General features: G+C 38.4%; 2 protein-coding genes, 2 long non-coding RNA genes and 3 other non-coding genes across 8 annotated transcripts in view; 3 read left to right on the forward strand and 4 right to left on the reverse strand.

Annotated features, from left to right (window-relative positions):
- Nucleotides 1-20,071: 20,071 nt before the first annotated feature.
- Nucleotides 20,072-20,145, forward strand: trnan-guu (transfer RNA asparagine (anticodon GUU)). The gene has a single exon. It is a non-coding gene; the product is annotated as a tRNA-Asn (tRNA).
- A 1,787-nt stretch (nt 20,146-21,932) lies between these two features.
- Nucleotides 21,933-22,004, reverse strand: trnaq-uug (transfer RNA glutamine (anticodon UUG)). The gene has a single exon. It is a non-coding gene; the product is annotated as a tRNA-Gln (tRNA).
- Nucleotides 22,005-22,269: 265 nt separating this feature from the next.
- trnaq-cug (transfer RNA glutamine (anticodon CUG)) lies at nt 22,270-22,341 on the reverse strand. The gene has a single exon. It is a non-coding gene; the product is annotated as a tRNA-Gln (tRNA).
- A 798-nt stretch (nt 22,342-23,139) lies between these two features.
- Nucleotides 23,140-28,201, reverse strand: LOC134325997 (uncharacterized). The gene is made up of 2 exons (XR_010014446.1): nt 28,126-28,201; nt 23,140-23,847 (listed from the first exon to the last, which is right to left on the reverse strand). It is a non-coding gene; the product is annotated as an uncharacterized LOC134325997 (long non-coding RNA).
- A 3,412-nt stretch (nt 28,202-31,613) lies between these two features.
- LOC134325996 (uncharacterized) lies at nt 31,614-32,899 on the forward strand. Of its 2 annotated transcripts, XR_010014444.1 has the most exons (3): nt 31,614-31,718; nt 32,321-32,454; nt 32,614-32,899. It is a non-coding gene; the product is annotated as an uncharacterized LOC134325996 (long non-coding RNA). The 2 variants fall into 2 exon arrangements; XR_010014445.1 differs by lacking the exon at nt 31,614-31,718 and having other exon boundaries at nt 31,904-32,454.
- Nucleotides 32,900-35,604: 2,705 nt separating this feature from the next.
- LOC134325988 (tripartite motif-containing protein 16-like) lies at nt 35,605-43,155 on the reverse strand. The gene is made up of 6 exons (XM_063008185.1): nt 42,565-43,155; nt 42,353-42,448; nt 41,624-41,860; nt 41,280-41,436; nt 40,924-40,983; nt 35,605-37,120 (listed from the first exon to the last, which is right to left on the reverse strand). Exons 1-6 carry the CDS (start codon nt 43,153-43,155, stop codon nt 36,585-36,587), a joined length of 1,677 nt encoding a protein of 558 aa, XP_062864255.1. The 3' UTR covers nt 35,605-36,584.
- A 27,049-nt stretch (nt 43,156-70,204) lies between these two features.
- The window catches only part of LOC134325990 (zinc finger protein 664-like), a gene marked incomplete at its 3' end in the record, with an annotated part of 5,727 nt that continues 3,842 nt past the window's right edge, over nt 70,205-72,089 (forward strand). Inside the window, exons 1-2 of the mRNA XM_063008188.1 lie at nt 70,205-70,238; nt 71,034-71,149. Coding sequence (XP_062864258.1) covers nt 71,044-71,149 — 106 coding nt within the window. The remainder of the gene's footprint in view (nt 70,239-71,033; nt 71,150-72,089) is intronic.

Below are 72,089 nucleotides of genomic sequence, written 5' to 3' on the forward strand. Positions count from 1 at the left end.
ATGGCAGTTTTCCAACAGGATAACGACCCCAAACACAACCTCCAAGATGACAACTGCCTTGCTGAGGAAGCTGAAGGTAAAGGTGATGGACTAAACCCAATTGAGCACCTGTGGCGCATCCTCAAGTGGAAGGTGGAGGAGTTCAAGGTGTCTAACATCCACCAGCTCCGTGATGTCATCATGGAGGAGTGGAAGAGGATTCCAGTAGCAACCTGTGCAGCTCTGGTTGATTCCATGCCCAGGAGGGTTAAGGCAGTGCTGGATAATAATGGTGGTCACACAAAATATTGACACTTTGGGCACAATTTGGACATGTTCACTGTGGGGTGTACTCACTTATGTTGCCAACCATTTAGACATTAATGGCTGTGTGTTGAGTTATTTTCAGAAGACAGTAAATCTACACTGCTACACAAGCTGTACACTGACTACTCTAAGTTATATCCAAGTTTCATGTCTATAGTGTTGTCCCATGAAAAGATATAATGAAATATTTGCAGAAATGTGAGGGGTGTACTCACTTTTGTGATACACTGTACATGTTCTTACTGTATACTAACGCATCTAATCTCATATGCTCTTAATACTTGCATGCATAAGCACGTGTAGTTTGGTTAACACGATAAGCATGCATATGCCTTAGGCAAGCACACCTAATTTCATCATTTTAAATCATGTTGCCATTTAATTTCAATTAGAAAAACTGATAAGGAATCAGGTATGTTTCTGCTTAGTCGATGTTTAAACCTGCAGCCACACTAGCCATTTATGGATAAGACTGGAGAACCATCTTACAATATATAAGCGTTAAAGAATGCCACTAGCATTCAATGAGAGAACAACTTTGTCTTAGAAACGACCAAATACGTTGAACTTAAAGGGAAATATTTAGACATTAGCTATAGGTGGCATGAAATGGAGTCCAGTGATTACCAATACTGGCATTTAAAATCCATATCCATGTATATTTTGAAGTTCTCACTTTTTATACCAACACTGAACTAACAAATCATCTCATTAGGAGTTATAGCTCAAGCACGAAACACTAATTGTGCGCGTGGATGAGTTAGAATCTTCGTGGCGAATTTAAAAGATTAGCGCGAGCGAACCAGTTAACGGACACTCAACGGTTTTGTAAGCTATAGCCTGAGACGCCGCTCTTCTACCCGTCAAAGCCATCGATTTATTGTAGCATATAGTTGCTTTTTGTATATAGTAACTCTTCTTCAATACATCTTCCCTGAGTATAAGTTACACTCCTGTTTGCATACAAAGTATTTACCCCATTTACAAAGTAAGTAGCACTAGCTAGCTAACTTGGCTAGCATTACGACTTTAGCTTGAAGCTAAAAAACTAGCTATAGCGTTAGCCGGAAATAGTTTTGGTATTTGTTAGTTAGAAGTGTCAATTCTGAATACAATTCTATTAACTTAACACTACTAGCGAAGGTTACATCAGTGGCGTAATTACGGGCTAAACGACTTTTGCTAGCTAGCACTAGTATCCTCACTAACTGGCCTTCCAGCGAGCTAGCTAACCTAGTCTCATTTTAGCTTTAGCTAACGCTAAGAAACATGCCTTTAGAAAAACACGAAATGTTAGTATTACCTCTCCACGGACTTTTAAGCAGTGAAAATTTCAACATACTACGTGAAATCCCTCCGTTTCTCATCAGCCACAGCTAAACCACTCACCTTTAGTTCTTTGGGTTGTTTTTTTTTTTTTTTTTGGAAGTCACGCCTCTCCACGTGAAGCATGTGATACATGCTTCAGCCAGTTAAATAAATAGTAAGAGGGTACCCTACATCCGCAAAGGGCCGGTGTGGCTGCAGGTTTTCATAAAGCAGCCTGGGCACATATACTTGTGTAATCAGTTGGCCTCAGTCTTTAAACAGTTAACCTGATGTGCTCTGGCTTGTCTGGAAAGAAATCCAGCAGTTAACTGGCCAGTTGTGGATAAGTCTGGACAACGCTGAATAAAAATACACAGGTTCTTTCAAACATCAAGAAACTATATATTAAAGAAGCATGGTACATTTAGTCGTTCAATGGATAGTTAACATTATCTCCCATTTATTATTAAATACATGTGTAAAAATGATCAAACCTACATTTAAATATATTTACCTTCACTAAATTTGAGCAGTCGAAAAAGTGCACAAAATCAGGAACTTTGCAAACATTTCAACACACCACAGGGTCAGTGTTCCCAGATAGTGATTCAGATCAATCCAGGATTACTTTTTTCCTTATGGAAAACTGTCAAAGGGTTCTCTGAGTGATGCCACAGAAGATCCACGTTTGTTACCATAAAATACAAAGTTTGCACAAGGGACGTGGGAGTGTGAAGAACCTTAAATAAAAAAAATAAAAAAACACAACCTTTTCCAAATTAAGATTCTTTAAGACACACTCACACATCCCTTCTACAAACATAGTATTTTATGGAACCAAAAGTAGTTCTTCTGTGGCATGACTCAGAGAACCCTTTGACAAAACAATGATTTTTTTCAAGGGTTCTTTAGTTAAGGAAGTAGTTCTACTTAGAACTATGATTTCTATATGGAACCATTTCATGCTTAAAAGGTTCTTTGCATAGTGAAATGGTTCTTTAGATTGATGGAGATTGTGTTGTGCATGGTTCTATATAGCACCAAAAGGGTTCTTCTATTGTTACAAGCTTGACATTGTAACACTACAAGCACCCTCTTGGTGCTAAGAAGAAACAAGTACAACGGATTCTCCATTCTATATAGGTCCTTAATGCTCATGGTCATTCACTTTACTAAAGAACCCTTGAAGAACCTTTTTTTTAAGTGTGTACACATATCAAAGTATTATTTACCATATTAACCTTTTTTTATACAATTACTCACAGTTGTCTTCTTACACTCAGGTTCACTAACAAGACAGGTGGGCAAAAGACAAAGATATGTAATGAACAAGCAATAGATCATTTAATAACTTTAATAACATACATTGAATGTGACAATGTTTCTGTTTTGTATCTTTTGTCTAACTGTAGAAAATGTCTTGCAGAAAACCATCATACTGGACACTTAGGCGAAAAGCAAAAGCATGGGTTGATCGAGACTTAGAGTCAATTCAGGCACAAGGGGGGGAGGGGGTGCAGAGCATTGATTCAGAAATGGAAAACAATGCTCTACTTGAAGACGAAGACCACGATGATGATGATTTGGAGTTCATGGATTGCCAATCTGCTGTGTGTAATAATGACCTCAGTTGCATTACTAATGATGTATTTTTTGACTGTGAGGACTTTGATTCTGGATCAGAGTCAGAACTGGAGTTTAATTCTTTGCGTGATGAACTAGCAAAATGGGCAATTCAACACCACATCACGCACAGTGCAATAAATGCACTGCTAGATGTCCTTGGCAAGTATCACTCAATCTTGCCAAAAGATGCCAGGACACTCTTGAGTACAGCAAGACCAAATGATCTTATAATTCAGGATAAAGCCGGTGGTCAGTACTACTACTTTGGTGTGCTCCAATCAATTACACACATTCTGCAAAAAAACAAGGGTTTAGTGACCAATACAAAACACCTGAAACTTCAAGTCAATATTGATGGGCTACCACTTTTCAAAAGCTCACCAACACAGCTGTGGCCCATCCTTGGCACTGTTATTAACTTGCCACATCATGAGCCAGTGACAATTGGGCTGTTTTGTGGTAAAAGAAAGCCTAATTAATTCTTGATGACTTTGCATTAGAGATAGCCAAGCTTGCTGAGGGGTTTGACTTTGAGGGAGTAAGGTTAACTTTGCAGCTTTCTTCAATGGTCTGTGATGCCCCAGCCCGTGCTTTTATTAAGTGTATAAAAGGTCACACACAGGGTACACTCTAAAAAGTAATTCAGATGGCCTTTAGCCAATACTTAAATATATGCACTGCTGTATGATAAAAAATCAAGTTACATTATATTACACAATTTTTTACTTGCAGTTGTTATTTTATTCAGTTCTGATAACGCACAAATTATAAGTGTTGTTTCAACACACTATAATGAATCACCTGAACTTAAGATATTTGGTTAAACAATAAAGAACAAAATTTAGCTTCTAGCAACTTAAAATACATACACTGTACGACTTAATTTTCTCAGTAGTTTGAATTCGCCCCGCCCACACGGACAGAAACGGTCTGTGTTCTCAAGGCGCGCTTTCTTCATTGTGGAGTGAGTTTTTTACAAGCAAGGTGAGCGTTCTAACCGTTACAAACATTTTTAAACCTATATATCTAGAGATTTCACTTTTGTGATTTGAATAATTTGCCCGCTTTGCAGGTGAAGGTCGGTAGGCACAGACTACAAGAGCGAGAGAGCGGGGAAGAGAGAGTTTGAGTGCTATGCAAATTAGCTAGCTAGCTGGCCAGCTTTTCTTCAGCCTGGCATAGACCAACACACCATTTGGTGTTATAAACTGAGTAAAACTTGACTTTTTCATGGATTAAAATATTTCCATTTACATAAAAATTCGCTGGTGAGCTATTAAAAACGTATTTTTTGTCTAGTCTATTTTGTGTTGTTTGTGTAGCAAAAGTAGCCAACAACTATGCTAAGGTTAGCTAGCTAATTATTACGTGTTTGCGTTCTAGAATAAACTAAACAATAAACATTACTCATTTGTTTAATGCATATCATTTTTCAAATACTGATATGTGGAATTTGTTTTTTATAGTCATAGTTTTTATTGTTGTCCACTAATGAGATTTGTTAAAAGTAGATGTGTTCTGTAATAAATGATTTTTGGTAATAATTCATGTTTCCATGTTCTTGTATCATTGTTTAAATTGTTTTACATTCAGCAGATTCAGTGCAATGCTAACAAACATTCAAATTAATGTTTAGAGATATTAGGCTACAGGATGTTGGATCAACGTAATTCTACGAGCAGTTGGCATAACTCAAAAAGACTAATGCAAAATGTTGCCTTAATTTTTTTTGTTTTATTTAATATTAACAACTTTTAAGTTAAATGAATATTAAATAAAACATTGGGTCAACAAAAAAAATCAAGGCAACATTTTGCATTAGTCTTTTTGAGTTATGCCAACTGCTCGTAGAGTTACGTTAATCCAACACAATATTATAGGTTTGGTGGATTAGCTTTCCATAATTCAGTAAAAAGCATTTTTAAATAACATTAACTTAAAAATATCTGTTCATGTTGACAGTTATTAAGTTTGTGTAATTTAAAATATTTTGTTGGATCAGCATAATTCTACGAGCAATTGGCATAACTCAAAAAGACTAATGCAAAACGTTGCCTTAATTTTTTTTTGCTAACACAATGTTTTATTTTTTAGAGTGTACCATGGGTGTGAGAAATGCACACAGGAAGGCGTTTACATAGCTTGCAAAAAGACTGTCAGAGGTACAATGGAGAGATAGCCCAGAGAAAAAGACATGTTTATTAAGACAAAGCATCTCCCCAATACAAAAAGCTGGTAACACCACTGTTCACTGTCAAGCTTGACCAGGCCAACAGTTATATTTACCTTGAGGGAAAAGTTGCAAAGGTTAAAAATATCATCTCGTGCAGGAATGAGGTATTTGTGGCATACAGCAGATTTGAGCAGCATGAATCATTCTTTGATTATCCACTGTCATCATCTACCTTTGGCATATATTTGGTTCATGGGCTCACAAGAACGATACATTTCTGCAAAGCTGATCAAATAGAGGGAAAAGCCTTCCTAATTCCATATAAACACAAATGTGTGTCAATTCCACTCTTGCATGCAAAAACTCAGTAAATGTGTACTACCTTTCATAATGTTTGGAATCACTAGCAAGATTTTTTTTATATCCAAAACTAACTACAATGTGGATTTAAATATAGCAAACTACATATCAAACTGTCTATTCAATTAATTCAATATTTTTTATTTTATTTTTTAAATGATAAATCAAATACTGCAATTCTGTTTACCATTTTTGTTTACCCTGAAATGTAAGCATCACATTTGATAAGTGGAGAATTGTGTGTGTAATGTAAAACTAGAAGTTTCAGATAATTAGGAAGCTACAAATGTAGCACAATATCCAAAATGTAGATTTATCCAGAGTAATGACCGTGTGTATACACACACACACACACACACACACACACCTACATTTTGGATATTGTGCTACATTAGTAGCTTCCTAATTATCTGAAACTTCTAGTTTTGCATTACATAATATTAAAATGATATATTTATAACTGTGATCCCAAACGGTGAATGTTAGTGTGTGAAAAATGTTAATTTATTAATGCATCTATCTAAAGCTCACTTTTAAAAATAACAAAAGTATTAGTACCTTTCTGTCAGAAAAAACGTGTCATTTTGGGGGGGTTGGGCATGGTGCAGCTCCTGCAATGTACCTCATAGTAGAGTTTGTTGGGGAGGAGCAAACCGGACCAGTGGCAAAATCTTGGTATAAGGATGGCTTCTCCTGGTGGCCTCCCTACAAAGACGAAAACCGACTCTTGAAAAGTGTCAGGAAATCAGAGGTCCCACAGCCTGATAAAGGGTGGAGCAAGCACAGCGTGCGAATACTTTATGAATCAGGTGATAATAAAAGTTTGGTGACCACACACTGTATGGAAAAATATATTATTGTAACCATAATATACCTGATCTAAGCTACTCTTTTCTTTTTTTGCCCTCCTCACAGAGTCGTTTGACAACATTGTTGCCAACAGGAAACAGTCATGCTACACATCAGATCTTAACTCAGTTAAGAAACTCCAGCACAGAAACTCTGGGAAAGAGAGTCAGGAAGTGAGCTGTGCATACTGTGCTATAAATATTGTAAAACAATTCTGCAGTGTGTACTCCCTATTGCTAATTTATTACTGTACTCTTGTAGAAAGAAAATATACTCTTCCTCTGAACAAGAAGAAGAAGAAGAACCACAACCTGCCAAAGTAAAAAAAACTTGCAAATGCACCAAGGCCCCCAGCCCCACCACAAAGACAGAAACATGGTTCATAAAATAACGGTTAGTGCATTTAATTTTACAATTGTGTGGATCCTACCACACAGACTACACACATTTTTGTTGTTGAAGCAACCACAGTGCATGTCATCTACTAACAATCTCATACCATAGCTATACCTTTAATCATTTTTTTTTTGCATTCTTAGCACTAACCAGCACCTTTCAGCCTGGAAGAGCAGAGCAGGAGTGGTGTAACAATCTGTCAGATAGTCAAGGTATATAATGTCTGAAACATTTAGAATGGTGGATTTAAAAGGAACACTTCAGTATTTTTAACCTAATGACTGAAGTTATCAACAGCATGCATTTTCCCCTGTTACCTTTGAGCAGTTTTCGGAATCCTGGTCCTAGAGTACCTCTGCACTGCACACAACATTGGGCTTTGAACAAAGATGAGTTACAGAGGGTTCAATTTTACAGAGACAGGAATGTTAAAAAAAAAAAAAGAAGAAAAAAAGAAGAAAAAAAAAAGACTCACCAGGCAAGGGAAAAGTTATGTAAAACTCCCCTGGACTTCACCCTTTGGGAAGAGTAGTTTGAATGTCTAATTAAAAATGTAAGCAAATGTAAGCTCTTGAAAAAGTACAAATATTACAAATACTGTACTAACATTCTTGTACTAAAGTAAAAGTCTTCCAAAAACAATAAAGTATAGTAAAGTACAATTACTTTATTTATTAGTGTGTAGTTTAGTCGAGTAGTTTAGACCAACACTTTCACAACTGCAACTCAACCCTTCAGCCAGAACTGTTTATTCTACAATCAGCTGAAAAGCAATGTGATGATGGCAGTAGAAATCTCCCTCATCATCAGGACCAGTTCAGAATGTTTATGTATATGGAAGCAGATCAGTAGCAAAAATCTAATGAAAATATAATATGTAAAATGTATTCTTACACTATACTGCCAAAAGTATTCGCTCATCTCCCTTTCGCACGCATATGAACTTGAGTGACGTCCTATTCTTAATCCATAGGGTTTAATATGATGTGGGCCCACCCTTTGCAGCTATAACAGCTTCAACTCTTCTGGGAAAGCTTTCCACAAGGTTTAGGAGTGTGTTTATGGGAATTTTTGATCATTCTTCCAGAAGCGCATTTGTGAGGCCAGACACTGATGTTGGACGAGAAGGCCTGGCTCACAGTCTCCGCTCTAATTCATCCCAAAGGTGTTCTGTCAGGTTGAGGTCAGGACTCTGTGCAGGCCAGTCAAGTTCTTCCACACCAAACTCACTCATCTACAGTGCCTTGCAAAAGTATTCAGCCCCCTTGAACTTTTCAACCTTTTGCCACATTTCAGGCTTCAAACATAACGATATGAAATTGTAATTTTTTGTGAAGAATCAACAACAAGTGGGACACAATCGTGAAGTGGAACGAAATTTATTGGATATTTTAAACTTTTTTTAGAAATAAAAAACTGAAAAGTGGGGCGTGCAATATTATTCAGCCCCCTTGCGTTAATACTTTGTTGCGCCACCTTTTGCTGCGATTACAGCTGCAAGTCGCTTGGGGTATGTCTCTATCAGTTTTGCACATCGAGAGACAGAAATTTTTGCCCATTCTTCCTTGCAAAACAGCTCGAGCTCAGTGAGGTTGGATGGAGAGCGTTTGTGAACAGCAGTTTTCAGCTCTTTCCACAGATTCTCGATGGGATTCAGGTCTGGACTTTGACTTGGCCATTCTAACACCTGGATACGTTTATTTGTGAACCATTCCATTGTAGATTTTGCTTTATGTTTTGGATCATTGTCTTGTTGGAAGATAAATCTCCGTCCCAGTCTCAGGTCTTTTGCAGACTGCAACAGGTTTTCTTCCAGAATGGTCCTGTATTTGGCTCCATCCATCTTCCCATCAATTTTAACCATCTTCCCTGTCCCTGCTGAAGAAAAGCAGGCCCAAACCATGATGCTGCCACCACCATGTTTGACAGTGGGGATGGTGTGTTCAGGGTGATGAGCTGTGTTGCTTTTACGCCAAACATAACGTTTTGCATTGTGGCCAAAAAGTTCGATTTTGGTTTCATCTGACCAGAGCACCTTCTTCCACATGTTTGGTGTGTCTCCCAGGTGACTTTTTATAGATATCTTTGAGAAATGGCTTTCTTCTTGCCACTCTTCCATAAAGGCCAGATTTGTGCAGTGTACGACTGATTGTGTCCTATGGACAGAGTCTCCCACCTCAGCTGTAGATCTCTGCAGTTCATTCAGAGTGATCATGGGCCTCTTGGCTGCATCTCTGATCAGTCTTCTCCTTGTTTGAGCTGAAAGTTTAGAGGGACGGCCGGGTCTTGGTAGATTTGCAGTGGTCTGATACTCCTTCCATTTCAATATGATCGCTTGCACAGTGCTCCTTGAGATGTTTAAAGCTCGGGAAATCTTTTTGTATCCAAATCCGGCTTTAAACTTCTCCACAACAGTATCTCGGACCTGCCTGGTGTGTTCCTTGGTCTTCATGATGCTCTCTGCGCTTTAAACAGAACTCTGAGACTGTCACAGAGCAGGTGCATTTATACGGAGACTTGATTACACACAGGTGGATTCTATTTATCACCATCAGTCATTTAGGTCAACATTGGATCATTCAGAGATCCTCACTGAACTTCTGGAGTGAGTTTGCTGCACTGAAAGTAAAGGGGCTGAATAATATTGCATGCCCCACTTTTTAGTTTTTTATTTCTAAAAAAAGTTTCAAATATCCAGTAAATTTCGTTCCACTTCACGATTGTGTCCCACTTGTTGTTGATTCTTCACAAAAAATTACAATTTCATATCGTTATGTTTGAAGCCTGAAATGTGGCAAAAGGTTGAAAAGTTCAAGGGGGCTGAATACTTTTGCAAGGCACTGTATGTCTTTATGGACCTTGCTTTGTGCACTGGTGCGTAGTCATGTTGGAACAGGAAGAGGCCATCCCCAAACTGTTCCTGCAAAGTTGGGAGCATGAAATTGGCCAAAATCTCTTGGTTTGCTGAAGCATTAAGAGTTTATTTTACTGGAACCAAGGAGCCGAGCCCAACTCCTGAAAAACAACCCCACACCATAATCCCCCCTCCACCAAACCTTACACTCGGCACAATGCAGACAGACGAGTACCGTTCTCCTGGCAACCGCCAAACCCAAACTCATCCATCGGATTGCCAGACGGAGAAGCGTGATTCGTCACTCCAGAGAACACGTCTCCACTGCTCTAGAGTCCAGTGGAGGTGTGCTTTACACCACTGCATCCGACGCTTTGCATTGCACTTGGTGATGTAAGGTTTGGATGCATCTGCTCGGCCATGGAAACCAATTCCATGAAGCTCTACACACTGTTCTTGAGCTAATCTGAAGGCCACATGAAGTTTGGAGGTCTATAGCGCTTGACTCTGCAGAAAGTTGGTGACCTCTGCGCACTATGCGCCCCAGCATCTGCTGACCCTGTCATTTTACAAGGCCTACCACTTCGTGGCTGAGTTGCTGTCGTTCCCAATCGCTTCCACTTTGTTATAATACCACTGACAGTTGACTGTGGAATATTTAGCAGCGAGGAAATTTCACGACAGGACTTGTTGCACAGGTGGCATCCTATAATGGTACCATGCTGGAGTTCACTGAGCTCCTGAGAGCGATCCATTCTTTCACAAATGTTTGTAGAAGCAGTCTGCATGCCTAGGTGCTTGGTTTTATACACCTGTGGCCATGGAAGGGATTGGAACACCTGAATTCAATGATTTGCGTGGGTGAGTGAATACTTTTGGCAATATAGTGTATGTTTTAATTTAAATTTCCCACTCAATGTTGGTCTCCAAATGATAATTCAAATTCAGTTTTAACATTTAAATTTGCCATTTGATGCACTATTGACATTTCATTTACACAAATGATTAATTAAATTCAATTGATAATTAAATTAACAATTTAATTATAAATGCATTTTAATTACAACGCATTTCCAGAACTGCATATTCATGCCTTAAGATTACACAATAATGACGTCAAAATGATAATTCACCTTATATGCATTTGCACTCTCTAATAATGTTTTTATACGTTTCTATTATCATAGACAACACCAAGCTAGAAAGATGACAAAATTTAAATATTAAAAGGAAATAGCACCTCTCCTTTTTGCAATTACATATTTTAGCCTACTACACTCATTCTGTGACAAAATGTCTTTGAAAACGTGTTGCCAAGTTATTTGGTTTATCAGTCTGGTTGACAAAACAAGGCTGAGCTACGAGGAGCAATTATGAAAATTCACGTCCAATTCACCAGCTTATTTTTCTAATTTTCCGTTCCTCTTTAAACGATACAGCAGTTACGTTCTGGTGCCTAAATGAAAGGTAAGAATAAAAAATAAGAATAAGAAACTAATTTCAGCTTGGTTTCGTCACACAGATTCTAGTTGAATAATTGGAAGAGGAGGAGAATTCCACTTGAACAATAGTGTTATGAACACAACACAAAAAGATTGAAGTGTTGTGGAGCACCGTATAACCATCCAAAGAAGCCACATCCACAGTCTTCCAAAGAGGAGGAGCTGCGTCTGTGGTTGAAGTTGCTAAATTTAAAACATCCACCCAAACATCCACACGTCTGCTCTTACCATTTTGTGGTGGGGAAACCAAGACCACGTCCTTACCCAGAGTAATTATGTTATTATGCTTGCGAGGCTCTTAGCAAGAATCTCTCTTAGGCTAACATCTTACCAGATAGCTTCACAAACACCTGACGTGTCCTTTTCACTGGAGCTTCATAACCAAGTTTCACCATCCACAAAATAATAACAATAGACGTGTGGACGTTTGGGTGGATGTTAAATTTAAATGTAAATTCAGCTCCTTAACCCATAGATGCAGGTCCTCTTCTTCTTTAGATATGGTGCCCTACAACACTTTATTATTTGTGTGTTGTGTTGGAAATCTGTTGGAATGTTGGGTTAGCATAGCTAGCTACTTTATGATCAGTGTCCACAGCAGAAGCCTACTTCAGACTGCATTCACTTTGAACACGATACGACCGTAAACCATCTGATATGAAATGACCGGAAATTCTAACGCAAAGGCGGAAGAAACAAACTCTTTGTGGCGTGGGCGTGGCGGAATAAGGAAGACAGCCTATGGTCAGCTAACACGGACTATTAAATCAGAAATATCTGCCACACATTCCATAAAACATAATACTGATATGCTTCCATAGACTGTGTAAAGTCCTGTTTGCAGTCAAATGCCTCTCATGGTTCTTCCATTTTGGGTCTTGAACTTGGATATCAACTCCTGTTATGAGTCCAGTTGAGGGTCTTTTTTGATTTTATCAAGTCTGATATTTAGTTATCATCCTTATCTAACCTGTTTGATTTGGTTATTTTATTGGACTGAAAAATTGGTCTGTATAGAATCAAATAGACACTTTATATAAGTTTACCATCCCATTACTTCATAATCCTACAGTAAAATACTTAAACGCTTAAAAAATATGATGAATTCATATGATAGTTTGATTTGCTTATTTTATGGAGTTTTAAATTTTTCCATTTGCATCATTTTCTCATTTCTTTAAATCATCAAGGTAAAAACAGTAGATGTGGTATTATGAGTAAGTAGGACAGTTATTTAAATATAGTGGATTTAACTGAAAGCAGGTTTCTTTATTTTTAATACCAAAGAAGGTCTGAATTTCAAACATGTAGATTGTTCTACATTTAGACTAGAATAATTCACCTACCATACTGCGCTCCATGTGTCTCCTACATGCAGTAATACCACAGTAATACTCAGTATGAGCAGAAAGACGCGACAAACTTACACTTTTACATTTAGTTCTTATTGCTATATTCTGAATTGTGTTTGTTTGTAAACTGTGAATTAGTTCTTAATCTGGGGGGTATTCCAGAAAGCGGGTTAAGTGATTAAACCGGGTAAATTAACTCAGAATTAATGAAAACTCGAGGTTTTCCGTTCCAGAAACCGAGATTAAAGAGAACCTGTGTCAGTTACTATAGCAATTTACGCTCTGAAGCTAACCTGCTCGCTGGCAGGTTAACTTTAACCTAACCCGGGGTTACTCACACTTTCCTCATGTAAACCTGCCATGTTCTTTACTCGAGGATCCAGTGGATACAGACGATACAGTATTCGAAGAGATCTTAATCAGGAACGAGTCATTAAACTCAGATTAGTCATTTCAGGATGGATTTATTCGCAAACCTTTCCGTTTTTATCAGTCAGTCAATTCGGGGAGAGTGGGGACGGTTGCCACAAGGGGCAGCTGCAACATTATTAATCACAATAATCACACTATTAATAAAAAGGCTTGATACAACATTAATTATAACATTATGGATGGAATGTTATGGATTAATATAGAACACCTTTAACACACACACACACAGTTTAGTAAGCTAAAATAATTTGTGGTTCAAACTGATTGTAGTAATTAACCCCAAACATGATTGTTACTTAAAACAGGGCCTCTATATATATATATATATATATATATATATATATAAAACCCTATCTGTACAAAAAAGGTATTTGCAAAATTATGTAAAAGAATGATTTTACTACATATCAATGAATGTTGCAACTGCCCTGTTATGGGTCTATTCAAGTATTATTTTTTACACATATTATCATATGTATATATGTTACAGCTGTGTGTGGGTGGGTAACTGACAGATGTGGATTTTATTTTATTAAAATGTTGTCTTTTATTATTTGAACAGCAGACAGAATATCCCTCCACATACAGGTAGTGACCATTATCTTAAAAAATTAACAAATGTCAAATAAAACAATGTAACATTTAATACATGTTCTGCAACCTACTGTTATGGAGATGCTTTCATTAAGATCTTATGTGATGCTCCCCACATTACAAATATTGAAGCCAAATAGTCAGGCTCTGTGCATGATCACTGAAAATAAAACAATGCAACAAGTTAATATCCTTGTCCTTATTCTTTAGTGAGAACATTCATATTTATACACCCTTAGCACCGACACCCATCTTAAATTCAAGCAACTGAATTTCTAGCCTTGTCTGTTTTATATGCTCCACCTTGCCACCTCTTTATATGCTCACACTTTGCAGTTTGTTTCTCTAGATGGACCTTGTATAGTCCATCTTATTTACACCCAACTTAAAAAAAGAGACAAAAATAGCATGTTATGATCAAGGACGGATTAAGGATAGTCTGGGCCCCTGGGCAAAGAGTTGCAACAACACCCACCCCCCCACCCCGCGCGCCCCCCCCCTCCAAAAACATAAATAAATTAATACATTAAACAACCTGTCAATAACTAACCCTAACACAAGAATCTATTTTATATAAGTTTCTTTCTACTCTTCTTTCTTGCAAAGTCATCCACTAATTCATCAAAATTAAGCTGTCTGACCAAATCTGATTCAATGGCCAGAAATGACAGTGAGTTCAGGCGGTTTTGGCGCATCATAATCTTGAGTTCATTCTTAATACGAGCCAGTTTGGAGAATGAACGCTCCCCTTCACAATTTGTGATAGGCACAGTCAAAAAACGTCTAAGTGCTATGTAGACATTTGGAAAGGTTGACTGTAAATTCAAATTGATCATGGTTTTGAGCATTTTACTAGGACATTTTTCTTTTTCTGTTATGAATGATTTGTATTGTATCAATTCATCTGCCAGGCTCATGTTCAGATCTGAAGGATATGCTGCAGCGAGTGAGTTAGCCTTTAAAGTGAGCTCACTGTTGGACATATTGTCAGGCATGAAAAGAACATCAAATAGCTCAGTTAAGTGTGTGTATGCATTCAAACGGTGGTTGAGACAGGACACAAGTTTGTCAATGACAACATTGAAAGTTTCGATCCGAAACTTGTCCTTTCCGTTAAATGCTACACCTGGCTCTGCACTATCATCAGACATAATTTTGCGCTTCTTTGTACGCTGGAGGTCATGCCTGTACTCTTGGGAGACAGCAGTGGTGACATTTAAAGCTGCCCCTTCAAACACCTCAAAGTTATCTCTCTGTGCTGCCACAAAGTCTCATAAAGACAAGAGAAGTTGTGTAGCTGTACATATGTCAATATCATGCTTCTGCAGCTGCAGGCTTGTGGCTTGGAACCTCTGTAGTATTGTGTCCCAGAAGTATCTCCAACGTGTCCAATTTGTCACAGAGTGCAGAGGCTTCACTTCGAGTTACACATTTCTCCTCCATATCTTTAGACATATCATTCAATGCCTCTCTCAGTTGTGCATAATATTTCCAAAGAGCCTTAGTTGACTCAGCTCGTGCGCTCCATCGAGTACCTGACAGTGATTTCAGTGTGAGTTTGATATCAGTATCACGGAAAACCTTTCCCCACCTGTGTGTAGATGATGCACAAAATGTGTACATTGCCTGTACAAAGTCAAAAAAACGTCCAGCTTCTGGGCTACTGTCAACAGCATTGACACCAACTAAATTCAGTGAATGTGCTGCACAGGGGACATAACAAATCAAAGGGTTTCTTTGTTTAAGATGAGCTTGGACTCCATTGTACTTTCCTGACATGTTACTTGCATTATCATATGACTGGCCCCTACAGTTGGATAAGTCTAGGCCCAGATTCTCCACCATAGCAACGACACACTCTGCCAAACTGTCCCCACTATGGTTTTCAATAGGCTCAAAAGCTAGAAAACGCTCAACTACATGTCCGTCATTATTAACAAACCTGAAAATAAAAGTAAGTTGGTCCACATGAGGAAGGTCTGGAGTGGAGTCAACTATAACAGAGAAGTATTTTGATTCTTTGATCTCATTAACAATTGCCTGCTTTGTTCTCTGTCCCATCAAATGGATAAATTCTTCACACACTGTCGATGATAAGTAGGACACAGAACCTTTTCCCTTACCTCCAAACCTTTGGAGGTGCTCAGCTAGGAATGGGTCAAATTTGGCTAAGAGTTCTATGATGCCCAAAAAATTACCATTGTGGGCTGATCCTAATAGCTCATCATCTCCCCTGAAAGCAAGTCCCCTCTCCCCCAAAAACTGGATGACTGCAACAACTCTTTTCAAAACTTCCCGCCAGTATTGTCTTTCTGCATCAATTTGTTTGACAATATCAGAATCAATTGTTGCTGTGCCTCTGGAGCGATTATATAATGCTAGCATGCAAGCCCTATGCTCCACACTCCCCTCATGCTCACCAATCCGCTCTGAATGTTTCCAGTCAGAAAATCCATGAACAAAAGTATTGTGCTTACTGGAAAACAGTTTGCAAGCAAAACAATACACACAGCCAGTTGAAGGAGAGTAAAGTAGCCACTGCCTAGTCACAGTTTGCCCGTTGGGTAGAGAGCAACTGAGTAGAGCATTTGTAAAGCTCCTACTGGTACCCCCAATGCCTCTATCCCTGACTGAGGCTGGGTACTTAGCACTTCTGTTTTGAAATGCAGCTTCTCCTCTACTAACAAGAATCGACTTGGCTTGGTCGGTAATGGTACTGGGCCATAAAGCAGGGTCGTTGACCGTTTCACACCAGGAGTTGGGGTCCTTGCCCTCCTCATTTGAAAAAACGACACTCACACGATGCAGCTGGCTGGTCTGATTGTGGGTCTGACACACCTGCAACTTTCCTTTCATGGTCTTTCTGCTGCTGGTCTGTGGTAGCCTGGCAGGGCTGGCATTCCTGCTCTGCACCTGACTGGGTCTGCAAAGGTACATAGTCACTGAGAGGTGACACTAAGCCAGTGGTGATCACATCTTCATTGCTAGAACTCTGATCACTGCTAACATTAGCAATACTTGTCTCAATCATATCCAGCGGTTTCTCAAAGAAGTTTGAGATCAAAGGAACGCTTTTCAGGAAATCTGCCTGATTTGCTTCCTTAATCTTTTTTGCTTTTCTTTTTGAGGCACCACTTTTTTGTTTGGGATCCATGTTATTAATGGCAAGTGTTTCTTAAGATGCAAATATAGAAGCTTGTCTTGCAAATTCCTATTCCTATCCAATACTTACTATGTTGTTTCTATGTTGTATGTTCAGGAAAAAAATACAATCACAAAATTGTAGAACCAGGCTGACCTATAACTATTTAGCTATAAATTGTTGTTATTGTAAATGTATTGTATGTATGTACTAATATTATAAAGCTTACACTTCTACTATTATCAATAATGTAATATGCAAATAACAATAAGCTTTTAAAAAAGCTGTGAGTTGCTAGTTAGCAACGTTACACTAGCCTTGAAAAAGGCTGTGAACCTTTCAAAGTTTAATATATTATATATAGTAATATAATATTATATCATGTAATATAATATAATATAATATATAAGCCTTTGAAAAGACTATGAAAAGAATGTAACAGAATATATGCAATATAGTATAGTATAATATAATATAAAAATATTTATATATATTATAAAATAATATAATGCAGTATAAAGGGCAATGAGCCTTTAAAAAGGCTGTTGGTTGCTGATCTGGTAATAGCAAGGTAAAAGTTGTAGTAAAAGCACAGAGCAAGTTCGCAAGCTGAACTGTCTGAATGTGAGGAGTTTTGATACTGGCAGGGGGTTTTATATAGATCTTGCATATTCACTTGGAAGTTCTCGCAACACCTGATTGGCTCAGCCCCCGTGGGAATTTAGGGCAATGTAAAAAAATTTCACCACTGAGTGAGAGAGTGGGGGAGGGGCAGCCACTATCTACTACAAAAAATGCTGTTTTGTGTGTGTGTGTGTGTGAGAGAGAGAGAGAGAGGCATGAAGAGGGAGACAGGGGGAAGGTTTTGAGTATATTAAAAATGCTGTGTTAATGATATTAAATCAAGTTTAATTATTGTCGAGACCCCTTCACACTGCCTTGAAACATGTCAAGTCATGTCAAACTGTCATTGAATAGTCATTGAATAACAAGCTGAATAAAATATGTTTTCCAATAAATAATCCTCAAACTAAATATCAGGGTTACACGCATACGCAGCCACAGCTACTACAACAAAACCACTTGCTGTTTCTTCATCTGTCACCAAACCAAAATTGTGCTACTCAGTAAAATTAGCTTGCAGTTCTGTTGTATGAAAAGGCACTTTTCCTTTCATGCATTCCTTTAGAGCTAGAGTGACCACTGGTCTCTTTACTGTTGTTTATTAAAGGGGAAACATGAAACTAGTCAAATGGCTTGTTGTTTTCACATAAGTGAAATCACACCCTTGGCCAAATTCACTCAATTTAATCGGTGTCAAAGATAGCATTCATCAGACAAATTGCTTGTCTTAAATTTAAATAATTGCAAAATTGCTAAATTAATTTGTGTCTCTGCGCTTAAGAGAAATTGAACATAATAATTTTGAAACAATACAAATTCAGAAACATTAAGTAAGGGCCTGAATCGCATATTTGCAACAAAACGTCTGTTATGAAATATGGTAGCTTGCCTGGCAATTTGTAGGTCCCTAGAAAGTCAAGGAGCCATGGTAAACGACTTCTACCATGCCCCCCTCTTTCCTAGGACCCCTAATAGCTAGAAGTCGAAGTCAGAGCAGTGCCACAACGCCTCATCCATTTTCATAAGGGGCCCAAAAGCATGGCTAGGGCCCCCAAAAGCATGGCTAGGGCCCAAAAGCATGGCTAGGGGCCCCAAAAGCATGGCTAGGGCCCCCAAGAGGCCCTGGGGTCAAAGTCCCTAATAGTCAGAGGATCCTTAAAATGGAGGGCCCTCTGAAATAAAAACATATTGTATCATAAATGTTGATAGGCATCGCAAAATGTTTTGGGCCAGGGCCCCCCCGGGGCCCCCTGACCTCAAGGGCCCCTGGGCACTGGCCCGGTCAGTAATCCAGCCATGGTTATGATCGAACATAGCTTAATGTGTTCTAAATATTTCAGATATTTGGTAAGACATTTTTACTCTTCTAAGCTGAGCTTTGGAGGTGGATGGTCCCTCATTTGATTCGGAACTGCCCATCACATTCTGTTAGAGGACAGTCACACACATTATAATTGTAGATCAAATGAAATGCCATGCTCTATGTTCAACATGTACTGTTCCTCTGTAGGCCTCCCAGTATCATCCCACTCTGAGGCAGCGGAGATGGTTTCTTTATCGTCCTTCAACAGTGTTTTTTTTTTTTTTTTTTTTTTTGTATTAAAGAACATTATTTATACTCATTAGAATCTAGGGACATTTAGGTCACTAACAATTGCAGGAGGTTCAAAACCACACCACCAATCACTGGAGAGATGGCAATAAAAAGTGTTCAGACTGCACCAATGCAGTTCTTAATATTCCACAGTTTATGCACTACAGACTAATGATTTACATGTAATGAACATGGACAGTTTTTGTATTTCATTTTTATCTGCTGCCATGTGCATCTGATTCCACTTGGATTACACCTAGATTAAGTAAATGAAAGAAAAAAACGTTTAAAATCGAGACAAATATTACAACTGACATATTAAACAATTTTACATATCCTTCTGCTAAATGTTGAATTATGGTTAAGTTTTTTTTATTAATTTAAACTCAAACATTAACTCTGTAAGCATTTTTTTTTTTGCCATTTGCGACTTCTTTTTTACGGACGCTGCTGTATTACTTTTACGTCTAAAACATTTTCATGATCTGAATACGCAAACATTAAAATAAACAGTTTTATTCGTGTAAAATATTACGGACAACTTTTTCTTTCATTCACATCCATGATGAATCCATTTATCGCCACTCCATTGAGAATACCTGTGTATAGGTAACCGTGAACGCGCTTCTGCTGGGTTTAATCTACTCAGAGTTGAGTAATCTAAACCTGAACCGCTTTTCTGGAACCGAAAACTCCGGCTATGACATGGCGAAATAAGTCAACTTGGAGTTCAGGTTTAAGTTTGAAGTTTGTTAAACTCGCTTTCTGGAATACCCCCCAGGTCCTATTGACCTGGGCTTCAAACGTTGTCTCTGACAAGTGTGAGATCTTTTTAATGCCCCTCTCATTCAAGTCAGAAACATGCCATTATTTCAATTTGCCAAACTTAATTGCCCTTCTGTAAACCTTAGCAAGTCATGTGACTCGTGTGTACCATCCAATGAAACATCTGTGCGCGTGTCTCTGTGGTGCAATCGGTTAGCGCGTTCGGCTGTTAACCGAAAGGTTGGTGGTTCGAGCCCACCCAGGGACGAGTGTCTTTTATTGCACAACCTGCCTGTTGATGAAACGGATATGAGACACAACAACAATGTGTAGCTCCACAGAACAGTGGAAATAAGTTACTGAGAAACATCCAGTAAACAACAGTCCTACAAGCACAAATATCCACCTGATAAGTCACCAGAGACCGACTGTACAAAGTGGAAGAACGTCCTTTTGGTTTCAGTAGATGTTAAATGAAGATATTCACCCAACGTGGGGCTCGAACCCACGACCCTGAGATTAAGAGTCTCATGCTCTGCCGACTGAGCTAGCCGGGCTTAAGCAGCAGGTCAGAACAGACAGCTCATCGATCAGACCATCAGAGAGATGTAGCTTTAATTCACTAACATCACGACCAGATTAAGAACTAATTCACAGTTTACAAACAAACACAATTCAGAATAAGCAACAGAAACAGACACAGACTTACTGTCGCTGTATTATATTGTATTATAGTGTTAAATTGTGACCTATTTTAATGAGATTATGCTTTAATGCTGTATTTTCTTAAATGTATTTAATCCAGCACAATGGTTAAACTGCACAACCCAACAAGTTAAAATAACCCATCATGTGTTCTGTCCAATATTTACACAGTGCTGGTTGCCAAATAACACATTTTCACCTGCATTTGGCCTTTTCTTTCCTGTATACCAAAAACAGTCGCCATTGCAGGTCTACAACACATTACAAAAACACTTGGGACACTTTATTTTTGCTTTCTTTATCTTGCCGGTGTCATGTTGTATTGAAACTAAAATAAATAAATAAAAACTTAAAATTAAAAAGCAAGTGTTTAGGTTCATTCATCATCTTAACACATATTACAAACTAATCAAGCTCGTCAAATTTCAGACATTGTTCACGTAAACAAAAATCTCAAGTGGAAGCACAAGGTGATTCATTTATTGATAGACGGTGCTGTTTATGGTTTTACACTTAAAAACATGAACAGTTAAAAAATAACAACAAACACAACAACAACAATTTAATAATAATGTCACAAATCTGTACACAAGCAACAAGCTGTAATTTATCTAGCACCACTAGATGGGAACGATCTCTGTTCAACATTTTGAACTTCACTTTAAAAGTCAGTTCCGTGTGTTTTACTGTAGTAAGAATAGCTCCACATGTTTTGTATGTAGTGTTTATGGTATTTAAGCTGGATGGATAGATGGAAGTTAACATGTAATCTAAGGTGACTCTTGAGTTTATTCGCTGCTGTTGGCTTATAAAGTTTTATTGAACAAACTGGCTCGTATTTTGGCACTGATATACCTTCCTGAATGGTGATCTGCTTGGTTGACACAACTAGCACAAGTAATCGTGGTCTACACCCCACAAGCGCTCTGTTGTACTTGCACATGCACTGAACGCTACCATCCTGAAACTGCTAAAGTTTCTAAACCTTGAAACTCACACCGGCTCCCAAATGAAACTTGTCATTTGCTGAGTAAATAAAGACAAAAAGAAAAATACACACACACACAACTTCAGACTTTACTTTTACATCTCAGATTTTTTAAACTTACATGATTGATATAATTCTGAGGTAATTTGAGGTAAGTTTTAGGCAGTAAATAAAAGTAATTTTAGTTAAACATTACCACCCAAGTATTAAAAAACAAACTGTTCCACTGTTGGAAAATTGAACTGAGTTAAGTTTAGGACCCAGTTGGCCATTTTGGTGTTACAATTCGGCATAGAGCAGTCACAGGTGGAACACTATTCCCTACTCAGCATTGATAACAGTGTTTTTACCTAAATAAAACCAGGTTCCACCAAGATTTGAACTCCGATCACTGGATTCAAAGTCCAGAGTGCTAACCATTACACCATGGAACCAAATAGATGGCGCTGTAAACAATGATTTGTGATTATAGTTTGGGATGGAGCAGTCACATGTGGAACACTATAACACTACTAGTGCTATTATGATATTCAAGCTGGATGAATGGATGGAAATTAACATGTAACTAAAGGTGACTCTAAACTAGCACAAGCAATTGTGATGCTCTGTTGTACTGCACATGCGCTGAATGCCACCATCCTGAAACTGCTAATGTTTCTCAATCTTGGACCTCACACCGGACCCCAAATAAAAGCAATAAGGTCCCACCGAGATTTGAACTCGGATCGCTGGATTCAGAGTCCAGAGTGCTAACCATTACACCATGGAACCATGACACCACCAGAACTAAAGATAATGATTAGCCATTTGCTAAGTAAATAAAGCAAAAATACACAGCTTCAGACTTTACTTTTACATCTCAAGTTATTTAAACTTACATGATTGATATAATTGACTGAAATCAATTGAAAAAACTGAGGTAATTTAGAAGTTTTAAACACTAAATAAAAGTAATTTTAGTTAAACATTTCCACCCAAGTATCAAAATCACAACAAAACGTTCCACTGTTGGAAAATTGCATTAAGTTCAGGACACAGTTGGCCCGTCCCTCCATGTCGCTCTGAAGCAGATGATTTGATGTTTGTGCACCTGTTCAGGAGATCACAAGTCACTAATGATCACACAGAAGTCACTTGATTTTAATACTGTTTGTTTTTGAAATGAGATCCAACAAGCTCATGGGCTCATGGTAAGGTGTCCAAATAATTTTTGCCACATAGTGTATCATTACTATTGCTAAGGAGTTAATATGTGTGTCTACATCACGTCACGTATCTATACGTGTCTAACATACGTATCAATTCTATTAATATTCATAAGCATGCACACACACACACACACACACACACACATACTGGTAATTATGGTATATGAGGACACCTGACTCAGTACCTACTTTATGGGGACACCACTTTCCACATATGCTATCAATGTGCAAGTAACTCCCAAAAATGTATTTAAACCTGCTAAAGATACATCCAAATTAGAATCACCTTTTTATTTTAAAATCATGGAAATATCATATACCTGACATTTTACAGCCTTAGAGAGACATGACCTGAAGAGTGTTTAAAAGGACACGCATGGTTTATCAGCACACACCACATACACAAACACAAACATGAGCAGATACTGTCTTAAGAGGACAATCAAAGGCATAAAAGGACACATAATCTGCCTGTCTTTTCAATCTAATGTAACCAATATTTTAAAGACAGCTTTGTTTTTGCCAATCTGTCATCAATATATAAATATACAGTGCCATCAGAAAGTATTCACACCCCTTCACTTTTCCCACATTTTGTTACGTTACAGACATATTCGAAATCCGATTTGAGTTTAGTTTTCTTTTTAAAAAATCTACACGAAATAACCCATAATGACAAAGAGAAAACATGTTTTCAGACATTTTTGTAAATCTTTTAAAAATGTAAACATTTAAACATAATAGGTACATAAGTATTCACACCCTTTGATATGGAACTCAAAACCATCAAAAGGGATTTTTGTGAGGAGACTATTGGAAGTAGTTTTCAACAGCAACAACTATCTTAAAAACAGTATCTAAGACACTTTTTAAACAAAAAAATTTGCCCTTCTAAAATGGGAAATTCTGCTTTCTTGCATTTCTCGCACTCCAATTTTGAAGCCAAACGACCCTTTGTGGTTTGAAAACGACCGATATTTGAAATGCCTCATTACAGCAAGGACCTCCTTTGTTGTCCATGGCCTCCGAACTACTTTCCTTGTTGTCACTGTAGTATCAGGTACACCATCTACCAATGAAAAAGCCAAAAAGTCAAACAGAATATAGAATCCACAGACACCTGTAACACCCATTTCTTGTATTAAAAGCTGGTTCAATACTTGAACCAAATAACATTATTCTATAGCTTTAGTTATTCCATAACTAAAATAAACTGTTAGCTACTGTGTAGACAAGTTCAAAAATATGGCAAATAACATCCTGGTCATCAGGTTAAAAATTCGCCAATCACACTAGAGAAACAGTAAAATCCACTTTCAAAATCACCAAAACTAATGTTTTCAGTTGTTCTTAAGTGCTGATGAACATGCCCTTATACCTTTTACAGTCTCCAATTAAGAACCCCTAAAAAAACCCTGCTAGGTCTATGAAAAATCAAATATAAATCATGCATAATAAAGTGGCATGTGGATAACAAATAATGGTGATAAATCATGTGGATGTATGTATCTATATTGTAGGTGTTACAAGTACTGTAATGATCACTGTATTAGTACAAAAGTCAACACAGTATCCTGAAATACAAAATCAGCAAACCTTATGAAGCAGCTTTAAGTCAGGTATACAAAAACACACAAATGCCTTGGTCGAGCACAGAATACGACACAACGCTCAACCTATCTAATTAGGAACAGATTTTAAAAAATCTAATATTTATTTACTGGGATGTCTAACTCCAGATGGTCATGACACAAGACACTTTGAGAAGCAAATGCAATAATCATTTGATCCATCCCCTTATTTATGAAGAGCAAAAAAGTACAAAATAAAATGTACACAGAACATCGACACTGTTGTAAAAAAATATAAATTAGAAGTAATCCTAAATAAAACCAAGTAACGATCACTGACTATCTACAAATACACTGAACAATCCCACATCCAGCTCTTACAAACCCAATCATGTCCTCACAAACCAGCCATCAGTCACGTTCACTCATACACAAACTACTTGGCTGATTCAGACAACTACACAACACAATTATACACAATGCTGAGCTTCAGAGTGTATTTGTAGATAAAGTTAGTGATCGTTACTTCTAATTGATATTTCTGCAACAGTCATGTTGGTGTACTCTACAACAATTGTGTTATCTCCTTCTAACTAGATAAACAATGACCCTGCGTTTGCTTCAAGTAACGCAACAATTCAAGACCATCTTGAATCAGACACCCCGATAAATAAATATTTCACTCATTGCAGTCTATTCATAATTAGATCAGCTCAACATTGTGGCAGTTATGAGGGATGTGTGTTTGTATACCTGACTTGAGACTGCTTTATAAGAACACAGTTTGGTTTGTGAGGACTTGGTACAAAAGTCAGCACAGTTTCCTGAAGCACAGAAACAGTGATCATTACAGTACTTGTAACACTTTGAGGAGTGATTTAGATGTCATTTCATATTTGTATTCATTATGTTTAAATTGTGCTCTGTACGATCTATGTACAGTCAGTAGGCTAAGTAGTTTGTGTATGAGTAGACGTGACACATGGCTGGTTTGTGAGGACATGATTGGGTTTGTAAGGACTGAACACGACTTTGTTTATAGTGTATTTGTAGATAAAGTTAGTGACCATTAACGTTTTGCATGGTTTCATTAAGGATTACTTCCTACTGGTCTATAAGAGCAGGGATTGGTTTATAAGGGTTACCACAACATAACTATTTTCTGTAGTTGTCTGAATCAGCCAAGTAGTTGTGTATGAGTGGACGTGACTCATGTCATGTTCTCACAAACCAGCCATTTGTCATGTGTACTCATACACAAACTACTTATAAAGCAGTCTTAAGTCAGGTATACAAACACATATCCCTCATAACTGCCCAAGTCAAGTACAGAATAGGACCACACACAATGTTGAGCTGATCTAATTATGAATAGACTGCAATGGGTGAAATATTTATTTACCAGGATGTCTGATTCAAGATGGTCTTGAATTGTTACGTTACTTGAAGCAAACACAAGGTCATCGTTTATCTAGTGAGAAAAAGGAGATAACACAATTGTTGTAGAGTACACCAACATGACTGTTGCAGAAATATCAGCTAGAAGTAATCCTAAATAAAACCAAGTAACGATCACCGACTATCTACAAATACACTCAATCCCACATCCAGCTCTTACAAACCCAATCATGTCCTCACAAACCAGCCATCAGTCACGTTCACTCATACACAAACTACTTGGCTGATTCAGACAACTACACAACACAATTATTATTAAGTTAAATAACTTTTAGCTCATTAGGTGAGCTGCTAGATGTCTCTGTTGCACTAAGAGTTACATGTAAATGCGGATTAAAGAGCTTTTCAGAGAACAATGTTACAAGAGGCTTTTCTAATGGCATCTACAGAGATAAACAACAAAACATATTTGTTGAATACGTAAAAGAGTTAAATTTACATTAACCCTAACATGCATTATTTAAACCTACAGTCAGTATTTATTGATAAACCAAGGCATATAATTATGTATTTGCTCTGTCTGAGTGAAATATGGAATTTAAAATCAAATCCTCCATGTTCTTGAAATGGATGTTTGTCTATTTGTAGAGCACACCACAACTGATTTATACCCAGTTCTTAAATACTGACAAAATGTAATTATACCTCTTCAGGTTCCCCATTAACCCCTTATAAACCAATCCCTGCTCTTACAAACCAGTAGGAAGTAATCCTTAATGAAACCATGCAAAACGTTAATGGTCACTAACTTGATCTACAAATACACTATAAACAAAGTCGTGTTCAGTCCTTACAAACCCAATCATGTCCTCACAAACCAGCCATGTGTCACGTCTACTCATACACAAACTACTTAGCCTACTGACTGTACATAGATCGTACAGAGCACAATTTAAACATAATGAATACAAATATGAAATGACATCTAAATCACTCCTCAAAGTGTTACAAGTACTGTAATGATCACTGTTTCTGTGCTTCAGGAAACTGTGCTGACTTTTGTACCAAGTCCTCACAAACCAAACTGTGTTCTTATAAAGCAGTCTCAAGTCAGGTATACAAACACACATCCCTCATAACTGCCACAATGTTGAGCTGATCTAATTATGAATAGACTGCAATGAGTGAAATATTTATTTATCGGGATGTCTGATTCAAGATGGTCTTGAATTGTTACGTTTCTTGAAGGATCCATCATCATCAGTGGCATCAATGCTGTTGAAAACAAAAGAATTAGTAGTAGTTAAAAAAAAAAATTTAATCAATTAATTTTTCCAACCTTAAAACTACAAATGATCTAACCTTCACACTTTCTGTGAAAGCAAGAAACAGAACTTTTATAAACCTACATTGAAAAAAATCTGAGTGCTCACCAAACAATTTCTCTATTGTGTTTGAAATCTTGTTCCCCAAAAGAGTTAGCATCTTTTCCTGTGATTAGCCGTCCTTTGTACTGTAAAATAAAACTTCCTTTCTCGATATTTACTTTTGCAAATATGCTACGACCTGAAAGAGGTCAGCAAAAAATAAATAAAATTAAAATTAGGTGACATTTCCTCAAGCAGATATTCTGACAATACTACTCTTACCTCATTCTGTTGTTAGTTACTTGACTTTTGCATAAAAAGCTAACCATCTTTATCTTAATTCCTAAATCCTTTTAAGAACCCTTTTGAAATCAACTGGCCAAATATAATTTAAAGAGAAAGGTTTTGTACTGTTATTTACTACTTGTTTAATAGGATTTTAATGTCATGTTTTACACTTGGGTTACATTCATGACAGAAACAGTAGTTACTCATTACACAAGATTCATCAGTTCAAAAGTTATATATAGTACAGTTCACAATATTTATATATATATGTATATTGTCTCTAATTCCCCTCATTTGCATGTCTTTGGACTGTGGGAGGAAATCCAAGCGGACACGGGGAGAACATGCAAACTCCACACAGTAATAAGATAATATATAAAATTATATATATAATGTATGTAATATGTATGTATTTTTCCTTAAAAAGGGGCTATTCTAAGAAAGAAAGTTGTTTTCTAACGTCTCACCTGCCATGTTATGTGAATTACACATATAGTGTCTGGCCCTTTAAGAATGTTAAGTGCACTATAGGGGCATATGGAGCGAGTGTGTAGGGAAGAGATCTGAAATGGCACAGTGTCCGCCTGTGTTTCTGTTCTGTTAATCAGCGCTCTGCTTCATGTACTTTTAAGAAACGCAAATCACCACATTTCAAACTAATTAATGTGTATTATTTTTACAAATAGGTGTTTTTAGAGGATATATTGAAGATAAAATACATACCAGGTGAAGGAATATGAGGAGATTCACCTCCTGAGAAACTCCTCTGGAGCTCCGCTGTATGTGTGTAGGCTCCTCCGGGCGCGCGGCTGTGTGTATATTTTGGCGGGAGTGTGTATCCAGCTGACGCTCTAACTCACGATTTTGTCGATACACAAGCGCTTACACAAAACCGGTCTGAGGTTTACCGGGACCGTTCTTAAATAAACCAGTAACCATGGAACCGTTTATCATTTATAATATCTAACTACTGTAGTAGTTGTGTCTCTGAACTACCTACAGATCCAGTCTACTTTTATAAAGTGAAAATCATTATAGGCTTAAAAAAAACAGGATTAAACATGCAGGATTTACAGGGACACCAAAAGTGTCCTTATAAACCCAGAGTCCCCATAATGCTGGTATGTATTCAGGAATATTGTCCCCATAAGTCATACATACCAACACACACACACACACACATGCTTCCACATTCACATGTTTTTGCTGTATGTGTTATGTAGAAAATATTTAGGTGATTTGATGTATTTTTTGACATTTTATTATTATTTAAGTGAAGCTTTTTACAAGTTTAGAGGTTTTGTGTTTTGCTTCACTGTATGTATGGTGCATCATTAAACTGTTATACATTATTTATTCTATTTTGTATTAGATGAGATGGTTTGTCTCTGTATTGACCTGCGATTTATTTTTAAATGACAGCTAACGATAGTGATCCGACTCTTTTAAGTATTTTGTATAACATATAAAAAGTTGACTTCATCAAAAAGAATCGACTCCTTCAGCTTCCAACTGCTCATTGCTGAGTACGATCAACTTAGTGAATCGACTCTTTCGAGTTTATTTTTGTCGTTTGCCTTAAATAACCGGATTAAAGAATCGACTCGTTTGATTCATTTGAACGCGCAGACTCACTCGCTCATCCGCTGTGAGCTTCTCAAACTGAACTGCGTCTTTCTGCACATGAGTAAGAAATCTATGTAGAAACCTCCAATAACATGAACCTGAAGGTATGAACTTACATTGTAGAAAAGAAAAACAAGCCAGTAGCAGCAGTGTGCACATTAAACCATTTACAGAAGGGTCATTAAGTTTGGCTAATAGAAATAATGGCATGTTTCTGACTAGAATGAGAGGGGCAGTAAAAAGATCTCACACTTGTCAGAGACAACGTTTGAAGCCCAGGTCAATAGAACCTGCTAGTTAGAGAAGGATCACTTGTTTGTTAGTTTAAGTCCAAAAGTGGGTGTGGCCCATACGGGGATCGAACCCACGACCTTGGCGTTATTAGCACCACGCTCTAACCAACTGAGCTAACCGGTCAGTTCTCCTGCAAGTTCTTTAGATCTTTGTACATAATTCTACACTAACCCTATTCAAGCAGCTGAAACGGACTTTCATAATACACATCTAAGAGGTTTTGTGGGTTCTTATATGTATGAACTATCTAAACTATATTTCTTGAAGTTCTTGACTGAGCTTAATGCCGCCAACCAGTGACTGGAGCAGATACGACTCAGGTCCTGCACACAGTAAGTAGTGCTGATACACAGTACCAGCCTGCACACCAGAGGGGCTCAAAAAGTTTTCACTCATTAAATCATGTTTGTGAACTTCGTGGAATGAATGTAGGATTTGTATGTGTACATTCTGGGTTTTAGGAAGTTGAGCTACTGTTAATATTTTTCCCCAGTTGAACTAAAAACCTGAATTGATGTTTTAACTGTTCATTAAGACTTCACTAAGAGTTATTACCATCAAGCAAATGTAAAGCATATTTCTATATGAAGAGCATCTGTTTCCAGATTATATACACTGAGGTTTAAAGCATAATGGAAAGGGTTAAGTAATTGTGTAGTAGTTTAAAAGTGACAGTAAGTCTGTGTCTGTTGCTTATTTAGAATTTTGTTTGTTTATTAGGATTTTAACATCATGTTTTACACTTTGGTTACATTCATGACAGGATCGGTAGTTACTCACTACACAAGGTTTATCAGTTCACAAGTTTATATCAAGCACGGTCTTGGACAATTTAGTATCTTCAATTCACCTCACTTGCATGTCTTTGGACTGTGGGAGGAAACCGGAGCACCCGGAGTAAACCCACACAGACACCGGGAGAACATGCAAACTCCACACAGAAAGGACCCGGACCACCCCACCTGGGGTTCGAACCCAGGGCCTTCTTGCTGTGAGGCGACAGTGCTACCCACTAAGCCACCTTGTTTGTTTGTAAACTGTGAATTAGTTCTTAATCTGGTCGTGATGTTAGTGAATTAAACTGCTTAAGCCCGGCTAGCTCAGTCAGTAGAGTCTTAATCTCAGGGTCGTGGGTTCGAGCCCTGCGTTGGGCAATTATCTTCATTTACCATCTACAGAAACCAAAAGGACGTTCTTCCTCTTTGGACAACCGTTCTCTGGTGACTTATCAGGTGGATATTTGTGCTTGTAGGACTGTTGTTTACTGAATGTTTGCAGTTACTTATTTCCACTATTCTGTGGAACTACACATTGTTGTTGTGTCTCATATCCGTTTGATCAACAGGCATGGTTGTGCAATAAAAGACACTCGTCCCTGGGTGGGCTCGAACCACCTACCTTTCGGTTAACAGCCGAACGCACTAACCGATTGCGCCACAGAAACATATGAGAGGCCGTGTAGGCCATAATTCTAAGTTGAATTCTCTCACACACACCATCATACTCTCTCACACACACCATCATACTCTCACACACACACCATCATACTCTCTCACACACACCATCATACTCTCACACACACACCATCATACTCTCATACATGGTTTACTATACTCTTTCACATATACTACTATACCCTCTTACAACTATAATCACACTTTCTTTTATTTACTATTATACTCATACACACAGCACTATTCTCTCTTGCACATATAACTATAGCTACTTAAACATGCATTATGTGCTTTCATGATAATCTGTGTAAAAGAAAATATTAGTATATGTATGTAAGTTTGGTAGTCTGTGTAAGGGACGTTAACACTGTATGTAAAACAAAGATCTACTGTATGTGTAAGAGAATATTATTATATGTAAGCGTAATAAATAGTGTATGTGAATGCAAATAATCATGTTTATGGAACAGAATGATAGTGAATGTAAGACAGAATGATAGTGCATGTGAATAAGAATAGTTGTATGTGTGAGAGAGTTTGATGGTGTGTGTGTGAGAGTATGATAGTGTGTGTGAGAGAGTTTGATTGATACGGAAACGAGTTTGATTGAAACGGAAGTAATATTAAATTCTCAGTACCTGATTGGTGGAAGACGCGGGATTTCACAGACATGTCCCGCCTTCCTCATTATTACTGATAGGAGAGGATAGTGGACCGAGAGAGAATCAATGGAGCATCGGCCTGTTAACATTTTAAACTTTTCCACCGCTGCCACATCCATGTCAGAAATGTGGATTTAAACCCGACAGCCCGACAGGAGTCTAAACGCAGCCGCGGAGGAAGAAATGCGGTGAAGCTTTATATCCGAACCATCAGCCGAGTGCTGCGAGCTCCATATCAGCCTCAACCACAGAGAGCAGAGGCTCCAGAGTCAGGGGACAGGTGAGTTCACTACATATCATTCACCTCTTCATTTAGCTTCTGATAGAGTCGGGTTTAGATTGGGATATTTAATAAATATTCGTCTTTGTAAGGGACCGTCTGCAAATTACACGTTTTAAACGTTCTAGTAATGCCAAACTAAGTAAGTGAGTTCTCATAAAGCACATTTATAAGAAACTTTGTTTTGGAAGCTTTCTTAAAGAACAATAAATAAAATTACTTTATCGTTTTAATGGCTATAGTTGCTCCACATTAATGTGTCACTACATTCGAGTCGAATTACATGGAACTTTTGGACTCTTCCCTATGTAGGTCTTAATAAGTAAAATAAAATATAGATTCATTTTGTATACACAATCATAAACAAGCTGCTGCACATGGAAAGCTACAGACTTACAGTCTAACATTTCAAAATCTGTCTCAGTGCTCATTCTAACTTAGTCACTTGTACTATTAAAGTTTGTTATCTTTCTTTTATTACAGAAAATGTAATTCATTATAGATTGAGACCAAGCTCTCTTGAGTAACTGTTCTCTAAATATTTGATTGGGTGAATTGCTATAGACTGGTTTTGAAACTAAATTCAATTTTTGTGATTTCAGTATTGAACTTTTGATGGCATGAGGAAACAAACTGGTTTCACCAAAGTTGCACGAGGGCCAGAAACTAAATGGCTTCATGATTGACAATACATTTACATCAAAGGCAGTGTACATTAGACAATGACACATTTACGGTAAGTTATTTAAAAATAATGTAAGCAGTATGTTTATATTGCATATTATTAATAATAATAAGTAATTTGTAGCATTTAGATTTCATGGTTTGGCAATAGGCTAACCCCCAACATTTTCTAAATGCATTGTGTGTGTGTGTTTGTTTTGTTTGTTTTTAGTTTGTCACCACAGATTTAGAGGACAGTGGTGTGGAGGTTGACACGACAACAGCATCTAGTGACCACAGAAGTACCACACCAGTCATTGTATGACTACAAGGACTAAGGATACCTTAATCCACCTGAGTGACAGATTATTTGCTGTTGAGACTGTTCTGAAATATTTGGTTTCTGCATGCAACAATAAATAAGAAACATTTGTTTGCTTGGGACAAGATCTTTGTTAACCAGTATAATAGTGATTTCCTGACCTGTCCATAACTTGATAATAAATATCTAAATATTATATGGGGTGTCCTGGTTTTTTTTTTTTTTTTTTTTTTTTACATTACTGCATTGTTTCATTTATCAGAAATACATTATGACGTTTTAATTACTATCACAAATAACTCTAATAACCATAGCTAATTTGGAATTTGAACATTGTAAATTCTTTGGCCAGTTGCACACCCGTGATGGAAGGCATGTCCATTTGGGTCCAGCACCTGCAGCGCATGCCGGCGCTGTTTTCTGATGTTGCAAGACTGTTGTCCTCCTAGCACGTACCTTTCATCTGCATTTGGGGTGATTTGAAGAATCTTATTAACAATGTCAGCCAAAGTCGCAGACATTGCTGTATGCTCTCTCTCTCACACACACACACACGTCAGTTAACCAATTTGAAGTTGCTATTTGTGCCTGTATAATTTCCTCCTGATGATTCCAAAGCATACAGCTATTCTTTAGCAACGAATTTCAAGAGACAAACCGAAGGTAATTTGTTTATGTAGGATGACCAGTTCTGATTGTTGGAGGTAATCTTGGAGAAAATATATCCCTATGTCTAATTTCTACTGATCTTGAGTTTTCCTATAAATTTTTTAGGGAACAAAAACATGCATAATGTGCCTCCAGTGCACCCAAACTTCATTGACTGTCACCTCCTTCTAACTGCGGGCTAATTAAAAGAAAGTAAAAAGTTGTCAGTGTTTATCCATTAAGCTCACAAAATAATATTTCCAGAATCATGCTGGTATGTCCCATGCTGTCAGTTTTCCTTTCAATGTTCTAAATGCATCTCATTGTGATGGACAAAAATAGTCAAACATGTCCTCCTCATTACCATTTATTTCCACAAACCAAAGTGACCTTGTAAAAAAGGTAGAAAGTAGAAATATCATGGCTAGTTCAACAAAGCTCAACAAAAGTGTAGTCATTGTTAAAAGGTCTGCTGCCAGATTTAAATGTTTTTTGTAGACCAATTTATGTGCAGGCTCTGTTCTTACAGCTGTAAGCCAATCTGACTTCCTGTCCTCCTTCCTGGCCTCCTTTTAACACCTTGATGGTGTGTGAGAGAGTATGATGGTGTGTGTGAGAGAGTATGATGGTGTGTGTGAGAGAGTATGATGGTGTGTGTGAGAGAGTATGATGGTGTGTGTGAGAGAGTATGATAGTGTGTGTGAGAGAGTATGATGGTGTGTGTGAGAGAGTATGATGGTGTGTGTGAGAGAGTATGATAGTGTGTGTGAGAGAGTATGATGGTGTGTGTGAGAGAGTATGATAGTGTGTGAGAGAGTATGATGGTGTGTGTGAGAGAGTATGATGGTGTGTGTGAGAGAGTATGATAGTGTGTGTGAGAGAGTATGATGGTGTGTGTGAGAGAGTATGATAGTGTGTGTGAGAAAGTATGATGGTGTGTGTGAGAGAGTATGATAGTGTGTGTGAGAGAGTATGATGGTGTGTGAGAGAGTATGATGGTGTGTGTGAGAGAGTATGATGGTGTGTGTGAGAGAGTATGATGGTGTGTGTGAGAGAGTATGATAGTGTGTGTGAGAGAGTATGATAGTGTGTGTGAGAGAATTCATCTCAGAATTATGGCCTACACGGCCTCTCATAGAAACACGTGTTTTATTGGACGGTACACATGGGTCACACGACTTGCTAACGTTTAAGTCAGGCTAATAAACAGTATAATACTCAGTGTTGCCAACTTAGCTATATTTAGCGAGTTTTCAGACCCTCTAGTGACTTTTTCTGGTGTTATTGGAGACTTTTGGAGACTCGGACGTGAAAGCTTATATCGTTCTGCAGTTACTGTCCTCACTGTTCTGCTGATTTATTTTACCCAATACCATCGATTTGTCCTACCGAGCATGTGCACATCTGTTTTTGACTTGTTGAGTGGAACGCCTGTAATTCTGTACATTTGCCTGATTTATTTCTGCTAGTGGTTAGTAATGTGTGGTTTTATTTGTAATTATTTTAAAAGTGTAAAGTTTAAGTGTATGTAATGCCGTTATTATGTGACTTATTTTGTATTCTATTTCAGAACTATGCAAGGTGCTCAAATTAGCTATACGTGATTACATACAGTTGAATAACAGTTGTTTATCTAATGCTATGTGTTAACGTTTTATTTAACCATGTTTATACATGCGCTCAGTGATACATCTAGCAAAGCCAATCATTTTTAAATAACCATCTGCGACCTTAACATTACGACAACACAAAATGTATTCGGTTATTTTTCAGTTTTGTGCTTTCTTAGCAGTTTAGCTGGTACGGTAAAGGTCGTGTCTAATAAATTTCATTACTGAGTGAATATGTTGAGCATTTATTACGTTATCTTGTACTTAGCTGTTTGTGTACGTAAAACTATGTTGTTGCTTTTCCCTTGTCAGTTCAGTTCTAATTATTTGTTCCTTATGCCATGTTTTTGTAGCTATCGATAAGATCTGTGTGATCTATAGTTTTCTCACTGGAATCTTATCCAACAGGGTCTGATAAATCATGGAGGCAAAACCTTAGAAGATATTCCTCATAGAGGGTTAGAACATTATTTACTACTAAATGTTTTGTATACTGGCTAATAAAAAAATCCTTGTGATGGTCACAGGATCTCATATTACCACATCATACAGATTTTACTGATTCTACTGAATTTTATTCTCGATCAAGCCAAAATGAGCATTTATAGCAGCAGGAAAAACAAGATTGAAAAACAACCTGGACATGATGCAGTAGCTTTATTTTATGCTCTGGTTAAGTGTAAAATATTGATACATTTTTTATAAACTGATGCATGACATTAAATAATGTAAAAACATGGTGTTGTAGAAAAGCATTATGTACTTTAATCTAGAATAATTTGTACTTTACTTTTTAATGTTACTGTTATATTTGTTTCCTGTACAAAAGTAATTTGTATATTTGCACATTGTAATAAAATGTAATTTTAAACATCAAATCTCTCTCTCTATACAGGCTCATCGTGGAGGCAAACTGCTGGATAAGTGGACGGGTCTAAACTGCTGTAGGCTGAATGAGCAGAGATAAACTGATGAAGGCTGAACGAACGTACCACAATACAAATAACTATTTCAGTGAATTAATCAAATCCCCTCTGAAACCATCCACACATATCGAAGTTCTGCTGTATTATTCCTCACCATGTGCTGGTTTCACTTTTAAACTTGTGTTTTACAGCTCAGGAGAAATCAGGTGAGAATCAGCTTCTCCAGGAGACTCTAAAACACCTCATGTGGCTTAATGTACTAAACAGCCTAGAAACACCAAACGTCTTTCAGTTATTACTGCTCATAAGCGCTCGCTACTGCTGAAATGACCAACCTGTGGTTCAAAAGGAAAATGATCATTTTTATCATAAGATTTTTCTTATAATAGACTTGAGAAGAAAGAAGTTTAAGGTGAAAATGATCACATTTACCATTTTGTAATGTACACACATTTTTTCTTTTATGTTTTTAAATATTCAATTTGTCTTTTATTTAATTTAGTTTTAATATCTGAATCCATTTAGATGATATTCAATAAAAGAAGAAATCAGGAAAGGGGGTAAATACTTTTTCACAGCACTGAATAAATGCTGGTTAATAAATTGAAAAAGAAAATCTTCATAAATGTATCACTGCCTCACAGATTCTACAATCACTCAAACAGTTTAATGTTACACTTTCATGTAAATTTTACATTTAATTTGTTAAATCTGACAGTTTCACTTCTGATCCATAATAAAGATAAAACCCCGGGTAGAGGAGCTGAGTGAACATGGTCTGAACTCTGTGGAGGAGCTTCATTGTATCAGAGACGCTGTAGAAGGACAGAGTTCCTGCTTCATAATCCACATACACTCCTATTCTAGAGGAACTCGGCATTATGGGAATTTTAGTCTCTTTCTTATTGTGCCTCAATAAAAATTTGGATGGATAACACTCTAATCTCCAGGACTGATCGTTATATCCAAACACACACTCAACACCATCTCCCTTCCTGCTGATGCTTTTATATGACACTGCTATATAAACCCCATTATTCCCACTCCACTCAACCTCCCAGTAACAGCGTCCACTCACACTCTCTCTACACACAACCTGAGACCAAATATCAAATCTATCTGGATGATCAGGATACAACTGTTCTGTTCTACTGCAGGTCACCACTTCGTTCTCCTCAGACAGACAGAGGTATTTATTTACTGTGTTTGGATCCAGTGTGAACCGACAAACATCTGGAGAGGAAACACAAAATAAACCAATTAACATAGAAGAGAGAGAGAGAGAGAGAGTGTGTACAGTGTGTGTGTGTGTACGTTTGAGAGTGTGACTAGACAAACACACACAAATGCTACACAAACACATACATTCAAATCCTACACATACACACAGATACTACACAATCACACAAAAACACACAAACACACAGACAATACACAATCACACACATGCAAATCCTACACATACACACAAACACTACACAATCACACAAATACACACATACAAACCCTACACAAACACACATACAAACCCTACACACACATACACACAGACACTACACAATAACACACACATACAAACCCTGCACATAAACACAGACACTACACAATAAAACACACACACATACAAACCCTACACATACACACAGACACTACACAATCACACACACAGACACTACACAAACACACACATACAAACCCTACACATACACACACACTACACAATTACACACACATTCAAACACTCACATACAGACAATACACAATCACACAAATACTACACAATCACACAAACGCACATGAACAAACACACATACAGACATTACTCAATCACACAAACATACAAACACACACATACAGACAGACACTACACAATCACACAAACACATACAGACTTTACACATACACACAGACACAACACAATCACACAAACACACACATACAAACCCTACACATACACTCAAACACTACACAATCCCACAAACACACATACAAACCCAACACATACACACAGGCACTACACAATTACACTAACACACACATACAAACCTTACACATACACACAGACACTACACAATCACACAAACACGCAAATACACACATACACAGACAAAACACAATCACACAAATACTAAACAATCACACAAACATACACACATATAAACACACATACAGAAACTGCACATTCAAACAAACATACAACCACACAAACACATACAGACTTTACACATACACACAAACACTACACAATCAAACACACATACACAAAGACACTACACAAACACACACATACACAGACACTACACAATCACACACACACACACAAACAAACCCTACACATACAGACACTACACAATTACACAAACACACACACATACACACAAACACTACACAATCACACAAACACACACATACAAACCTTACACACAGACACAACACAATCACACAGACACTACACAATCACACAGACACTACACAGTCACACAAACACACACATTTAAACCCAAAACATACACATAGGCACTACACAATCACTACACAAAAATACACACATACAAACCCAACACATACACATAGGCACTACACAATCACTACACAAAAATACACACATACAAACCCTACACATACACATAGCCACTACACAATCACACAAACACAAACATACAAAACAATACACATACATACAGACACTACACAATCACAGACACCCAGGCACTACACAATCACACAAAAGCTACACACATACAAACCCTACACATACAGACACTACATAATCATACAAACCGTACACATACACAAATCATACACACAGACACTACACAATCACACAAACACACACATACAAACCCTACACATACACTACACAAACACACACATACAAACTCTACACACACACAGACACTACACAATCACACAAACACACACATACAAACACTACACAATCACACAACCACACACACATACAAACCCTACACATACACAAACAGACACATACAAACCATACACACAGACACTACATATTTACACAAACACACACATAAATCCTACACATACACACAGACACTACACAATCACACAAACACACACATACAAACACTACACAATCACACAACCACACACACATACAAACCCTACACATACACAAACAGACACATACAAACCATACACACAGACACTACATATTTACACAAACACACACATAAATCCTACACATACACACAGACACTACACAATCACAACCACACACACATACAAACCCTACACATACACAAACAGACACATACAAACCATACACACAGACACTACACACTTACACAAACACACACATATAAATCCTACACATACACACAGACACTACACAATCACACAAACACACACATTTAAACCCAACACATACACTCAGGCGTTACACAATCACACAGAAACTACACACATTTAAACCCAACACATACACATAGGCACTACACAAAAATACACACATACAAACCATACACATACATACAGACACTTCACAATCACACACACACACACACAGACACTAAACAATCACACAAACACACGTTTGAACCCAACACATACACACAGGCATTACACAATCACTACACAATCACACAGAAACTACACACATTTAAACCCAACACATATACACAGGCACTACACAATCACACAAAAGCTACACACATACAAACCCTACACACACAGACACTACACAATCACACAAAAGCTACACACAAATGCAAACCCTACACATACAGAATCTACACAATCACACAAAAATACACATACAAACCACACACAGACACTACACAATCAAACACACACACACACATCGTACACATACAAACATACACTACACAAACACACACATACAAACACACACAGACACTACACAATCAAACACACACATACAAACCATACACATACAAACATACACAACACAAACATACACATGCAAACTCTACAGACACTAAACAATCACACAAACATACAAACCATACACATACAGACAGACACTACACAATCACACACACACACACACACACACACACATACCCTACCCATACACACAGGCACTACACAATTACACAAACTCAAACAAACCCTACACATACACACAGACACTACACAATCACACAAACACACACATAAAAACCCTACACATACACACAGACACTACACAATCACACAAATACATTACACAAACACATTCACACAGACACTACATTCACTGAGACTCTGGATCTCTCCTGGAAGAAAATCTCTTGGATCAGAAATATACAGACAGAAGTTTAAATGATTGTTTTACTTGTTTTAACTTCATGACCCCTATTTCAAGTTCTTAGTGATTTTAAATAACTATTGAAGATAAGTACATGGAACAGTGGTCTTTAGCAAGGACTCAAAATGTTCCTAATCCGAGGGTTCTGAATGATTCACCACTGTCCAAACAAATTCCAAAATAAACCAAAAAGTAATTTAGATCTGATTTAATGATTCCAGTATTAGAAGGAGACTGAGCAAAAAATAAAATCCATGGGAGAGTCACAAGGTAAAATCACTGTTAACTCAGAGGAACATAAATCCTCGCCTCTTATTTACCAATATAAGAACCTTAATGACCCTCAAGCTTTTTGGTGATGATGTTCTGTGAACTGATGAGTCAGAATTCTTATACTTGCAATGAAGCTAAAACAGCATTTTACAATAAAAACATCTTACTAACAGTCAGTCATGGTGGTGGTTGTGTGATGGTGTTTCAGGGTTAAAGAAGAATGCCTGGTCATCAGTTCATGATTTAAAGATTAAACACTCGTGTAAAACAAAAACACAACAATTCCAAATAACAAGAGCAGATCTTTGTTAAAATAAACCTGAGGAAATAAAGTTTAGGTTTTGGACTTAATCAGATTTAAACTTGAACCAAACTGAGCTGCTGTAGCATCTGAACTAGTTACAAATCTGTAAAAATACAGATAACTGGGGGGTGCAAATACTTTTTCACTGCACTGTGTATGTTTGTGTGCTTGTGAGAAACTTACATTGTAGAAAATCTTCTCTGATTTCAGGTTCAGGAGGTGAAGTAATCCGGACTTTCTTCACTGCAGAAAGAGTAACAGTACAATCACTAATTACAGTAAATACATATCTGCATCAGACATTGTTGCAGGTACAGCCAGTAAGAAGTTTGACATGTTCTCCCAGAGTTTGTCTAAAGAGACCTTAAGTCTGAGTTACTGACAAGTAATCATGTGACCATGACCAGTACTGGGTTAATGAGTAAATGAATGATGTTATTAGATGTAAAATGTTCATGTTGGTGGATTTGATTGTTTTGTTTGATGTTTGAGTACCGAAGCATTTTGGAGACAATGGAACACTGAGGGCTTGAACTCACCTTCATCTGGTATCTTCTCACACTGATCTTTCCAGAATTCTTCTACTTTCTCTCTCAGCTGAGATACAGACTTTGTAACATTATCAAATGAGAGGAAAGGACTGATTGTGATGGCGGCTGATTTTGATCCAGCAGGAGCCGAGAGAGACTGAAAATTCTACATCCAGACAGATAATGTTCACAAAGAAACAACAAGATCATGATGAATCACAAATGATGGACGACAGACATGAAGCATCAAGTTTCAAAGATTTTGAGTTTAGGGGACGTCAAGTTACAAGGTACCGCTGTAATTTATTACTTGGACTGGTGCAGCAATAATATAATATTTTTAGTTCTGTTACCTGGAGGAAATGGACGGGATCCTCTGTGTGTGAAAGCTGTTCCAGTTCAGCATCTTTCCTCTTCAGCTCTACAATCTGCTCCTCCAACTGGACTTTCAGGACTTTTTCAGCTTGACTTACTTCTGCTGTCTCTCGATCTCTGATCAGATCTTTTAGCTCAGAGCATCTTCTGTTAATTGAGTTGATTAGTTCAGTACAGATCCTCTCAATGTTCTTCACTGCTGTCTGTGCAGAACACTGTTAGAAGATTCAGAAAGAGGAAACATTTCTTACTTTGATATTTGTCCATCCTGCACATTCATATGTAGCTACTGGTCAGACTAAGACTTCAATCACTCATAGCTTGGTGATGGTGCTAAATGGCTTGAGTCTCAGGAAACAACAGCCTGGCCAGGACTGGGAAATCCAATGTAGTGATCTTCTCAAGTCTTCACCAGAAATCTTACACGGTAGTTACGGCAACAATCAATAATCTTTTTGTGTGGCTCAGTCAAAGTCCTAATCTGATCTTATCACCCTTATAATTATTAGAACAACCTCAGAATTGTTGTACAGCATCAATCACCAACTAACCAGGCAGAATTTAAAGATTCTTTTAAATTTATGAACAAAAAATGCTCCATCACTTACAAAGTTACCTGAGATATAAAATAACTCATTTTTAATGGAGATTGGTTTGATGGAGGAGAGTCGGACTGATCCTGAGAGCTTTTCGTTTATAAAACTTACCCTGTGAGACTCCACAGCGTTTATCAGCTCACAAAGTTCCTTCTCTCTGTTCTGGATTTTCTCCTGGAATTTTCTCTGGATCTCCAGCAGCTGCTTCTACACAGAATAACAATTCAGAATTTACTTGTATTGTGTACAAGCACCACGTAAACAACGTCAGTGTAAATGCTAATGAGTTGTAACTTGTTAAAGAGAGCTGTATAATATTTTACCTGTTTCTCAGTTCTTTCTGCTGCAGCCGATATTGTATCATGTCCTTTATGATTGTCTAGCATACACAACATGCAGATACACTGCTGATCAGTATGACAGTAAACCTCCAGCAGTTTATTATGCTGAGAGCAGATCTGATCCTGGAGTCGTCTGGAGGCTTTAACCAGTTTGTGAGTCTTATAAACAGGAATTTGATAATGAGGCTGAAGGTGAGTTTCACAGAAAGAGGCCAAACACACAAGACAGGATTTAACAGCTTTGGATTTTCTCTCTGTACAGAAATCACACTCCACATCTTCAGGTCCAGCAGAACAGTGACCAGGATGTGGAGCTTGAAGTTCTGTTTTCTTCAGTTTCTCCACAACTCCAGCCAGCATGGTGTTTCTATTCACTTCAGGTCTTGGAGTGAAGGTTTGTCTACACTGTGGACAGCTGTATGTTCCCTTATCATCCTCCTGATCCCAGCAGTTATTAATACACACCATACAGAAACTGTGTCCACATGATGTAGTTACTGGATCCTTCAGTGTTTCCAGACAGACTGAACAGCTGAACTCATCCTGAGTTACTGAAATTTTGGACTCAGCCATTTTTCTACATGGAAACAGAATCACCAGTAAACACAGCAAGTTATTTACAGCAGCTCAGACTTCCTGGTTTAGTTCGTGAGCGTTATGTTCAAGTTTACGTTTCTAGATTTTTGTTAATTTTTTGGTTACGTACTGTACTCATGCTGTGGGACTTTTATTTTGCAATGTTGTTGTAGTAAGTAGTACAGGTCAGTAGTTAACGTTAATCTTCTATATTTTATTATTACTGTACATTTACTGTAGTACATTTTATGACTCGTTACTGTACCCATGCTGTATGACTTTTATAATGTGGTTGTAGTAACCAGTACAGGTGACTAGTTAACTGCTAAATCCTTGGTTATATGAAAAATATATATATATTTTTTTTTACCTTTAATTCTTTATTACTGTACCCATACTGTAGGTTTGTCTCTGTAATTTAAGTGAAGTGGGTGGTACATGTCACTAGGTAACTATTGCATCGTTTATTATATTAAAATGATTGATTTTGGATTGACACTATATATCGTTACTGTACCCATACTGTAGGACTTTATACAGTTGTATTGAATGGTACATGCCACTGGATAATAACTACACCTCGGCTTCATGCACTTTTTAGACGCTCCCTTAGCACTTCCTTATCATTTCAACGCAGATGAACCTCACATTTACAAAATAACAGAAAATAAACATTTACAGAAAAAAAGTTTTAAACATATTTTATTGTAGTTTGTTCCTTGTTTACTAAAGAATCAGTTAATGCAGTTTCACTCATTTTTGGATGTTTATTAGCCGAGAACGAGCCGAAAGAAACTCGAATGTCAGGCGAATGTCCAAGACTTCCTGGTTTAGTTCGTGATTGTTATGTTCAAAACAAGTGTGTTTAAATCAAATCAACAATCTGAACTACATAAAGTAACAGTACACAGTAATGTACAGAAGTGTGGAAATGTATAAACTCACCTGCGTTCATCAACTTCAATTATCAACAAAACTACAAACACAGACACGGAACAGATCACTTTCACTTCTGCTGAACTAAAGGAGAGAGAGAGAGAGAGAGAGAGAGAGAGAGAGCAGGATCAGATCAGTTTCACTTCTGCTGAACTAAAGGAGAGAGAGAGAGAGAGAGATTTTACATTATTTTATTTATCAATGTCAGATACAACAAACCTCCACAAAAAAGAATAAAAAAAACCCTACACCACCCTCCTCCCCCCTTTAGTTTAGTTCTTACCAACATACATAAAAATACTTAAATATTCATACATTAATCACCAGTTCCTCCTCATACACAGAACACAGTACTTCATCAACACACCAAATGTCTTCAAACCCCATTAAATGATTCATTTGTGTATAATATGCATACTCGATTTTTAATCGTGCACGAATTAAGCTTTTTAGCATTTCATCTGGGTCGTGAGGCCGTGTCCTCTTATTTTATTTCTTCTTGTCAGCCATGTAGCTAATTTGGCTTGACCAAACATAAAGTTTATTAAACAACATTTAAATCTTTGGTTATAATTGTACCTGGGTCCCAGTATATATAGTCCAAAATTGAATTCTACTCCAAAACTCAAACAGAGTCTGTGTAAAACACCAAACAACATATTCAAACGTGAGCAGTCTACAAAAAGATGCTGTACAGTCTCAGTCTGAGTACAAAAAGGGCAACCTACTGCACCTCCTTTAACAAAGTGAGCAGTGTGCAGGTTAGTGGCGATAGCTCCGTGTATGAGTCGCCACTGCAGATCTCCTGTTCTCTTGGGGATTGGCAGTTTATACAGTATTCACCACCTGTACCCGGTTGTACTCTGGTCCCCTAGTAGTTCATGCCACTGATGTTCCTTTACCTGTGACAACACCTCAAAGTGCCTTACCTTTACACTCAGTGTATACAAAGCTTTTCCTTTAGCTTCTTCAAATAAACCCATTTCTGGAGAGGGGAAAGTCAGCAGGATACTTCTTCCTTCCTGCCAGCCTCCATCAACAACAGTCAGTCTTAGTGAAGGAAAAACTGGATCCGCATTATCACGTGGCAAATCTAGAGTCTCTTTCACCTGTTGCGGCAGAGCTTGTTGCACCTCATGCAGGAACTGTTCCATCAGTCTTTTTGATGTAATTCCAGTTTGCTGACATAGGAGCTGAGAGGGTTTCCATCCTATACCATCTGGTACTTGTAAGTGACCTAACTTACAAATACCGGCCTTCAGGAACTTTTTTATCAGCGTAGGTGAGCGCACGGAAACGAGGGGAATCAGCTGATTGTAAAAAATTGGTTCTTCCCATACCCATGATGTCGGTTCTGTTTCTGGCTCACGTGTACACCGTAGTAGCTTCCAAGCTTTAAGCATTGACATATAAAACTCCTCCAGACCTGAAAGGTCCAATCCATTCATGTCAAGAAGGAAAAGATGCCGATCAAGTCCCATACCGCCAGCTTTCCTTAGCAGTATATGAGCAGTGTCTCTCCAGCACAGATCCGAATGGTAAATCAGCCGCTGCGCAGCCTTAAGCCTGAAAGCCACTACTCTGCTCTCCAGGTCAATAAGACCTTGACCTCCCTCATGAGTTGGCAAGTACAGAACTGCTGCCTTCAGCCAATGCTGACCAGACCAGAAAAAGTCTACCAACCTTCTCTGAATCTCTGCCAGCAGGCCAGGTGGTGCGTTTAACACGGAAAGTCTATTCCACAGAGTGGATGCTACTAAGTTATTGATTATCAGCACGACACCTGTGATAATATCCACTTCCATCGTGCTAATCTATTTTTTGTAAAAGTCAGGGCACCCTCCCAGTTTTTCTTTACTACCTCTGCTGAACCCAGGTAAATACCCAACATTTTAAGTCCAGCCCTGCTCCACTGCAATCCTCCAGGTAACTGTGGAGGCTCCGTGCTCTCCCAAGGTCCACAGAGCAAGGCTCCACTCTTACTCCAGTTCACTTTGGCAGACGATGCACTACTATATGTGCATAAACAATCCTCTATTTGTTGTACATCTTCTTGGCCGCACACAAAAACAGATACATCATCCGCATAGGCCGACACCGAAATACAGGCTGACCCTTGTAAACTTACTCCATTCACCTTTTTTCTCACTAACCGCAAAAAAGGCTCAATGGCAAGGGAGTAAAGCTGACCTGACATTGCACATCCTTGTCTAATTCCTCTCCCCAACTCAATAGGCCCAGCTAGTCCCCCTCCCACCTTCACGAGACAATAGGCACCAGTGTACAGCAGCTTAACACACCGAAGAAAGTTCTCTCCAAAGCCAAAATTCAATAGCGTGTTAAAAAGATAGCCATGATCAACACGATCAAAGGCTTTTTCCTGGTCTAAGGAAATCAGGCCAAGATCTATAGGAAGCCTTTTTGACAGTTCTATAATGTCTCTTATTAAAAACAAATTATCAGTTATTGAACGACCAGGAATACAGTACGCTTGGCCTCGGTGTATGATGGTGTGCAAAATGCTCTTGATTCTATTTGCCAGAGCCTTTGAAAAGATTTTGTAATCTGAACACAATAGTGCCACAGGACGCCAGTTTTTGAGATCACATAGGTCCCCTTTTTTGGGCAACAAAGTCAGTACTGCTCTCCTGCAACTGAGCGGGAGCTCACCTATTTGTATACATTCTAAAAACACATTAAATATGTCTTGGCCAATCTGTTTCCAAAAAGTCTTATAAAAGTCCACCGGCAGGCCGTCAATGCCAGGGGCACGACCTGATTCCATTTTAAAAGCTGCATTTTCAAGCTCTTCTAAGGTAAGGGGAAGCTCCAATGAATCCTTATCTTCCTCATCCAGTATGGGTATATCTGCCAGTAATGTGTCAACACAAGCATCATCACACTGCTCTGCTTTGTATAAGTCAGAATAAAATTCAACAGCCCTTTCTCTCATTTCACCTATTTCAGAGGATAAATGGCCATCTGACATGTACAATGCATGTATTTGCTTACTCTCACTATACTTCTTTTCAAGATTAAAAAAGAATGAGCTTGGAGCATCCATCTCCTTTAACGTCTTAAACCTTGCCCTAACAAGAGCACCTTTTGCTCTATCAAGGAGAAAGGCACTCACATCACGTCGCAATTCCTCTAGCTCAGCCTGTAAACCTTCTCGGGTTTGGCCCACAATTTGTTGTTGCATCTGAGCTATATTACGTTCAAGGGCTGCAAGTACTCTTTTGTTTTCTGCTGTGGTATACGATGTATATTGCTGACAAAACAGCTTAATCTGGGCTTTTCCAACATCCCACCATTGTCTAAGTGAGTTGAAATCAGCCTTCCTTTCAGACCACTTATTCCAAAAAGTACAAAAGCTAGAGCAAAAATTATCATCTTGTAACAGCTTTACATTAAATTTCCAGTAAGCTGCTTGTTTATGATTAGACATGACAGCTAAATTTATAATAACAGCACTATGATCCGAAAAACTGATTGGCTCAACGGAGGCACTAACAAGCCTATTACAGTGTGAATTTGACATGTAAAAACGGTCCAGACGAGCAGCACTTGTTTTCCCCCCCAACTGTTTTTATCCATGTGAACTGCTTAAGAGTTTTATTTAGTTTTAATGTTTTATTCTCCAACAATCAGTCAAGTTAAAATCTTTAAATATGTCCTTTAATGCACTAACTGACATCATATGAGGCTCCTCTCCATTCCTATCCATTATAAAATCTAGAGTGCAATTCCAGTCACCTCCCAGTACAAGGATAGCATCTTGATTACACTGACCTAGTTCTTTTCTCAGTGTAGTGAATAGAACTCCCCTCTCCCTACCTATGTTTGGTGCATAAACGTTCATAAACATATATTCTTGCTCATGAATTTTCGCATTAATTATTAACATGCGTCCTTTACAAACTTCCTTTTTTGATATTAAGCTAAAAGATAATCCAGGAGAGATTAAAATAGCTAGACCTGCACTTCTGCTTGTCCCATGTGTTAAATACATGGGACCTTTCCACCACATTTTCCACTGTATTTCATCACTTTCATCACTATGAGTTTCCTGCAAAAACAACACATCCAGCTTTTTATACTGTATGTGCTGATCAAGCATTCCACGTTTATAAACATCTCTAGCACCATTTATGTTTAGAGACCCTATGTGTAAAGAATGCATAGTGAGGAAAAAGAAAAAGCCAGAAACAGAAACGTTTATAGTATATAACAAAAATAGACTAGACCTATCCATCTTAAGAGTTATTGCAGACTTTTACGCACTGCCGTTGTCCACTTTTTTAAGCGGAACCTTCTTTTTGGTGAAAGCATCTTAATAGTCTCATTTTTGGCCACATGCTGCACTGACCGAATAAACTTATGTGAGTCTGGGAAAAAATTGCTTAAACACACATTTCTTTTCCCTTTTGTAACCTTCAGAAAAGTGTTTACCTCCGAGAGTGAATACATTTCGCCCGACTCCCCCAACCTTGTACTTGATGTCCCGGCCTGAGCTGACAATTCTGGCAGACTAGGCAAACTAGCTGGTATCTCGGACATCCCCGAGCAATCCGACAACACTCTCTTCTTACGAATCAAACTCAACTTCTACTGGTTCGCAACACCCTTCCTCATGTGCAGTGCTATCTATGCTTAAATTCTGTTCCAAAACAGGGTCTTTATCTTCTCTCCCTTTCTTATCGGTTTTACGTTTAGCTTTTTGGTGGCTGCTATTACCGTTTTTAACAGGATCACAAACAGAAGCATTATTGTTTATCTTTTTATCCTTTTCATTATTTTTGATAGTGTTATTGACACAATGAGGATCCACCTGAGTCTGTTCCTCTATTTGGAGCCCAACTTCACCCCCTTCCACAACATCAGTACTTGCCCTCAGATGAGGTCCCTTTATCAGTTTCTAAATCCTGTTGCTGTGCTGCTACATGTGGGCAGTGTTAGGTTTTTCGGAACATAAAAACGTACATTTAATATGGGAAGTTTTACGGCAATTTCCAAGGTTTACGACATCCAGGCCGCATGGTCTTTTGTCCAACATGGCGCCGGCTAGGCTCCCTCCCTGACTCCTACCGAAGGGGGGAGGCGGAGCCCTGGGCTTTTTAGCACACTTCATTGGCTCCACCAGCAGTAAAGGAGGAGGAGCCTAGCTGAGTTTAAAAAAGAACGGCGCGGACAGAAGCGCTCTCTTTCTTACGTGGTTGTTTTCTATACTGCAGGAGAAAGGAGCGTCGGTCGGCTTAGCTCTGATATATATTCACAGATCATTTTTACACTTAATAAAGTGTTTTAAAGAGTACTTTCTGGACTTCCCGACTGCTTTCTTCAGGACCTTTTGAACAAAAGATTTATCCTAACAAATGGTAGCCAGAGGATGGTTCAAGAGACCTGAAATAGCAGCAAAATCGATTCAGCTGATCAAGGTAAGACCTGGAATTCTGAAAATCTTTTGTACTCAGTACAAGGCGCGCGCCTACTTAAGGTAAACAGACGTTCTCTGTATATATATTAGCTGCATTTATTATTTAGCGTACTGAGTGTGAAATTGAATCTCGGAATCCGTAAGTGTCTGATTAAATTACTAAAGTATCATTAGATAGTTTAAAACTGTGAATATATGTTGGAGCTGAAAATGTGTGTTTCCTGATATCTGAATTCGAACCAGACCGGTTAAGATAAATGGTAAAGGGCGCCATTTGTGTTTGGCAGGGCTTCACCCGGAACACCATTGGAGCGAAACGTGTCTGTCTGTTTCAAAAGCAGGGGCGCGTGATTCGAATGATCTAAGTTTTAACGAGTCTGGGACTGAGTTAATTCTATAGATCTCAAATTTTCGAGCGTTGGATCTAGAAGTCTGGCAGTTTAAAAAACGGGATTCTATGATTCGAGCGTTGGAAATATTAGAATCTGGCAGTTTAAAAAACGAGATTCTATAATTCAAGCGTTGTAAAACCTAGGATCTGGCAGCTCAAAGAGCGGGATTCTATGAATGAGCGAGCGTTGGAAATCTAAGAGTCTGGCGGTTCAAAGGACGGGATTCTATGATTTGAGCGTGGAAATCTTAAGGATCTGGCAGTTCAAAGGACGGGGTTCTATGAATAAGATTGTCCTAAAATTCGGACTTGTCTGTTATGGAAGCGGAGTTCGGTTAATTAGACTACTTTAAATTCTAAATTCGGTTCGAAAACAGTACATCAGGAGTTTTGTTTGTCAGTAAGTCTCTGTGTATGTTTGTCTGTGAAACCGTGTGCTGGATGCGCAACGTGGTTTCTTTTGTTTGTCGGCGCCATTTTTTTTTCTTGAGAACGCAGCGTGGTTTTCTGTCTGTCCGCCATTTTGGCTCTGTCTGTCCGCCATTTTGGCTCTGGGTTGCGCAGCGTGGTTTCTTTTGTTCGGCGGCCATTTTGGACCAGAGAGCGCAGCGTGGTTTTCTGTCTATCCGCCATTTTGGCTCTGAATGGGCAGCGTGTTTCTGTCCGTCGGCCATTTTGGCTCTATGTGAGCAGCTTGCCGTATCTCTTGTCCATCGGCTATCTTTGTCTTTGTACGCCTGGATTGGGTAAGTGCTGCAGTTAATTTTATAATCAACTTTATTTTTATAATCTTAAGATAACTGTGAGTTAAGACAAGTATTTGTTATGGTACCTTATTAAGTGTGTTTTAATGTGGGTAGGGGAGTCGAGTCTTTTGTCTCGGTTCCTTTTGAAGAGCCGCGTATTTACATGGCGACTCCCGGAAGAGTCGATTCCTTTGTTTCGGTTAGAAGAGCCGGTTCATAGATTCGAATCATTTTTGCGACACATCGCTAGTGGTTATACAGTTTGAAAAAGTTTTATGTCATTTGAAATGACGCATTACACATCCCTAACTGTTTTAAGTGTTGCATCAACATGTTTATTCTATTGCATTTGAGTTAAGGACAACTGTAAGAGCCATTTGCATTGATTTTATGGTTGTGCTTGGTTCGGCCACTAGGTGGCACATTATGTATAAAAGGTGGTTCAAAGATGCTGGCAAAAGGGAATCGAGTAAAGAAGTCAAACTGTTTTTTGACCGTATGGTGAACGTAAGGAAGCTTATGTACCGTTTTGAGTATTGTTTGAGTAGCGCATGTACTGAATGGAAACGTATGTAGTATATAAAAAGTACCGTATGAGTTTGTACTTGGGATGTGGAAAAAATAGACAATAAATGGATTGACATATCCAACGGTATAAACAACGTGTATTATCTGTGGAAACAAAGGAACGCGTCAAAATTGGTAGACCTACTCTTTTTCCTCATATGTAGTGCCCTAATGTAGAATCGTTTTTATTGGATGAAGAAGGCCACTACAATTTTAAGTCAAAAAACAGGACTTTGCAAGTTCCTGCTCCGTGGATTCTGTGGATTAAAGGTTCGGTTGCTGCTGAAGACTGCAACAGGAGGACGTTCACCGGCTTTTGGATAAACCGCTACCATAGGGGTGGTGGACACAGCTTATGTTCAGCGGAGACTATTGGAGGCTCTGGGACAACTGTGGGACAAAGGCTGGACGGTTTCGGACTTCTGCAGTGAAACAGCAGGCGATAGGTAACGCTACAGGAGGCAACCGGGAGATCTTTCTGAACTATGGACACGGAGGTATGATGACGATAACTTTTTAAAGCTCAGACATTGAACTTTTAAGGCTCAAACAAAGACTGTGTAAGTGTCTGTGTGGCTACAAAGCACCGTTAAATGGTTATGGTTTGTTTACATTGGGTTCAATGCTATAACTAAGCTAACGCTGCTAAGCTAAAACTGCTAAGCTAACGCTGCTAAGCTAAAACTGCTAAGCTAACGCAGCTAAGCTATTACTTTAAGGTACTAAACTACTACTTTGAAATGGATTTAGAGGTCCAAGAGTCTGTTTGTGAGCCCACCGAGGCTTCGTCTCAAACTAATGTGGTTAATACTAATACTGAATCAGTTAAAAAACGTTTAGTTAAATATACTGAAAAGGCATTTTTAGATAAAGTAGATTCTTTACAAAAGACAAGAAAAAATAAACTAACGAAAGCATCTAATCTTAAAAAGATAATACAAGACTTTATGATTGATAGGGAATGTGAAGCTGAGGTAAAAGGTACATTTAACAAATTTCAAACATTGTGTACTGAAGCAAAACATGCACATGAGTCTTTACTAGGATTGTTACCACATGAGGAAAGGGAAAAGCATGAGATATGGTTTAAAGCAAAAATGCTTAGTGTGAACGAGTTCTCTTCTAATGTGGTTAAATGGTTATCAAGTATAAAAGATGATGCTCTGTGTATAAACATTGAAAATGATACAAATGTGATTGATCCAAATGTGATTGATACAAATGTGATTGATACAAATGTGCATGATACAAATGTGCATGATACAAATGTGATTGATCCAAATGTGATTGATCCAAATGTGATTGATACAAATGTGATTGATACAAATGTGCATGATACAAATGTGCATGATACAAATGTGCATGATACAAATGTGATTGATACAAATGTGCATGATACAAATGTGATTGATACAAATGATGAGGTTAAACCTGATGACAGTGTTTCCAATATTGAAACAAGGGTTTCTAGCAAAAGCTCTAGCCATAAAAACAGCCAAATCAGTTATAGGTCTAAAAGGTCCAGTAATTCTTCTATAATATATGCACGTTTGCAAGCAGAGGCAGAAAGGGCAGCACTTGTAGCACGTGCTGCATCCTTAAAGGAAAGACACATGCTGGAGGAACAAGAAGAAATACTGAGGAGAAAAAGGGAACAAATTGAGCTCAATGCAGAAATAGCAGCTTCTACTGCCAAACTATCAGTTTTAAAAACGTATGATGCATCAAGTGTGACAACGGATGGAATGGAGTCCTACTTTGAAAAAGAAACCAAATCAAAAGGAATCTCTACTACACTTAATGCAAATGCATTTACTTATGATCCAAACTCTAAAGCTACAAGGCAAAAGAGTAAAGAAATGTCATCGGTACGTAACATGCAGGAAACAGAAACTGGCAAAGAAATTGGTCAACACCACTTGCTGAAAGAGCATTCACAAGCACAAAACCGTGTCTATGAAACAGCTGCACCAGGTACACAAAGCAGAAACCAAGAAACCTCATCATATCCTCTCGTCAATAATGAATCAGCTACTTTGAGCCTGCTTCAAAGACAAAATGAAATAGCAGCGATGCTAATACAGCAGCAAAACATTCATCTTCTTCCATCAAGAGAAACTCCAGTGTTTGAAGGAGACCCCTTACAATACAAAATGTTCATCAAAGCTTTTGAATACTGTGTGGAAGAAAAAACAAATAACAAAGGTGATTGTCTGTACTTCTTAGAAAGGTACACTAGAGGACAACCCCGTGCACTGGTTCGTAGCTGCCAGCATATGATACCTGAAAGAGGTTATGATGCAGCTAAGACATTGCTACAAAAACACTTTGGAGATGAATTTAAAATTTCTTCTGCATATATGGAAAGGGTCTTTAACTGGCCATTGGTAAAGCCAGAAGATGGGAAAGCTCTTCAAGCTTATGCACTCTTTTTACATGAATGTTGCAACGCCATGTCTACTTCTCAATATATACATGAACTGGATATGCCTGCAAACATGAAAACCATCATAACGAAGCTTCCATATAAACTTAGAGACAAATGGAGAGTGACTGCAAGTGATCTCATGGAAACACAAAGACGTCGGGCACAATTCAGTGATATTGTTTCTTTTGTTGAACGCCAAGTTAGAATAGTATCTGATCCAATTTTTGGTGATATTCACAACACCCAACTTGGACCAGTCAGTAAAGCTATAACCAGGATGAAAGTACAACCAAAACCAAAACTTAAAGGAGACACATTTGCAACTACTATTGCAACCAATGACCGGACTATCTTGGAAAAATTTAGGAAAACAAAGATTCAACAAAATCTGTCTAGGAACAAGTGTAATACATGCATTTTCTGTTCCAAGGATCATGCACTGGAACATTGTACACAGTTAGAAAAAATGAAACACTATGAAAAAATTTCCTTTCTAAAGAAGAAAGGAATTTGTTTTGGTTGCTTATGCATTGGGCATATGAGCAAGAATTGCGATAGGCGCTTGACTTGTAAAATATGTAACCAAAAACACCCTAGTGTTCTTCATATACATCTCAAAGAAAAAGTAGATAAAGCTGTTAATACAACTAGTGAATGTTCCAAAGGCTCTGCATTAAGTATCTCACTTGTGTCTGCTCAAGCATGTGAACATACAGGGGCTGGGATCTTATCTATACTCCCAGTTCAAGTAAAGTCGAAAAAAGGAAATAAAGTCATACACACGTATGCATTCCTAGATCCAGGTAGTACATCTACATTTTGTTCAGAAAGCTTAATGACAAAGTTGAATTTGACTGGAAGAAAGGCCAAAATCTGCCTAGTAACCATGAGCCCAAAGACAACAGTCTCCAGTTATATTGTAAATGGTTTGGAGGTATCAAGTCTTCATGGCAAACAGTTTTATGACCTTCCAGAAGTATATTCTCAAAAAAAAATGCCTGTGAACACAGACAACATCATCAAAAAGGAAGATTTGGCTAGATGGCCTTATTTAGATGGTGTTTCTATTCCGTACATTCAAGCTGATGTAGAGTTATTGATTGGTACCAATGCCTCTAAGCTACTTGAACCATGGGAAGTGATAAATAGTTATGGAAATGGACCTTATGCCATAAGAACCTTATTGGGATGGGTTATTAATGGATCACTTGGAGAATGGTATGAACAGCAGCATAACAAAGGTCATCCAGCTCTAAGTGTAAACAGGATCTCTGTAAAGCTTCTGGAAAAAATGCTGAAAACTCAGTATGAACATGATTTTGGTGAAAAGGGATCAGATGACAAAGCTGAAATGTCTAGAGAAGACATGAGATTTATGGAAATCATGGACAAATCAGTCACCCTTAAAGCAGGACATTACAGTTTAAAGCTACCCTTTAAAAAAGACAATGTCCTGATGCCAAACAACCTTTGTGTTGCCAGACAACGCCTTGAAGGATTAAGAAGAAAGTTTGAAAAACATGAAAAGTTTCAATTGGAATACATCAAGTTTCTCAATGATGTTATTAAGAATGGTTATGCTGAAAGAGTACCCAAAGAGCAGCTGAATCGTTCAGATGGCAAGCTTTGGTATATTCCCCATCATGGAGTATACCATCCTCGAAAGGGTACGATACGGGTTGTATTTGACTGTGGCGCTGAATTTAGGAACATGTCTTTGAACAGACAACTCTTGCAAGGTCCCAACCTTACCAATTCATTACTTGAAGTTCTGCTGAGATTTAGACAAGAACCAGTGGCATTCATGGCTGATGTTGAATCTATGTTTCACCAAGTCCGAGTTGCAGCAGAGGACACAGACTTTCTTAGATTCTTGTGGTGGCCTGATGGTGATCTGACACAAGATATTGCAGAGTATAGGATGACTGTGCATTTGTTCGGCGCAGTGTCCTCACCAAGCTGTGCCTGTTATGCTCTTAGAAAAACAGCAGAAGATAACAAGCACAGTTTTCCGACTAATGATATCAGCACAATTAACAACAATTTCTATGTCGACGATTGTGTCAAAAGTCTAGAGTCTCAAACTGAAGCTATTCAAATGGTCAAAGAACTTAAAGCTCTTTGTCAAAAAGGAGGCTTTTATTTAAAACAGTGGATTAGCAACAATCGAGAGGTTTTACAGAATGTTCCAGAAGGAGACAGATCAAAACAAGTAAGTGAACTAAATCTGGATCGAGATGAATTGCCAGTGGAAAGAGCTCTTGGACTTTATTGGTGCGTCCAGACAGATACATTTAAGTTTAAAATGGTAGACAAGGAACGACCACACACTAGGCGTGGGATATTATCTGTCGTCAGCTCTATTTATGACCCTTTGGGGTATTTGGCACCACTAACTCTTCCAGCCAAACTTTTGCTTCAGGAATTATGTAGAAAAACTTATGGTTGGGATGATCCAATTCCTCAAAACCTGAAACAACAGTGGATCAAATGGATAACGGATCTTCAGCAAGTAAATTCTTTCAAGGTAAACAGATGCATTAAGTCACAAGATTTTGGACTACTTGAACATGCTCAACTGCATCACTTTTCCGATGCCAGCGAAAATGGTTATGGCACTGTGAGCTATCTCAGAATACAGAACAACCAAAATAAGGTTCACATCTGTTTTCTGCTTGGCAAAGCAAGAGTGGCACCACTCAATCAAATCACTATTCCTCGATTAGAGCTTACTGCTGCTGTATTGGCTGTTCAAATGGACAAAACACTTCGAACAGAATTGCAATTTCCAGTTGAAAAATCATGCTTTTGGACAGATAGCACTTCAGTACTAAAATACATAAAAAATGAAGACAAGAGATTTCGCACCTTTGTAGCAAACAGGATTTCAAGCATCAGAGAGGCGACAGACCACAAACAGTGGAGATATATCCATACTTCTCAAAATCCTGCAGATGATGCATCAAGAGGACTAAAGGTGGAAAAGTTCATGGCAAGTAAACGATGGTTAAACGGCCCAGAATTTCTGTGGAAAAAAGAAGAGGAGTGGCCAAAGTTTACCATAGAGACGACCATTGTTCCTGAAGATCCCGAACTTAAAAGAGAGCTCAAAACAAATGCTGTGCTTACAGAAAATGCACCAAATCCAACAAACCAGTTCATAACATACTTTTCAGATTGGAAAAGACTAAAGGTTGCAGTCGCATGGATGTTAAAATTAAAACAAATTTTTATAGACTTATCTAAGAAAAGGAAAGAATTGTTAAATTCTGCAGGCCCATCCTGGTATGTGGAACAGGAAATACAGAAGGCCAAAGCTGCTTTGGGACACACTGGACTGTCCACAGATGATCTCGCTAAAGCAGAAAAAGAACTTATTCATTTTTCTCAAAATGAAAAGTTTGAAAATGAAATTGCAACTCTCTCCTCAGGCAAATCTGGAGTAAAAAGAGACAGTATCATTCACAGACTGAACCCCGTTTTGGACAATGGACTATTAAGAGTTGGTGGCAGATTATGTAGGGCAGCAATGCCAGAAGAGATTAAACATCCCATCATCCTATCTAAAGATCAGCACGTTGCCAAACTCATCTTAAAGTACATTCATGAAAAGATCGGTCATGGTGGGAGAAACCATGTTCTTTCCAGATTGCGTGAGAAATATTGGATAACTCATGCTAATGCAGCAGTAAGAAAAATCCTATCCAGTTGTGGCTTTTGCAGGAAATTTAAAGGTAAACTGAATGAGCAGAAAATGGCAGACTTGCCCATAGATAGAATAACTCCTGATCTTCCTCCATTTACTAACGTTGGGGTCGATTATTTCGGACCTTTTGAAGTGAAAAGAGGGCGCTCCACTGTAAAACGGTATGGGGTTATTTTTACGTGCATGGCCAGCCGAGCCATTCATTTAGAAACTGCATATTCTTTAGACACCGATGCATGCATAAATGCCATACGCAGATTCATTTGCAGAAGAGGACAAATCTCTCATCTTAGATCAGATCATGGAACTAATTTCATTGGTGCAAAAAGAGAACTAAAAGAAGCACTAGTTATGTTGGATCATGATAAAATACAAAAAATGTTGATAAATGAAGGAATCAAATGGAACTTCAATCCACCCACAGCCTCCCATCATGGTGGTGCATGGGAAAGAATGATTCAAATGGTGAGAAAAACACTAGCTTCATTACTACATCAGCAGACCTTAGATGATGAAGGGTTACAAACTGTTTTCTGTGAGGCTGAAGCAATTATAAATGACCGACCCATAACTAAATTGTCAGACGATCCTAATGACTTGGAGCCTTTAACCCCCAATCATCTTCTTACAATGAAAAGGAAGCCAGTTTTGCCTCCTGGGCTATTTGATAAAACTGATTTATATGTAAAAAGAAGGTGGAGACAAGTACAATACATTTCAGATCTTTTTTGGAAAAGATGGGTTAAAGAATACTTACCTTTGCTACAGGAACGGCAAAAGTGGAATAAAGAAAAACGCAATTTAGTGCCTGGTGACATAGTTCTTATTGCAGACAGCACGGCACCACGTAATTCTTGGATGCTTGGGAAAATACTCGAAACGTTTCCAGACAAAAAGGGATTGGTTAGATCTGTAAGAATTCAAACTAAAAACACTATATTGGAAAGACCAGTGACAAAGCTATGTCTTTTACATGAAAACATTTAAGATTATGAAAAATGTAAATAGCAAAAGTGTTCATGTATATTTTTATTTTATTATTATTTTGTTGTGTTGTTTTTGTTTTGACATATTATGCTTTCACCTGCTGGCTCTTTTGTATTTGATATTGTACATATTTAATTGTTTATGTCTTACTGCCATTAACAATTAGGGGCCGGTGTGTAAGAGCCATTTGCATTGATTTTATGGTTGTGCTTGGTTCGGCCACTAGGTGGCACAGTATGTATAAAAGGTGGTTCAAAGATGCTGGCAAAAGGGAATCGAGTAAAGAAGTCAAACTGTTTTTTGACCGTATGGTGAACGTAAGGAAGCTTATGTACCGTTTTGAGTATTGTTTGAGTAGCGCATGTACTGAATGGAAACGTATGTAGTATATAAAAAGTACCGTATGAGTTTGTACTTGGGATGTGGAAAAAATAGACAATAAATGGATTGACATATCCAACGGTATAAACAACGTGTATTATCTGTGGAAACAAAGGAACGCGTCAAAATTGGTAGACCTACTCTTTTTCCTCATATGTAGTGCCCTAATGTAGAATCGTTTTTATTGGATGAAGAAGGCCACTACAACAACGTTTCTTCTATTGCATTTGAATTAAATACTACTGTTGTGAGGTTTGTATCCACTCCTGTTTACATTACGCAGAGGAGACCCCCTGCTGTTTACTCGGTGAGTACATTTTAAATGAGTTACTTTCTACTTTTTGCTTGAGTGGATTTTCAGAGTAGTAACTTTACTCGTAATTAGGTGGAGATTCATTAAGGTAATAGTACTTTTGCTTGAATACACTTTTTGGTACTCTTTCCACCTCTGATTAAGACATGTGTTGATACATTGGATTATATACTGTCAAAGCTTGTGTTTATTTGAGAGTGATGTCGTGTTTTTCTCTGTGTACAAATGCTGAATACAAGTAAAAGGTAAAAGCTATTATATTACTGTTTCTAAAATATTGTGTAGTTGTAAAGAGTGAGATTTCATAGCCCTATAAATCTTATGAGGTGTGATCATTTGTTTGCCTCTTGAATTAAATTGGAAATAATGCCTGAAGGTACCACTATTTCTGTAAAAGACAGGGACTCTGATCCCTTCTGGATTTGTGCAGAATTTTCTTTCTGTCTTTGTCTGATACAGAAATATCCGTAGTTATACTAAGTGATCTTGAGGGTTGATTTGATTTGATTTGATTTTATTGAACCATTTCATATTTTATAAATAGATACAATACCTCCTATAAAAAACTGAAACAGTCAGGGATAACACAAAAAGTCCATAGACTTATTTCCATTGTGGTCCCTAATGGGTTATACTTATCTAACTCGGTTAGTGCCAAATTATGTTCTATAACTGAAAGGAAAACATCTCACGTATCAAGTTAATGATTGTATAAATACTACAGTGTACTTCTAAAAATTGAACATTATTATCAAATGCTGTAATATACTTAATCCTACCACTTTTTACTAATTGCAGGAGATGGTGAACATCATGACTGTATTACTCTATCTATTTTTTCTGGGCCTGATAGGAATCCTGAATTGGAAATGTTTGTGAAAGGATTTGCATCCAGAGATGCTGCAACAGACAGGAAACAAGTGGGCTTAGTTAAAATTTTAGCAAATGATACTTTGTGTCATTGTCCCTCCTATTCAATTTATTGGCTTAAACTGTTGAACTACATGCTTTAATAACAGCCTCTAGACTGGCTGAAAGCAAAACTGCTGACATGTTTATGAACTAAACTTTCACTTATGGAATCGAACAATTGGTTGTATTTGGTGGGAGAGTGTCTTGTTTTGACTAATTTAAATTTGGAAATCGCCCACCATACCTTGTTGCACAACTTGTGGATGCAATTCTGCTACCCAAACAGAGAGCCATTTTGTAAATTGTGCATATTCTAAAGTTTTGTTCCAATTTTACAGGACAATGCCAGAGGTGACACTGCCGACAAAGCTGTTGCACACCTTCCACTGCTCACTAACGACATTATTTGTTTACAGGTCCAGCTAACACCAGACTTTGATTGAACTAACTTTAAAATTCTGTGCTTTCCAACAGGATAAAAACATTTAGAAGGTTCTGATTGTGTGTCTCCTGATGTTTGGAGATGTCCAGTGGGCAAACCATGTCTTACTAAAATACTATACCATACCAAATTGACCCATGAGTAGAACCATGTGTCAAACAGGGGGGACACAATAAAACAATCTATGCAAATCTAGATAATAAAAATGCAGATTTAATGCTTGGTTGCCGTCAATTTTTTAATTATTTTTGTTTCAGTTGCCCACATCTGGTGGAAAGAGGTTAAGAGGGGTCGGTCTCTGCATATGCGGAGTCTCCACACTGATCTCGTTTAGGTTTATTTAATGTTTTATTTTCAAAATTTGATTGTAAAATTTGAAAAAAGGGGGGAGTATAATGGCAGGAATGAGAGTTTAGGTTTAAATATGGCAGGAGTACTATGGCAGGAATAAGAATTTATGTTTAATATGCTGCTTTGTGTATTAAATCCTGTGATACATTGTGCTGGGGCAGCTGGACTGGCAGACCTACGGATATGCATGCAGATTCAGGTATGTACAGTGTATCACAAAAGTGAGTACACCCCTCACATTTCTGCAGATATTTAAGTATATCTTTTCATGGGACAACACTGACAAAATGACACTTTGACACAATGAAAAGTAGTCTGTGTGCAGCTTATATAACAGTGTAAATTTATTCTTCCCTCAAAATAACTCAATATACAGCCATTAATGTCTAAACCACCGGCAACAAAAGTGAGTACACCCCTAAGAGACTACACCCCTAAATGTCCAAATTGAGCACTGCTTGTCATTTTCCCTCCAAAATGTCATGTGATTTGTTAGTGTTACTAGGTCTCAGGTGTGCATAGGGAGCAGGTGTGTTCAATTTAGTAGTACAGCGCTCACACTCTCATACTGGTCACTGAAAGTTCCAACATGGCACCTCATGGCAAAGAACTCTCTGAGGATCTTAAAAGACGAATTGTTGCGCTACATGAAGATAGCCAAGGCTACAAGAAGATTGCCAACACCCTGAAACTGAGCTGCAGCACAGTGGCCAAGATCATCCAGCGTTTTAAAAGAGCAGGGTCCACTCAGAACAGACCTCGCGTTGGTCGTCCAAAGAAGCTGAGTGCACGTGCTCAGCATCACATCCAACTGCTGTCTTTGAAAGATAGGCGCAGGAGTGCTGTCAGCATTGCTGCAGAGATTGAAAAGGTGGGGGGTCAGCCTGTCAGTGCTCAGACCATACGCCGCACACTACATTAAATTGGTCTGCATGGCTGTCACCCCAGAAGGAAGCCTCTTCTGAAGTCTCTACTCAAGAAAGCCCGCAAACAGTTTGCTGAAGACATGTCAACAAAGGACATGGATTACTGGAACCATGTCCTATGGTCTGATGAGACCAAGATTAATTTGTTTGGTTCAGATGGTCTCAAGCATGTGTGGCGGCAATCAGGTGAGGAGTACAAAGATAAGTGTGTCATGCCTACAGTCAAGCATGGTGGTGGGAATGCCATGGTCTGGGGCTGCATGAGTGCAGCAGGTGTTGGGGAGTTACATTTCATTGAAGGACACATGAACTCCAATATGTACTGTGAAATACTGAGCAGAGCATGATCCCCTCCCTCCGGAAACTGGGTCGCAGGGCAGTGTTCCAGCATGATAATGACCCCAAACACACCTCTAAGATGACCACTGCTTTATTGAAGAGGCTGAGGGTAAAGGTGATGGACTGGCCAAGCATGTCTCCAGACCTAAACCCAATAGAACATCTTTGGGGCATCCTCAAGCGGAAGGTGGAGGAGCGCAAAGTCTCGAATATCCGCCAGCTCCGTGATGTCGTCATGGAGGAGTGGAAAAGCATTCCAGTGGCAACCTGTGAAGCTCTGGTAAACTCCATGCCCAGGAGAGTTAAGGCAGTTCTGGGAAATAATGGTGGCCACACAAAATATTGACACTTCAGGAACTTTCACTAAGGGGTGTACTCACTTTTGTTGCCAGTGGTTTAGACATTAATGGCTGTATATTGAGTTATTTTGAGGGAAGAATAAATTTACACTGTTATATAAGCTGCACACAGACTACTTTTCATTGTGTCAAAGTATCATTTTGTCAGTGTTGTCCCATGAAAAGATATACTTAAATATCTGCAGAAATGTGAGGGGTGTACTCACTTTTGTGATACACTGTATATGCATGCAGATTCAGGGACGCCTGGTGAAGGTAATCTTCAGCCTTACCTCCTGTTTAGAGAAAAGCGAGTTGTAGCAATCTGTAGTATCTCTCAGCGCTGCTGCTTGCACGGACTCAGATGAGATGGACTCAGGTGAGATTAACCTTTTGCGACCCTGCGGTCACATATGAGGACATTACATTTTGGTTTTGTTATACCTTATTCCTTGACCTGCTAAACTTCGATCGATTGTCCCCATTAGTGGACACTTTTGTCTGCCAGCTAGTGGTAGCAAAAGTACTAGAACACTAATAAAGTTTGTTTGCTTCTTTATTAAGATTTTGACGTTATGTTTTGCACTTTGGTTACATTTATGACAGTAGCGGTGGTTGCTCATTGCACGGGATTCAGGTTATATCGGGCACAGACATGGACAGTTCAGTGTCTCTGGTTCGCCTCGCTTGCATGTCTTTGGACTGTGGGAGGAAACCGGAGCACCCGGGGAAAACCCACACGACAACATGCGGGCTCCGCGGAGGGGGAACCTTCTTGCTGTGACAGTGTGCGACAGTGCTGCCCACTGAGCCAGCCCAACTAATAAGGTTAAAAACATAAGGAATAGGAAAAATACATTGAAAAAATCAAAGCTCGGGTCTCAGGAGATTAAATATAATTGCTTACACGGACTCCGGTAAGATTTAATTTAATTGGTAATATTTTTTGGAAATTGTTAATTGGCAATTGTTAATATTTGATGCTTGTGTTGTATCCGATGAATCTTTTCTAGCTAATTGATCAGGTCAACTCACTCATTTTATATTATATAGTTTATTGAAGAAGTTAGATTGGTTCAATGTGGTGCAGTAAACCTTGTGGCAATACTATGCATGATCATAGATGAGTGCAGTTTAAAGATTGAGGGAACAGTGAAGAAAATAACCTGGTAGGTGAGAAGTACCGAATAGTCTAGTAGACAGTTAACTAAGTGGAACTATTTAAGTAGAGTTTAATGTGATTCAAGAAAGCCAAAGTGGATCAAAGCGCTGGTGATGATGAGCATGAGGGATTGGCTGACTAGGAGCAGGAAATGGTCATGTGAGAGTCTGTTGGATTGTGGGAAATGGAGTCTGTATTGTTAGAAGCAGGAGGTGTGTTAGTACCAGTGACCAAAAGTTGGGGTAAAAAATCTGAATGAATAAATAATATAAGTCAGGGGTTTTGTTTGTAGGACTGATGGAAGTTGATATAGCAGAGCTGTTGTTATTTTAAGTATGGCAGAGTAAATAATAAATAGTGGATTGGTGATTTTGTATTGGAATAAATGTGATTTAGAAAATTTGAAGGCTCTCTAGCATGCGGCGATGATGAAGTAGAATAAGTGTAGAAAATGTTAGATGTAATGTGTATGCACCTTCTGCTCTGATCAGTTTGAACTGTTTGAAGGGGAATTTTATATAGCAGGAAGGGTTAATGCAGTATGAGAGACAAGTAATGAAGTATATGTTTGTTTCCATAGGACCATTGTCGGTCGCTGTGATGTAATTGTTTGTTTCCAGGGGATCACTGTCGATTGCCCTGAAGTATATGTTTGTTTCCATAGGACCATTGTCGGTCGCGGTGAAGTGACTGTTTGTTTCCAGGGGATCACTGTCGATTGCCCTGAAGTATATGTTTGTTTCCATAGGACCATTGTCGGTCGCTGTGAAGTGACTGTTTGTTTCCAGGGGATCACTGTCGATTGCCCTGAAGTATATGTTTGTTTCCATAGGACCATTGTCGGTCGCGGTGAAGTAATTGTTTGTTTCCAGTAGACACTGTTGTTGTACTGAGGTTTACGTTCTTTTGTCTGAGTTGTGTTTGGACAACCGAGTGAGTTGTGCCAGTGAATGTTAATAGTTTAGCTCGTATTCTTCGACTAGGCAGGAATCTTCTGTTCTAGGGTGTGTCTCGTTAAAACCTATCAGTTTATCTTTTTCTTAATACGTGTTACAGATTTTGCTCGAAAGGTTGTTTAAAGCGGTCTAAAATGTCTAATTTAACACATAGAGAATTGAAACAAGTAGTCGTTAAGCGACTGGTGGAAACCTCCTCTGTCAAAGAGAAGGCGAAAACAGGCGCAAAAGTTGAGGAACTGAGTTGGACAGAGGTTGGTCTCTATCCACTGGAAACTAAAGCCCCACCTGGTTCTGAACAACGTATTAAAAATTTTCTAAATTTATCTAAAACATAAAGTTGACAAATGTAAAAGGGAATTGGAAGGTGCCCCTGCAGTAAAGAAATTGAGCGTGGAAAAGCCCTTAGCGAAAGTCGTGTGCGCAGCTGCAAAACCTAATTTGGCCACACATCCAGTAATTTCAGGAAATTGGACATGCCTACTCTCATTGTTCAAAGAGATTGAGCCAGTAGGGTGTGAGAATTTATCCATGTCTCACCCACTAACTCAGGAACCAACCCCAACCAACATCAAAGCTTATAAAGACAATTACACCTGTTTCAGGAGCAACAAACCAGAACCGATAAACAGGGGACATTTTTCAGAAGGGATGTGTGTATGAATGGGTGTCTGTCCCTAAAACACTGAATGAACTGCCAAAGGCAGCTCACTTGCGGCCCTGACGCTAACCTTCCTTACTCGCCGGCGCCACATTGGTGTCAGAAGTGGGATCGTGGTGTTTGGGTGGCTCTGATGGTTTGGTGAGCCAATATGCCCGGTCTGTCTGAGTGCGCTAGCCCAGGTGGCTGTAGGGGCAGGGTGCCCGGTCCAGCAGTGGGTGGAAGAGCGACTCGGCAGTGTAATGGGGTGCAGTCCGGACATGGAGCCACCCAGTGGACGCTGGTGAGTGGGTCACCGGGACGGTTGACCATTAGGGAGGGGGCAGTGTAGCGTCGCCACTGGGTCTGGCACGGGCTTTACCCAGAAAGCCTTGCGGCAGTGGTGTCTAAGCTCACCGTGGCCGTGTATCCCGATGTTGGGAGTGGGGTGGCTGCGGTGAGAGCTGGGTAAAACCGACCAGACAAGACGAGGAGAGAGGACCAGCACTACTGATCACACACCGTGATGAAGGAAGGAGACTTGGAAGGACTGGCAGAGGCAGACACTGAGGGGACTGGAAGACCCACTCCAAGAGACAGAAGTGCCACTAACTGGACCTGCCTACAGGGAACTAAACACAGCAGAAAGCCCGACAAAACCAACCATGTGGAAGAAGAGTCCAGCGGAATCAACGGAGCGGAACAAGACGAGGGGGGAGAATTTAGTTAGACTAGGAGACAAAAACATAAACATATAGTTCGCAGACACATAGACCATCTTTGAAAACACTAGTTAAGTGCAACACACATAGTTTAGCTACAAAACGCAAGGGGTTAGTTCAGGATTGTTTACAATGTATATATGTTTGATACTCTGCTATTTTTAGGAGGGATATTCTCTGTGTTTCATCGTTTAAATGTTTGTGTTGCTGTGGAAACAGGTAAGACCGACAGGGGAGAATCCATAAGACATTAGGAGTCATGCAGAGACACAGGAGCTATGGGCCCCTTCTGAATATCTGCAGCTCCGTCCGGTGGAGGACAACCTGAACGGACTTCCTGTGGAAGCTACGCACCCATTGTTTTTATTTTATTTTTCTCGTTTTTGATTTCCTATTTTTTAAATTACTTTATTTTTGATTTCCTGTTTTTATTATTTTTTGTTTGTTTGTTTGGTTTAAGGGTAGGAGCTGTTGCGATAGGTACGGTTCCTTTAGTTTAACTGGTAGCCTTTTATTTTTTAGATACCTTTTATTGTAAAAATTCAGCCCAGTGGCCATGTAAGTCAGAAGGGGTTAAATTGGGGGGTTGCTGACAGCTATCCTTTTCTCCTGGGATCTAGAAACACCTAACCTATAGTTAAAAGTTATTGTGAAAGCATTAAGATGCTTTCAAGGGGGGAGTGTTAGGTTTTTCGGAACATAAAAACGTACATTTAATATGGGAAGTTTTACGGCAATTTCCAAGGTTTACGACATCCAGGCCGCATGGTCTTTTGTCCAACATGGCGCCGGCTAGGCTCCCTCCCTGACTCCTACCGAAGGGGGGAGGCGGAGCCCTGGGCTTTTTAGCACACTTCATTGGCTTCACCAGCAGTAAAGGAGGAGGAGCCTAGCTGAGTTTAAAAAAGAACGGCGCGGACAGAAGCGCTCTCTTTCTTACGTGGTTGTTTTCTATACTGCAGGAGAAAGGAGCGTCGGTCGGCTTAGCTCTGACATATATTCACAGATCATTTTTACACTTAATAAAGTGTTTTAAAGAGTACTTTCTGGACTTCCCGACTGCTTTCTTCAGGACCTTTTGAACAAAAGATTTATCCTAACAGCAGCCAAACTGTTTGTGTCCAATATCGCCACACTCAAAACATCTGGGACGTTCAGTGCTAGCAAACACTACATAAGACCCGTCACCATGTTTACATCTGAAGTTCACGTTTAAATACGGTTCCCGGCTGTTTAAAAACATGAAAACTTGTCTACGAAATGACAGAACATGTTTGACAGCCGCATTTTTGCACCCCAACGGAATCATCTTCATATTGCTGGCAAATTTACCATATCGCGACAGTTCTCTCATTATAACTTCATTTTTAATAAACGGAGGAACGTTTGAGATAAAACACGTGGAGCAGGTGCACTCAGCGGGCTGACCTGCACCATCACTCCCCGTATCCAGATTCCCGACTCAATCAGTTGATTCACACAAGTCTCCTTCTCTAAGAACACCACCATCGCTTTATTCATGCGAGAAGCTGAATAAATATTCTCACATCCTACCTGCTCTCCGACCGCTAACAGCATGTCTTCTACCGTCACTCCACTCTCCGGTACACACCTGACGCCATGGCGTAGAGACAGCGTCTCCACGCCGGCCTCGTTGGCCATGTCGGCCAGCCTGGCACAAAAACCTCCACCAGCTGAAGCAATCGATTATTTTTCTTACACTACTAATATGCTAACACTAATAAAGGAAAAGAAAGTTAATAAAGTAGATAAAGGTAAGAAAGTTAGCAAAGCCAGAAAAACTCCACACACCAGCACGAAAAATCCGCGCATGCGCAGAGAGAGAGAGAGAGAGCGAGAGAGAGAGCGAGAGATGGAAAGGACAGCGTAAAGTTTTTTCTTTTCATCACCTGGTCAGGGTCACGGTGGGTCCTTCTTTAATTGGTAACTGAATGAAATTCAGAAATACCCTCTGGACAGAGCGCTGATTTATTGGAGGAAACCATTTATCATTCAGTTTGGTTTTAAATCAAACAAACGCATATTACTGTCACGCCTTATCCTGCAATTGTTTTAATGTTTTTTAATTAAAATCTATATTTTTTTCTTAGTAGAGATGCTACACTTCTGCAAAACTGGAAATTTCAAGATGAATAAGCTACATTCTGGACTTTTATATAGTTTTGAAAGTTGATTAGCCTAATACATTATATATTGTTTGTAAATGTAAATGTTACAGTAAAAGTCTAATATAGTCACATTTAGTAGTTTGCTAATGGTTTATAGTAGACGCACATAAAATTCACTATATACACAGAATATTAAAAACAAAGTGATTAAAAAGACAGATTACTGCAATAATTATTGTTCCGTCATTCATTTTTGTGAAAATGGTGCCATCCTTTGGGGACTTTCAGATTGACAGTATTTGAGTTCATTACTTACCGGAGACCGGAAATAGTAATACCTGAGAGACGTTTAATGTTCCTAGGCTGTTTAGTACATTAAGCCACATGAGGTGTTTTAGTCTCCTGGAGAAGCTGATTCTCACCTGATTTCTCCTGAGCTGTAAAACACAAGTTTAAAAGTGAAACCAGCACATGGTGAGGAATAATACAGCAGAACTTAGATACGTGTGGATAGTTTCAGAGGAGATCTGATTCTTTCACAGAAATAGTTCTTTGTTTTGTGGTACGTTCGTTCAGCCTTCATCAGTTTATCTCTGCTCATTCAGCCTACAGTAGTTTAGACCTGCCCAGTTATCCACCAATTTACCTCCAGGATGAGCCTGTATGATTTTTAAAATTACATTTTATTACAACGTGCAAATATACAAATTACTTTTTAACAAACAATTTTTGTACAGGAAACAAATATAACAGTAACATTAAAAAGTAAAGTAAAAATCATTCTCGATTAAAGTGCATAATGCTTTTCTACAACACCATGTTTCTACATTTTTAATGTCATGCATCAGTTTATAAAAACGATAATCAATATTTCAAGTATCAATATTTTACACTTAACCAGAGCATAAAATAAAGCTACTGCATCATGTCCAGGTTGTTTTTCTATCTTGTTTTTCCTGCTGCTATAAATGCTCATGTTGGCTTCATCTAGAATAAAATTCAGTAGAATCAGTAAAATCTGTAAGATGTGGTAATATGAGATCTTCTGACCATGTTGAAAAAAATTTTTGTGATGTCGCCACAACATGGTCACAAGATTTCATATTACTTTTTCTTTTTACAATTCTCCAAATGTTACATTATAATTTCCTGTAGTAAGTGTCACTTTGGTTCTTACTACAGTAAAACACATTCAACTGACTTTTAAAGTGAAGGTCAAAATGTTGTACAGACATCGTCGCCATCTAGTGGTGCTAGAAATAAATTACAGCTGGTTGCTTGGGTACAGATTTGTGACATTATTATTATTTTATTTTTATAATTATTAATTGTTGCCGTTGTGTTTGTTGTAATAAAAATCTCTTCATGTTTTTAGTGTAAAAGCATAAACAGCACCGTCTATAAAGATGAATCCTCTTGTGCTTATAGACTATAGTCGGTTTGTAGTGTTATTTTTAAGCTTCTACTGGTGTGAATGTGTGAGTTGGAAAACAAAACATGACATTAGAGAAACTGCTTGGAAGAACGTCTAGGACTGACTGTAGTCCTCTCTAAAGCTACCTGAGCAGTGTTGGGGTAGTTACTCAAAAAAAGTAATCCATTACTCATTACTTATTACTTAACTAAAATTGTAATGGGATTACTTTGATCATTACATCCTGGAAAATGTAATCTCGTTCCTCATTACTTTACTTTCACGTTACATTCTAAAACCCAAACAAATACTGTATACTGGAATCAAATCTACAAACAAATTCTCTAAAATTCTTAAATTTTTTTTTACTTTATTTATTTAGTTTTAAAAACTTGTGCAGAGATGTGCCTGTGTTTGTTTCTGCATTAAAACATACACGCCATGAACCAATAAGATTTAACATCATTAAACAAGTTTATTGCTTAATTATTTGTCCTTATACTAGAGGAGCGACTCGGTTCCTTTAGTTCATTTTAAAGAGTCGTTCAATAGAATCGGTTCGTTCGGGAACGACTCAGCACTCATCACAGTAACTGTAATGTCATTACAAATATGTAACTGTAACGCGTTACATTACTTCGTTACAGATAAAAAGTAATCACGTGACTGTACCGCGTTCCCCCCAACACTGTAGCTAAGAGATACAGATGTGCTAATGGAGATGTTTTACTGCTAAGCTGCTGTTCAACTCCAGTCCAGTTGGTGACGCTGGTGCGTCTTAAGTTGTTCTGCCAACCGCCATTAAACATCATAAGAAGAACAAGAAGCTGCTGTGTTTGTACTGTAGAGCCTCATCTGTAAGTAAAATATGTATTTAATTATAACCCTTATATTTAATTATAACCACATTCTAATTAATAATGACACTAGAGTTTATAATAAAACATCACTGTGAGGATTTGAGGAGCTTTAACTCCAGTTTTATTTAAACAAACAAACTATTAGCTGCTCCGCTAACTGTTAGCATCACACATGATTCAGTACTGATGAACCGATTCATTGAACCGATGAATCAGTCGATTGTAACGGATTCAGAGTTTATTCATTATTAAATCTAACATTTTGATATAAACGCGTCACATTTTCAGCTTTGTTTACAGTTTTTAATGTTTTATAGAAACAGCGAGTTCTTGTAGCTTTGTTTACAGGTTGTTTTACAGGTTTATAGTAAAAGTTAAAAGTATTAGTACAGCACTGTTATTGGGAGTGGATGAGAAAGTAGATGTAAAGAACATCAGACTTCATCATTTCACTTTGGGCCACAAAACCACTTCCACCAAACTCAAAGGGTTGTTTCCCAGACAGGGATTAAGGCTTATAGTCCAGGACTACATGCTGCTTTAAATAGAGAATCTCCATTCAAAATGCTGTGTAGTCTAGGACTAGGCTTAATCCCTGTCTGTGAAACCAACCCAAAAAGTTCTATTAGAAGTCTTTTCTGTCTGATGCTGCTCAGTCCCACAATAGTTTCAACATTTTCACTCTGTTTACAGCCTCACAGCATTAAAAATAAACAGTTAAAGAGTCTAAAAGAATTTTCCTGAATTTCTCTATAATATATAATAAAGTTCATATATCTGTCTGTCTATCAGATCTTTAATAATGAATTTAGCAGAAGAGGAACACATCACCCCCATGGATCCACACAATGAAGGATTCCAGAAACTAATAAAAAAGGAGGAAAAAGATGAAGATGGAAGTTACTTCTGTAAGTAAATATGGAGCATGATGCCACTTTCCTACCAGACAGTGTGGTACAGTATAGTACAGCACAGTATGGTACAGTACAGTATGGTACAAGAACAGTGTGGTACAGTACAGTGTGTTACAGTACAGTGTGTTACAGTTCAGTGTGGTACAGTACAGTCTGGTACAGTACAGTATGGTACAGTACAGTGTGGTACAGTACAGTATGGTACAGTTCAGTATGGTACAGTACAGTATAGTACAGCACAGTATGGTACAGCACAGTATGGTACAGTACAGTATGGTACAGTGCAGTGTGGTACAGTATGGTACGGTACAGTACAGTATGGTACAGTACAGTGTGATACAGTACAGTGTGGTACAGTACAGTATGGTACAGTACAGTGTGGTACAGTACAGTATGGTACAGCACAGTATGGTACAGTACAGTGTGGTACAGTATAGTACAGCACAGTATGGTACAGTACAGTGTGGTACAGTATGGTACAATACAGTATGGTACAGCACAGTATGGTACAGTACAGTGTGGTACAGTACAGCACAGTATGGTACAGTACAGTGTGGTACAGTACAGTGTGGTACAGTACATTATTGTACAGTACAGTGTAATACAGTATGGTACAGTACAGTGTGGTACAGTTCAGTATGGTACAGTTCAGTATGGTACAGTACAGTGTGGTACAGTACAGTCTGGTACAGTATGGTACAGTACAGTGTGGTACAGTACAGTGTGGTACAGTACAGTATGGTACAGTTCAGTATGGTACAGTACAGTCAGGTACAGTACAGTATAGTACAACACAGTATGGTACAGTACAGTATGGTACAGTACAGTGTGGTACAGTACAGTTTGGTACAGTGCAGTGTGGTATGGTACAGTACAGTATGGTACAGTACAGTATGGTACAGTTCAGTATGGTGTAGTACAGTGAGGTACAGTA

The sequence above is a fragment of the Trichomycterus rosablanca genome, chromosome 14, assembly GCF_030014385.1.
Source record: "Trichomycterus rosablanca isolate fTriRos1 chromosome 14, fTriRos1.hap1, whole genome shotgun sequence".
In the NCBI taxonomy this organism is placed as follows: Eukaryota; Metazoa; Chordata; class Actinopteri; order Siluriformes; family Trichomycteridae; genus Trichomycterus; species Trichomycterus rosablanca.

Excerpts from the sequence above, each read along its gene's own strand:
- LOC134325988 (XM_063008185.1), bottom strand. The coding sequence starts at position 43,155 with ATGGCTGAGTCCAAAATTTCAGTAACTCAGGATGAGTTCAGCTGTTCA. Across the intron at positions 41,861-42,352 it reads ACGCTGTGGAGTCTCACAGG|TGTTCTGCACAGACAGCAGT; the intron begins GTAAGTTTTATA and ends ATCTTCTAACAG. Across the intron at positions 41,437-41,623 it reads ATCCCGTCCATTTCCTCCAG|AATTTTCAGTCTCTCTCGGC; the intron begins GTAACAGAACTA and ends GTCTGGATGTAG.